The 71,630-nt window shown below is 45.1% G+C and overlaps 4 protein-coding genes across 10 annotated transcripts; 2 read left to right on the top strand and 2 right to left on the bottom strand.

Annotated features, from left to right (window-relative positions):
- Positions 1-15,877: 15,877 nt before the first annotated feature.
- On the top strand, positions 15,878-16,432 carry KCNE2 (potassium voltage-gated channel subfamily E regulatory subunit 2). The gene has a single exon (XM_007183726.2). It carries the CDS (start codon positions 15,878-15,880, stop codon positions 16,247-16,249), a length of 372 nt encoding a protein of 123 aa, XP_007183788.1. The 3' UTR covers positions 16,250-16,432.
- Positions 16,433-20,333: 3,901 nt separating this feature from the next.
- Positions 20,334-31,017, top strand: SMIM11 (small integral membrane protein 11). 7 transcript variants are annotated; one of them, XR_451124.2, is made up of 5 exons: positions 20,334-20,427; positions 24,257-24,362; positions 28,571-28,748; positions 30,444-30,547; positions 30,837-31,017. XR_451124.2 is itself a non-coding variant. In XM_007183727.2 (4 exons), the coding sequence occupies exons 2-3, from the start codon at positions 24,351-24,353 to the stop codon at positions 28,733-28,735; spliced, it is 177 nt and encodes a 58-aa protein (XP_007183789.2). In that variant the 5' UTR covers positions 20,623-20,721; positions 24,257-24,350; the 3' UTR covers positions 28,736-28,748; positions 30,837-31,017. The 7 variants fall into 7 exon arrangements, 1 of the variants encoding a protein (XP_007183789.2); XR_451125.3 differs by having other exon boundaries at positions 24,260-24,362; XR_451122.2 differs by lacking the exon at positions 20,334-20,427 and adding an exon at positions 20,624-20,721.
- Positions 31,018-40,639: 9,622 nt separating this feature from the next.
- C4H21orf140 (chromosome 4 C21orf140 homolog) lies at positions 40,640-41,391 on the bottom strand. The gene is given in 2 exon segments (XM_007183728.2): positions 40,640-40,686; positions 40,689-41,391. Coding segments are annotated over 2 exon segments (750 nt in total).
- Positions 41,392-55,929: 14,538 nt separating this feature from the next.
- SMIM34 (small integral membrane protein 34) lies at positions 55,930-62,376 on the bottom strand. Its single transcript, XM_007183729.2, has 2 exons — positions 62,325-62,376; positions 55,930-56,493 (listed from the first exon to the last, which is right to left on the bottom strand). The coding sequence occupies exons 1-2, from the start codon at positions 62,332-62,334 to the stop codon at positions 56,024-56,026; spliced, it is 480 nt and encodes a 159-aa protein (XP_007183791.1). The 5' UTR covers positions 62,335-62,376; the 3' UTR covers positions 55,930-56,023.
- Between the last annotated feature and the right edge of the window lie 9,254 nt (positions 62,377-71,630).

The raw sequence follows: 71,630 nt of genomic DNA on the forward strand, positions 1-71,630 counted from the left end.
TGTGCAACAGAATGACCCAGACCTGGTTCTTTCATTCTAAAACTTTTGAGTCCAAGATTATGACTTCTGGTAGCCATTTTTTTTCTCATCTGTCAGGTGTCAGACGGGGCTTGCAGGTTGGGGGTAAAGACCGGAAGTGCCTTGTACATTTCCTGACACACAACAGGTGCTTAATAAATGGGAGTAGCTGAACTAGTGACAATGGCTGTTGACATTATTGTTGGGCAGGGGACAGGGTGAACCTGGGAAAGCTAACTGTGGGCTGTGACTTCAGACCGTATTTGAACTTCGGTGATGTTAGTAATTTCCTGAGCGAGGTTAATGCAGTGGTGCATTAGAGCCGTGCGAGAATCCACAAGTGCAGCTGGAGCCTGGTTTCTTCAACGTCAGCAAGGCCGAGGTGGAATTTCCCGGGCAAGACTTTTCCCCGAGGCTTGAACACCGCTCTTAGGTCCTGCTCTACCTTAGACAAGTTTGCAGAGACATCAGAAACATGAGACAGCTCTGCCTGAGATTGTCAACGGGGCAAACAGGGAAGATGGTAATAATAAGAGAAGAAATGGAGGAAGGGGAAATGATGTCCCTTCCCAGCGTCTTGGTTCCTCCCTGTGTAGAATCAATGTGCTGGACTAGAAAATCTTTAAGGCTCCATATGGTCCTAACGTTCTATCCAGGGTTCATAACCATGGATACAAAACACAAAGCTTTGCTGGTGAGGATACGGAGCAACTGGAATTTTTACTCATTCCTGGCTGGAATGTACAACAACTCTGGAAACTAATTCAGCAGTTTCTTACAAAACTAAACAAGCATCTACCGTATGACCCAGCAATTGCACTCTTGAACATTTATCCCAGAGAAATGAAAACTTATGTTCACACCCAAACCTATATAAGAATGTTCACAGTAGCTCTGTTCACAATAGCAAAAACCTGAAAACAATTCAAATGCCCTTCAGCAGGTGAAAGGTTAAATATCCCTATAACACTTCTCAGAAATAAAAAGAAAATAGCTGTTGATATACAGAGCAACTTGGATGGATCTCATGGGCATTATGCTGAGTGGAAAAAAGCCGGTCTCAAAAGGTTATTTACTGTATAATCCTATTTTTAGAACATTCTCAAAATGACAGGTTTATAGAGAGTGAGACCAGAGGGTAGACAGTGGGAGAAAGGGGTACAAGTGTAAAGTGGAGTACGAGGGAGTTTCTTAGAGGTGAGGGGGCAGTTCTGTACCTTGATTGTGGTGGTAGTTCCATGAATCTATACATTAGAGGAAATTGCACCAAACTATACACACACACACACACACACACACACACACACACACATGAATGTAGGTAAAAGCGGTGAAATCAGAATAAGGTCTGTGGTCTAGTTAACAACATCGTATTGGTGTGGATTCCCTGATTTTGATACTTTATTATATATAGTTATGTAAGATGTCATCATTGGGGGAAGCTGGGTGAAGAGTACATGGGACTCAACATTTTTGCAACTTCCTCTGAGTCTATAATGATTTCAAACTAAAAATAATTTAAAAAGAAATGTATAGAATGGTTGTATCCATCACACTCTAACATAAAAATTTTAAAAATAAATAAGCCCGGGCTTCCCTGGTGGCGCAGTGGTTGAGAATCTGCCTGCTAATGCAGGGGACACGGGTTCGAGCCCTGGTCTGGGAAGATCCCACATGCCGCGGAGCGGCTGGGCCCGTGAGCCACGGCTACTGAGCCTGCGCGTCTGGAGCCTGTGCCCTGCAGCGAGAGGGGCCGCGATAGTGAAAGGCCCGCGCACCGCGATGAAGAGCGGTCCCCGCACCGCGATGAAGAGTGGCCCCCACTTGCCGTAACCAGAGAAAAGCCCTCGCACGAACTGAAGACCCAACACAGCCAAAAATAAATAAATAAATAAATAAAGTAGCTATAAAATTAAAAAAATAAAAATAAAAAAAAAAATAAATAAATAAGCCCAAACCTTGTTAAGGGCTATTGGCAGTTAGATCAGGCAGGGAGGAGAGCCCACCAGCCAGAGCATGGCAAGGCTCTACCTTATGCCCAGAACTGACCACGGCTGGACCGGTCTGCTTTGTGAGCAGTTGACGGCACTGTGGGGACACAGTGTGGCCGTTTTGAGCACCCCAGCCTCTGGTTTAGATTTTCTTTCTCTGGTCTGAGCTGAGGAGAACCTATTAAAAACACCCTGCCTAGTCAGGCTTGGAAGACCATGAGCTAGAAAGTGGTCTTCGGGGCATTCTCCAGAGGTGGACAGCAGGTTCCTCTGGGCCATCCCTTTTCGGGATACTCATAAAGCTGTGCTGTCTCCTTGAGGTTGCTAACTGAAAGCAAATTCTTTTGTTGTTAGTTTTATTTTATTGTCATAAGAACACTTAACACGAGATCTACCCTTTTAACAAAGGGTGCAATACATCATTGTTGACCCTAGGTGCAGTGTTGTGCAGCAGCTCTCTAGGGCTTATTCATCTTGCTTAACTGAAAGTTCATGCCTGGTGATTAGTAACCCATTTCCACTCCTCCCAGCCCCCCACAACCACCATTCCACTTTTTGATTCTATGAATTTGACTATTTCAGGTGTCTCATGTAAGTGGAAGCATGTAGTATTTGCCTTTCTGTGACTGGTTTATTCCCTTCAGCATAATGTCCTCAAGGTGCATTTGTGCTGTCATGTATCACAGAATTTCATTCTTTTTAAAGGCTGTATAGTATTCCATTATATGTATACACCACATATTCTTCATCCATTCATCCACTTAAGTTGTTTCCACATCTTGGCTCTTGTGAATAGTGCTGCAATGAACATGGGAGTGCAGACACCTCTTCAAGACCCTGATTTCAGTTCTTTTGGGTAAATATCCAGGACTGGGATTACTAGATTACGTGGTAGTTCTAGTTTTAATTTTTTGAGGACCTCCATACCGTTGTCCGTAGCGACATTGCCATTTTGCTTTCCCACCAACAGTGTGCAAGGTTCTAATTTCTCCACATCATCCCCAGCACTTATTGTCTTGGTTTTGTTTTGTTTTTAAATAATAGCCACCCTGACAGGTGCGAAGTGAAGCAAATTCTTAAAGCTACCACACTTTGGAATCCAGGAGAGTCCTGGAGACAGTTTTCTCCCAGACAAGGCAAGGACTTGTTCTAAATGTTCAAGGAGATGGAATTCTTAGAAATAATTTCTTAAGGGAGCAGGTGCTTGGGTTTGGTCCTCCCTTGAGGTCTGACCTGAGTGCATCAAGAGGGCAGAAGGGCTGGGAGTCCACAGTGATAGGGCCGGTGTGGGGTTGGTGGGGTGCCTCGGGGACTCTTCCTGAGCTGGACACTCTCCATCCCAGGCTTCTGTCTTTGAATCAGACACAAAAGTTCCAAAGAAAACCCACTCAACAATTTTCCTAAACAAAGGGCTCAGGAACAAGGAGAGATGTGGGCAAGGATACATCTGGAACGAGTTTCACTGGATGTGTTAACAGGAAGCTGGGTTCTAAGCAGAGACCAAAAGACAGGTCTCATTCCTGGCAAAACTGGAAAGCAGACAAAGTTTGCTGGTGAGACCCCCCTCTCTCTTCCCTGGTCTGGGTTGATCGGCTTTTCCCTACAAGGGTCCACGGGCCTCCTACTCCTTCTAGGGGAGAAGAAGCCCCCACGTCTCTCCCTTCTCACCTTTCCATCCAGTTTCAGTCCCCACACACCTGTGGCCCACATGCTGAGGATTCTTTTCTCTTTGTTTTGATTCTCTTCTTCTTTGAAAATCATCTTTGCAAAATAACCCTGGTATCACAGTAAGATATCATGCACTCCAGATTAACGCACAGGGGAAGAAATGCTCTCCGAGACCATGGGGTGAGCTTCATGCAGCCCTCATTTTCTGCTCACAGAAATTAAAGTCAGTACCCTGCCATTAGGCCTTGGTGCACTTGGGCCTCACTGACATTGAGTAAGGTCAAGGAAAATAGAACACCATGAAGTTGAGGCGTCCTCTGGCTTTACATTCCAAATTAGGCTCGCAGCTTCTTGGTGGCAAGATTCTCATCCCCAGAAGCAAAGCTCGGAGAGCACCTTGGGTCAAGACTCCACATAAAGAGGATAAACTTTAACAAAACTTGGTTTGCTCTATCAGTAAAGCAGCATCTCCAAAGCATCCTACAGGGTTGCTTCTCTTGTTGCTGGACCAAAGAATCTCCACATGTTTGGGGAGTCCTTGGTGAAGCCTTCTTTGTTGGAAATGGTCAAGTTTGTTTGTGGCTCAGAGAAGAAGAAAATTCCAGTAGTTCCTCAGTCAAATAGTGTCATCCACTCCAGAGCCATTGTCATCTCTTCTAATATTCTGCAGCTGGGCAGAGAAATCTAAAGCTCATTGTGCAGCTGCATGAAACTCACAGTGTTTCTCAGCACAACCAGCTTCAGCTTTTCACAAAACCATCATGCTCACACCAAGACCATCAACGAAAACCTCCTATTTTATGAGCTCCATCTGGAAACTTCAAGTACTGTTAATGTTTCTGAAATGGTGAAGAGTTTTTTTTTTTCCCAAGAGTTTATTTTTGATTGGAAGAATAACCTTGATACCTTGTAAACATGTGGGTTTTGATTTCATCAGAGGTGAAATCTGGAATTGTTACCTTTTCCCATGAATCTGGAAGGCACTGAGAACCGTTGTTCAACCAGACTCGGGATGAGCAATACAGACAAGATTCCTGCTGTCATGGAACTCAAGTTCTAGTTAGAGGCAGAAAAGAAAGCAATAAAACAGGATAACTTCAGAATTCAAAGATGCCATCTTGTAGGGTGGTGGGCATCAGTGTTACAGATTGGGTGGGTAGGGAAAAAGCTTGTCTGAGAAGATATCATTTGAAGTGAAGAAGAAGCAAGCTGTGCTAAGATCTGCAGGAATGTCGTTCCAGGCAGAGGGAACAGCTGATGCAGAGATGCTGGGGCAGGCTGAATGATGGCCCCTCGAAGATGTCCACCTCCTAACCCTTGGAACCTGTGAATTAAGTTAACTTACATGTAAAAGGGACTTTGCAGTTCTATTTAAATGAAAAGCCTTGAGGTGAGATTATTCTGGTTGATCTGGGCAGGTCAAGTGCAATCACAAAAGTCCTTGTAAGAGAAAGGCAAGAAGGTCAGAGTTAGTGGTAAGAAATGTGATGATGAAAGCAGAGGTTGGAGTCATATGAGGAAGGGGCCGTGAGCCAAGGAATGGGGGCAGCCTCTAGAAGCTGGAAAAGACAAGGAAACAGGTTTCCCCTGCCAGAGTCTCCAGAAGGAATCAGCCCTGCTGACACCTTGATTTTAGCCCAGTGAGACCCATTTTGGACTTCTGACCTCCAGAACTTTAAGATAATAAGTTTATGTTGTTTTAAGCCATTAAGTTTGTGATAGGTTATTGCAGCAACAATGGGAAACTAATACAGATGCTAAGGCAGAAACAAGAAGAGCAGGGAAGCAGGACCAGGCTTTGAGGCAAAGATGAGATCAGAGGGGGAACCAGGGGTCCTCTATGGCCTTCTGGGCTGCACTAAGGAGTCTGGAGTTTATTCTGAAGGTGATGGGAAATCATTGGAGAGTTTTAAGCAGGGCAATAGCATGTCCTGATTTATGTTTCTAAAAGGTCATGCTGGTCGCTCTTAGAAGTGGATGAATGAGGACAAAGAGTGGAAGGCTGATGGCAGAGAGCAAGCCACGACACAGTCCAGCCAGGAGGCGGGTGGTTCAAAGTAGACTGAGTTGGGATGTGTTTTAAAGTGTCAGCAAACCACTGACCACCACCAAAAGCACCAAAGCAGTAAGAAATGAAGCTGAATCTATTGCTGGCCAGACAAAGGGACATGTTCAAAGGGTCTGTCTGTGCAGAAATAGGAAGACTGAAGCTTAGGGCAACAATCAAAAATGTACAACAGAAAAGGGCAAGTTTCTGAGAAAGGGTGTCTGATTGGCTCATGAGACGGATTGTAACTCTTCTTTGCAATTGGCCATCACACTAGTTTACAACACAGAAGCCCAGATGCAGTTTCCAAAGAGGTTGAGCTGGGTTGCTACAGTTCTGGCTGGTTCAATATCACTCAGAGGGCAGACTCCCACAACCAAGATCAAGATTTGGAGAGGCTTTTCTTTTCTTTTTTTCTTTTTTTTTAATCTTTATTTATGGCTGCGTTGGGTCTTCGTTGCTGTGCACGGGCCTTCTCTAGCTGAGGTGAGCGGGGGCTACTCTTCGTTGCGGTGTGCGGGCTTCTCATTGCAGTGGCTTCTCTTGTTGTGGAGCATGGGCTCTAGGTGTGCGGGCCTCAGTAGTTGTGACCCGTGGGCTCAGTAGTTGTGACTTGCAGGCTCTAGAGCGCAGGCTCAGTAGTTGTGGCGCACGGGCTTAGTTGCTCCGCGGCATGTGGGATCTTCCTGGACCAGGGATGGAACCCGTATCCCCTGCATTGGTAGGCAGATTCTTAACCACTGCACCACCAGGGAAGTCCCGGAGAGGCTTTTCTTGATGGGAGTCAATCAACAATATCTGCTAATGGATTGGATGTGGGAGGTTAGGAAAAGCAAGGAATCGAAGCTAATTCTTAGGTTTGTGGCTTAGGGAACTGAGAGGATGGTGGGAACCCCTTTACTGTGGTGATGGGAGGAACACATGTGGTGGGAGCATTAAGCATTCTGTTTGGACCTTTGAAGCTGAGATGACCGTTAAACATGTAAGTGGAAAGGTTAAGTAAGCATTTGGACATTTGAGACTGAAGTTTAGAGGAGAGAATTGGGCTGGAGGTATAAATTTATAAATATGGATTTTTAAGATATCAACTTTATTGTGGTATAGTTTACATCAAATTACATGTACCCATTTCAAGGGTACAGTTCAATGAGTTTTGACAAATGCATTCACCCAAGTAACCAAGACCACCATCAAGATATAGAGCAATTCAGTCACCCCCAGAAGTTCTCTCTCCATCCTTTGCATTCAACCTTCCCCTCACCTGGCTCCAGGAAACAACTGGTCTGCTTTCTATCACTGTAGATTACTTTTGCCCTTTCTGGAATTTCTAGAAATGGACTTACACAGTAAAACCTCTTTTCTGTCTGACATGTTTTGCTCAGATAATGTTTTTGAGATTCATCCATGTGGTTGCATGTATCATTAGTTGGTCCCTTTTTATTTTTGAGCAATATTCCATTGTCTAAATATACCACAATTTATTTACCCATTTGTCTGTTGAGGGATATGTGGGTTATTCCCAGTTTTTAGCTATTACGAATAAAACTCCTACAAACATTGATGTGTAAGTCTTCGTGTGGACATACTTTTTTCATTTATCTTGGGTGAATACCTAGAAGTGGGATTATTGGGGGTCTTACAGTAACTTACTAGAAAACTGCCAAACTGTTTCCAAGTGGTTGTACCATTTTACATTCCTGCCAGCGACGATGAAAGTTCCAGTTACTCCACATCCTCACCTACACTTGGTGTCGTCAGTCTTTTTAAAATTTAGCCATTCTAGAAGGCATGTGGGGCATCTCACTGTGGTTGTAAGTTCATTTCCTGCTAACTAATGATGCTGAGCCATTGAGGGCCATAGGAAGAGGTTCAAGGATAGCGAGAAAAGAAAAGAAATAATTATCAGCCCCAAGAAAAACAAAAATTTGTGTAGGAAAGATGTAATTACAGCCCACTACGTGGGTCATCAAAGAACAATGTTTCTATCATCATAGAAATGCAAACTCTGAGGTTGGATTTAACCCTAAATTGTGATGGAGCTGTACTGGGAGGGTGTGGAGGAGGAAAGAGGATGCGGATGTAGAGTCACCTTCCATCACAGGAGGGCAACAGACAGAGTCTGTGCAGGATATCTCTCCTAGCAGGATTGAGGCAGAGGCACTAACTGATCTGAGACTCTCCAAAGACAGTTACCAACCCTCTACCTTCACCATTATCTGTTACCAGAGTTACGTTCTGCTTAAGGAGGGTTGTTAGCCCTTGGTTGGTATCCATAGAGATGCTCGAAGAACAATGCAGGTGACTTGAAAGGCAGACTTGATTCTAAATAAAGTCTTCCACGCTCTTCTCTTTCGAAGGAATTTTGGGTTTTTTAAGTGCTGGATATCAGACTGAATAACATTCCATTTAAATCCAAAGGCAGACTCAACTCACTAGATTTTAAAAACATGCCATGTGTAGGCAGAGGTAAGTAAAGATGTATGTAAAGATGTGGGTTGCAATTTAGTTTTGGAAGAGAACATTTGCTTTTACGTGCCTCGCTTTCTGGGCAGATAGCATTTTACTGTTGGGGACGATGCAGAGTGAGTCTATCGAGAAACTTCTGCAGAGGTCAAGAGGGTTGATGCCCATGGGGGAAACAGGAGACAGCTCTGTCCCCTTTCTTCTTTCTTCTCCAGCCTGTAACAGATACTTGGGTCACATTTACACTCTGCTTCTGAATCCGATTGCAGTCGTATGGATTGTATATCAGGCTTCTGGAAGAGCTATGTAAAAATTAACCATTAAGGAACTACTCTTCACCAGGTGCTAGGAAGCTCTTTTCCTTAATAAGGCTGGTCAAGCTCTGCTTCTCACTGTCACGTCCCCTTGTTTATTTCTCTTAAAAATAATAACAAAAGCTAGTATGTGTCGGGCACTTACTCTCTTACTATGTGCCAGGTCTGTACTACGTGCTTTATGTCCTTTTTCTCATCTAATTTTTATGACAACCCAATGAGGTAGAAACTCTTCTTCCTCTCCATCTTACAGATGAAGAATCCACAGATCAGGAACGCTATGTAATTTGCTCACCTGGTTTGTCAGCCTCCAAAGCCAAGCTCTTAGCCTCCAGGATATACCGTCTTCCAGTCCTGCCCTGATTACCAAAGTGTAGACTTGCACACTCTTTTGATTCTTCTTACATTTGCTCTTAGGAGAATTCAAGATGTGCGGTGAAACGGCCAGGGCTGCCTTAGGAGTGAGATTGGGCTCTGTTCCTTGTTTCACCAGCAGGGGGCACAGTCACCTCAGTTGAATTTCCCAGAGAGCCATTTGAACCTCCTGCTTCTGTTTCTACGGAGGCACTTTCAGTCCAACTGGACCATCGAACAATTCCTTTCTGGTTGGGTTTGCTTAGTCTTGTTCAGTGAAGGCAATTTTAGAGAACAAATGGTGTCATGAGAAGCTGGTGCAGTTTTAGAAATCCTTATATTTCTTCAGTTCACACCTAATATTTACATTAACTACTATACTTTGTAGGTAGTTTTACGTCCCAGCTATCTTCCTCTTGCCACCCAGTGTACTGCAAACCATACTGTTCAGTGCATCATTTAATGAGAAAATCCAAAATGAAGCAAAGTTAACCTTCCTTTACACAGGTACATTACAGAGTACTGGCCAGCCCCGTGACCTTCAAGTGACTTTGGTGGTGTGTAACTTCTGCAGCTGCCATTCAGGAACCGGACACAAATCCTGGCTCTACTTCTATGTCATTCTGACCTCTTGAGCTCGCTGTGCCTGCATTCCTCAGCTGTAAGGTTCATAGTACCTTCTACACCGGTGTGGCAATGATCACATGATGCTGATACAATACAAGCGTTTGAGAAGAACCTGGCACATGGTAAGTACTCAGTAGGTGTCATTTTTATTAAGTCCCACTCTGCCCAATTCCAAGGACTCCCACTATGATAGAAAAGGATCTTTTCGTAAGTAGAATTTGTCAGCTCTTTGTATACTTTGCAGACTTGCTTCCATCTCCTCCGTATAACACCTTTCTGTGGCAAGTTTCTATTTTACCAGACAACCGTGTAGTTATAAGTCATGTGGAAATTGTCCTTGAGAGGACAATTAAACGAAATTTGGCTCATCAGGAAGTGGTCAGAATAGGGATGATTGCCGCAAATCATACTGGCCTTCTCCTCAACCCACACCAACCACTCAGGGATGGCCATATTCATGTCCGCTGTCTGGGACGCTTTTCCTCCCCACGAGGTCTGCAGGGAAGGGTGCTGTCCACTAAGACTTGTCCCAGCCTGGGCGGCTCCCTGTGCCCCCGCACTGCCCCGGCTGGAGCTGGCATCACTGGGCCTGAAGAGGGAACTTGTGCCCAACGCCAGACTCCAGCAGGCACACTGCCGCCGGCACCAAGGTTAATTCCCAACTGCCGGTCAGTATTTAACTTTCCTCATAAGATTAGATTAAATATTTGGGTTCATAAAAGCCTAGGATTGCAGACTGCGGTGAGCGAGGGCTCAGCTGGCTGCAGGCTGGAGCTGCCCACAGGCCAGGTTTATGCAGCATCCTTCGAGCTCCTGGCGCCAGCGAGAAGGTGCAGGACAGCCTGACTCTGCAGCGAGGAATTCCCTACTGCTGCGCACCGCACAGGCAAGTTTCCATTGCAAATACTTTATTGTTTTAGGAATTAAATAACAAAGCTATTTTTTTTAACAGAAAATTATAAAAGGAATGATTTTCCTGGCACAAGACCTGGCCTTTCCTCCCTTCCCTTCCCTTCCCCACCCCCTCACCCCCTCTCCCTCCCTCCCTCTCTTCTTCGCTCCTACTCCTTCGTTCCCTCCTTCCTCTTTTGCACACTCTGTCTCTCTCTTTCTTCTCCTCCCCTCCTCCTCCCAGTCCTCTTCCTCTTTCTTCTTCTCCTTCTTTTCCTCCTCTTCCTCCATCTTCTCTTTTTAGTGTTTTCCTTACTCATTTCTTCAGTAATTGCCTTTGGATGAAAATTTTGAGCGTTTATTTTTTTAATGGGAGTTTCATGGTAAATGTAGATAATCATCTGTTTCTATTCCTGTTGTAACAATGAAAGACTCTGCTGCATTTTGTAGGTCCAGATGATAGTAGTGATCCCCAAGCTCTCTACAAAAGAGAACTTTGGATTTGGGGATCAACTACGTGTTACTTTCCTCATAGTGTCAGACTGTCCTTGTCATGAATTACGCACATTTGTGACAGGCACAGCTGCAATTAGGGGGTCATTAAGTGTCCTGAAGAGAGGGCACAATCAATTGATGTACATGGGCTCAAGCCTTGGTCTTGGTCTCGTTTCTCTTGCCCAGTGAGCTGACCAGTCACAGGCGATGGAAACAGGGAGTTAGTGGACTTTGTGACCTCTGCTAAGACAGAGCGGGGGCTGAGCACCAGCCTGGGTGACTTGGGTTTCTAGACTTAGCACTGTGACCTTGGACAGGGGATTTAAGCTCGCTGGGCTGTAGTTACTCCCCCTGCCAAAGGAGCAGACCAGCCCAAAGAATCTCCAGGGGCCCATCCTGTTATTTGACTGAGCAAGAACCAGCTATTAAAAATGCCTGAAAATGTAGAACCACGTGTATTAGTTTGGACTATATGGGACATTGCCAATATTTGACCATTTTTAACCTCTATAAAGGGCAACTTCAAATGGTTCAATGGAACATAAATAATAGTTGCCTCCACATTCCAAGGGTGAATGCCTATTATGGTATTCTACTTAGAGGAGGGATAAGTATTTATACCAAATATGGTAAATGTCTATCAGTTAAATAGTTATTCTGGGTAGCAGAAAAGTTAATCTGCTTGTTTTAGCAGAATGTCCATCAGTGAAATAGCTTTCATGCACTGTAATTTGATTTTTGCCTGTGGACGATGGGCTGCCCAGCCATGCCTCATGCAACAGCGTCAGAATAGTGACCCTTCCTTGGACTCCACTTTTTCAGCCTGGCCAGGGGTCAGCACTTAGGCAGTTAATCCCCATAGTCCCTTTTTAGCTCTGTGATTAAGTTTTATCGGAAAGCACCTCTTGACCTGCTTAGCAGTGGGCCTTTGTCCATATTATATAGAAGAGCTGAACAGATAATCAGTAGTATTAGCTCTAACAGGCCCATGAATGCTGCCTTGCCCACACCTGGAAACAAACCCAACTCCAGGGGATCTCAGCACTGAAGTCCTTCATCTCAAAGGCATTTCATGGCAGAGATTTTTGATTGGGATTTAGGGGCCCCAGGAGTCCCCTGAAAGTGAATGTAGAGCTTCATATGTGCATACGTACAATTTTCTGGGGAAAAATAAAGTCAAATTGTTTTATTTCATTTTTCAAGGAATCTAGGGACCCTCCCCTCCCCACAAATAAGTTAAGAATTACTATTGTAGTTTCCAGTTGAATTCTGTAGAACACAGGAGAGGAGCATTCATTCATTCACAGAACCTGTAATCAAGGTCTGCTATCCATCAACCCCAGTGCAGTTCCGGGATTTGAAGGTGAATAAAACAATCTCTGCCCTCCAGCAGCTCAGTGCTTATGTCATTTGGAATCAAAGGACTTTCTCTGTAAACATCAGTTTCCTCGTTTGTAAAATGGAGGTACTTGCTTACATTTTAGAGTGGTTTTGAGCATCCCATGAATAGCACACAGTAAATGGGAAAATTGAGAACAAGCAAGCAAACAAACATGACGGTTTGCAGGAGTAACACAGAAAAGGGATCTCCAGCCCATACTGGGAGGTCGGGGAAAAGCTTGTGGACAGGGTGCCTGCCGACCTAGGTTTCTGAAACTATAAGAGCAAACCATCTTTTTAAAATGTGTGAGTGTGATGGATAAAGAAGATGTGGCACATATATACAATGGAATAGTACTCAGCCATAAAAAGAAACGAAACTGAGTTATTTGTAGTGAGGTGGGTGGACCTAGAGTCTGTCATACAGAGTGAAGTAAGTCAGAAAAAGAAAAACAAATACTGTGTGCTAACACATATATATGGAATCTAAAAAAAAAAAATGGTTCTGAAGAACCTAGGGGCAGGACAGGAATAAAGACGCAGACGTAGAGAATGGACTTGAGGACACGGGGAGGGGGAAGGGTAAGCTGGGATGAAGTGAGAGAGTGGCATGGACATATATACACTACCAAATGTAAAACAGATAGCTAGTGGGAAGTAAGTAGCCGCATAGCACAGGGAGATCAGCTCGGTGCTTTGTGACCACCTAGAGGGGTGGGATAGGGAGGGTGGGAGGGAGAAGGGCAACCCAGGGAAAGTCCTGGAGAAGATCAGTGCTCTCTCCTCTCTCCCTCTGCCCCACTGCCCCTTCCCCTCAATACTTAAAGTGCCCATCCACATCCCAGCGTGGAAAGCTGGGGCTTCCCTTGAGGCACCCTGTCCTGGATGGTCTTGCTAAGCCTCAGAACATGCCTCTCCTGTGTCCACTGCGGTCTCTCGGAGCCCTGAAGGAACAGGCCCTGGCCCAGAGTTTTCACAGGTGGTAAAAAGCTGAAGAGTCGCTTTGATGAAAGCATTCACATAACGATGTTGGCAGTGAGTGTGACCAACCCTGCTGTCCTTCCCCTGTAACACGGGGACTTTACTCCCTCCACTCAGGGGCGCCACTGGAATTCCAAGCACAGCGGCACAGCCACGAAGGAGATGCACAGGAGGCGGGCGGGCAGAGGAGCTCAGAGCACAGAGGAGCTCGCAATGCCCCCTCCTCTCTGGGGGAACCCAGATCCAAGGCGGCCTCGTGTAGCCCACTGCCTGCTGGCCTTGCTGCAGAGAACCGCTGTCCGATGAGCAGAAATAAGTAGACTATTTCCCATCTTGGCAGGAAGAACACGAAGGGGATCCAATTCTCTGCCCTGAAGAGGTCCCCTTCTTCCCCTTCTCAGTTGCCTCTTAGTCCACAGTCGCTTGGGGTCTTCCACCAGACCAAACTTCCCTCGTCACCCCCCAGTCTTTGCTTTTGTACACTTAGCTCCTCTGGGATTCTTGTTTGTTTTTGTTTTTTGTTTGTTTGGTTTTGGGTTTTTTAGTTGTCTCTATGTTCTACCCATTCTTCAGTTTGGCTTCACAGAAGGAAACTGAATTCTCTCCAGAGGGTGCAGCAGGGGGATGTATAAGCTGGAAGAATCACAGTTTTCTTTATTGGATGAAGCTGTGGAAAAGGGTTGGCAGGAACAGAGGGTGAGGGCACTGGTGGGTGAAGTGATCCTGCCCCGCCACATTTGTAAGGTGAGCCCTACAGAGCACGGGAAGGGGGGGGGATGGATTTTTTTGGATGTATGAAACAAGTGTGAGCTCCCCCCAAATGAGTAGACCTGGGCTCTTCAAGGGTTAAGGAGCCAGTGGTGAAGTCTTGACTCGGATTAAAGCCGGCTTAGCTATACTCTTTCACAGTGAACTGTGTTATTTTAAGGGGGAGAAAGCGTGCCTCTGTCACACTGCTTGGAAAATATGCTTGGTGAGTACTTTGGGGCAATCTTACCTGTTTGTTAAGTTTCTTTTCAACCCACTCTGTTCACACCTGTTACAACCCTCTGCACCTTGCACGGTCATTTGTTTGCATCTCTCCCACTACACTGAGCTTCCACAGGCAGAATTCTCGTACTCGTCATCGCTGCATTTCCGATGCCAGCATGTTCCCGGCGCATTCATGTACTCATCAGACATCCATTGTGTGCCTACTGTGTGCCAGTTTAGTTGGTTTAGTGCCAACGTTCACTAAACCGAGGCAGACAGAGGCGATGTGAGCCCTGCCCCCACAGACATCATGGTCGAGTGGGAAAGGTGAGACCTTAAGCCAATCATCACACACACACAGCGACATATACACAGAAGCACCACATATTGGGAAGAGTGCTTTGAAGAAAAGTAATAAGGTGCTATGGGAGAAAAGTGATGATGGGGGTGGGGTTTGAGAGCAGGGCCGGGGGAGTTTTTTCAGAAGTGACAGTTAAGCTGGGCCCCAAAGGGTGAGGAGGTAGCAGAGGGAAGAGAAGGGGAAAAGTATTCCAGGTTGAGGGAACAGAATGTGCAAACGTCCTGAAGCAGGAGAAGGTTTACTGATGTGGAGGAAGGCAGGCCAGGAAGACCAGTTGCCACGAGCGGAGAGTAACTGGGGAGGTGGTCAGGGGCCAGCCGGGCCAGGCCAGGTAAACCTGTTAAAGAATGAGGATTTTATTTTGTGAACAGGAAGGTAATGCATCATTTTAAAAACAGGGGAATGATGTGCTCCCATTTCCCTCTTAAAAAGAGCACACTGACTGCCGTGCAGGGCAGAGAGGGGCAGGAGTGACCCTGGGGAGGTGGTTTTGGGGAGGGTCGCATTGCATTGCATTGTATCAGCCAGGTGAGAGATGCTGTGGCTGGGCAGCGAAGTGAGGGTGGAGAAGAGAGTGGGAGTTGAGAAATATGAATGATCTCTCAGGTTGTGCCTTTCTTTCACTTACCTAAAGTACTTCTTTCAAATATGATGCACATACCCATCTCTTTGGTACAACTGGAAAAAGCACTGCCTACACATAGGAGATGGAGCAGATTGCAAAGTCTGTCAATGCCCCTTGCAAGCTTCTGACCCATAAGTCTCTGAAAACACAGAACGTACGTCAGTCATTGCTTCATTCAGCTGATGTCTGTTGAGTATCTGTTATGAACAAGGCATTGTGCTAGCCATTGTGAGGTGACCGACCTATTTAGAAACAAAGTAATGAATGCAAGATTATTGATGAAAATTTTGAACGGAAGAAAAATATAAGGAAAAAAGAAATCTGTGAGTATACCATCCACTATTAACACTTTGAACTATTTATTTATCCAGTCTTTTTTCCATTTTCATCTGCATGTATATTTATTCACATAGGTAAATTGGGATCATAATACATATAGTTTTATGTACTCCATTAAACTTTTATTGTAAGATATCATGAATGCAAACAATGCATCAAGTGCATAGCAAAATTTAAAGAATAACAAAATATGCACTCACTCAGTCACCAGCCAGGTAAAGAAGAAATAATATCACTTCCCCCCCTTGCATGCCCCTCGCTCCATCCCTTAAGGTAGCCAAATGCAGAAAGAATTCATTTTCTTAAGCTTGTTCATATATTTTATTATTTAAATTGCAGCAGGAGGGAAATATGCCTACTCCATCCAATCTGACACAGACACTGGAATATGTCTTCAAAAGGATTTTTGTTACTTATATGGACAATTGGCGCAGGAACACAACAGCTGAGCAGGAGGCCCTGCAAGCCAAAGTCGATGCTGAGAACTTCTACTACGTCATCTTGTACCTTATGGTTATGATTGGAATGTTCTCTTTCATCATTGTAGCCATCCTGGTGAGCACAGTGAAATCCAAGAGACAAGAACACTCCAATGACCCGTACCACCAGTACATTGTGGAGGACTGGCAAGAGAAGTACAAGAGTCAAATCTTGAACCTAGGAGAACCAAGGGCCACCATCCACGAGAACACTGGTGCAGCAGGGTTCAAAATGTCTCCTTGATTAGCAAGAGAGGCATACAGCCAACGTCTGATATGCAAATATGAAGATACGCCAGTGTCATGGAGCCAATCCAAGTTGCCATGCTTAGAAGACACTAAGTTCCTCGCTCTTTGTTGAGAATTTTCATGGAGATCAGGTGGCTGGTCAACTAAGACAGGGGACATTTCAATCTCAGTGATTTATGCTTACTCACTGGAGCAGTAATTTATGCTGAAGAGCTCTTTTCCTTTCCGTGCAATGTCAATGTCATTTTAATCAATGTCAATAGTGAAAATAAAGCCAAATTTGAAGTAACATGCCTGGGCAGTGCCAGTGGGGATAGAAAGGAGAGATTAACAAATCATTGAATCTTCTTCCTCATGAAACATTTTGTTTGTGACTAAATCAATTTATAAATAACCCAGGTGTATTACCCAGAAGCTGAGGTTCAAAACTCTGTCACTTGCTCACTGGATTGATGTAGGAGCATTTATTTATTAATTCATGAATGTAGATTCTGAAGTGATGAATAAATAGAACCACAGGGTTCCTTTATGTGTATTGTTTCCCTAGCATTGAGCTTATTTGGAAGTCTGAAGACTGAACAAACATTTCACAAGGGCAAAGAGTCCACACCAGAGAAGTCGAATCTTTAAGAACTACTTGGTGCAACAGAAACATACCTTTTAATTAACATTTAAAATTTCACAGAAAACTTTTAAAAGTCCTTGTTATTATAGAAAAAGTAATAAAACATTGTAACACTGCTTTATGAACAACTCTTTTCACACAATTTATTTTCCCTATTTACAATTACTTATTTCCACTTAGTTTCAAGAAACTTATTTTCACTTACATACGGAAAGTGGCTGAATTGTTGCTGTCTGTTGAAGAGCTAGACTGTTAACTGCTTAGTATTTTGAAGCTTGGGGTTCACAATATCACAGACTGTCAGGGCTGGAAGAAGACACCTTGGAGATCATAGTATTCCTTTTTTTTTTTTTCCTGATGTCCAGAGAGTCTGGGTGCTTTAATACCAGAAAATTAGACACAGGAAAAAACAAGCAAACAAACAAACAAATAAATAAGCCTAGTCAAGAGTTAGCCAAAGACTGTCAAAACGTACTCCTTAAGAAAACAGCCTCTGTGCTTCCTGTTTTGGAAGTTATTTGCTAATGGAAACAGTTGTGTCAACATTAGTCTTGAAGCAACCATGGCTGTAAGGGGTAATTTACAAGAAAGTGTATGTTCAGAGAACAGGCACACCAAGGGTTCATGGGTTATCTCAGGACGGTTATGAGCAGGTCTGGAACCCAAGGTCAGCCCCATGCTGGTTCCTAATCCTGTATTAGATTCTTACTGCTGCTGTAACAAATCACCACAAATGTACCGGCTTAAAACAAAGAGATATATTCTCCTACACTTCTGGAGGTCAGAAGTCTGAACTGGGACTCACTGGGCTGTGTTCTTCTGGAGCTTCTAGGGGAGAATCCATTCATTTGTAGACGGGAATCTCCAGTCCACAGATTAGGCGACTTCATTCATCAATTCAATCAAGCATCATTTAATATCTATCTACTTGGGTCACTGGCCTAGACCCCAGGAGTATAGAGAAGAATGGGACTCCCAGAGCTGCAGGAACTCACTCAGTCGAGGCGGAGTCAGACACATGAACATCAAAACGATATAATGTGACAACGTTATAACGGAGAGCAACACAAAAGGGGCAGAGCTAGAGCCGGGACAGAGGCCCCGCCTAAGTCGGGTTAAGGTCTAGAGAGTAGCTGAGAGGAGGAAGCCAATGGCAAGATGGACTTACGGGCTGTAGCTTCACCAAGCTTCACGCCCCCTCACACTCTTCTCTTCCTCCAGCTTCCCATCTACTCAGCCAAGCAGAGCAATTGTGAGCAGAGCCTCAAGTCTCAGGGCACTGAGACAAAATTCAAAACAGGAGTCCTTCTTCAACGTCTTATACGGATTACAAGCTTTGTGTCTTTAGAGTGAGATATATACAAGGTCTATTTCCTAATAACAAAGATGCAGTTATGCTAACAGAAGCGTTAAATACAGTTTTGGAGAAAGCCATTCATGTTCCAAGAGCAGATACGGCAAGAGTGATTTCCCTCCTTAGATCAGAAACCCAGAAATGCTGTACCACACAGAACATTCTCACCAGTGTGCCCAGAGCAGCAACCCAGGCTACAAAATCTCAGCCTTGGGTCTGGAACCAGACAGGAATCCAAGGTTTCTACCATCTGACAAAGACTATCTCTTTGACCAAACTCTGGTCAGGCTCCTCTGAGCCTTCTTCTTGACTAGACCTCTTGCCCTATAAACACTGCACATTCTTGGCAAAAAAGAATCATCCACCTCCCCACATCTGAACAAACACTACCATAGTTTCTAACAGCTCTAGGTTGCGTCCCTAAGGGGACCCCAGCCCGCTTTAAAGTGCTTGCCTAAGAAAACTCAATTTACTTTTTTTGCCAGCCAAAACCTGATGGTAGGCAAATCAGCCCCCTGAATCCCTCCTAGGGCAGTTATTTTAGAAATCTTACAATTATAAATCCTTTGTCTCCCCCTTTGAGCTGTAAATCTTTTACCACCCAGAACTGTCTTGTCTCTTTGAAATGCCAACATTCAAAGAGTAACTCTCCCCAACCTGTGGGCACCGTTGCTTTAACATGCACCACTGTGGACAGTCATAAAGATCGAACTTTGTTTCTCCTCCAGACAAGCATCTGTTAACAAACCCAGGTCAGGTTGACCAATCCCCTCTTTTTGTAAATTTCCACTTCCCTGACTCTGCTCAAGTGCCTGCCGCCCCAATCCCTCCTTCCCCTTTTAAAATGCCCAGTTACCTCTGCACAAGACAAAGCTGAGTTCAGTTCATGCTGGACTCTCTCCCCTATTGCAATAGTTGCTTAATAAAGTCTATCCTTAACACTTGAACTGGTTTCCAGCTTTGTTTATCTTTGACATAAGGAAACAAATTAAGGGGGGGAAACCTAGGTTTTCCTAATTAACTATGTTTTCTTATCATCACTAAAGTATATGGGGCCAACATAGATGGTTATCAGTATCAACTTTACTTTTGGGGAATGGGAGAAATGCCCAATGTTTACGAGCATTCTGGGTATACAGTTGCTGCCACCTGCCCCCCGTTTGTCACTCCAGCATCAATTTCCACCAAACCCAGGCTTGCCACTTTCAAACTGGCCACTGAAAATTCCATTTCGAACTTGTTAGTTTTCTCTTCCACCCCGTTTGCTTTTAGAGTTCCTTCTGCTTGGTCTACTGGCTCCAAATGACCTGAGCCCCATTTACTTCTTACAGCATAGATCAGGAGCGATTTGAAAAGGAACCTATGGTAGTGGCTGCCCTGAGAGAGTCCAGCTCCAGATTACCCAGAGTCAGACCCCAGCTCTGGCGCTTGCTGGGTTTAAAACCCTGGACAATTTACTTTAATCAGTTTGTGTCTCCATTTCCTCATCTGTGAAGTGGTTATAGTCATATTATGTCCTTTATAGGCTTGTTAGGAGACTTCAATTAGAAAATTGCCGCCAAGTGCTTAGAACAAAGCTATTTTTGTTACTTTCTCCAGGAAAACTTCACTTGTGGACAGAACTAACCCCCCTCTCCCCAATCCTCCAGTTTGTCCTTTCCTCTGCACTCGCGAACATTTCGTTCTTCACCACCACCAAGATGTCCCAATGGGATTCGGAGTTAGGCTGCCTGGGTTCAAATCTAGATTTTGCCACTCCCAATTCACAAGTTATCTTGCGCCGGCCACATCATCTCCCCTTGCCTCAGTTTCCTCAACCAAAAAATGGCGAGCCAAGCACGTAGTAAGAAGTCTGTGAACTTCCCTCTCGTTATCCTTGAATTGGGGGGGGGGGGGGAGGGTGTCCAGTTTGCGCCCTCCCGTGCGGCAGGGACTGAGTGGACTCAACCTCCGCTCCGGTGTTCTAAGCGCTTGTTGAATGAAGGAAACTGAGAACCTAGTACCGGGCACCCTACTGCTATCCCAAGGGAAAACACACGCATTTTTGGCAGAGAACATGAACGCTAAATTTGGAAACTTCTGGGGAGCCACGTGCCCTCAGTCGCACACAGCGAGGAGCGTCCAGGGATGCGAGACGGCTGAGCGAGAGGAGCCCCCGCGACTCCCGCCCTCCGGCCGCTGTCCTCCAGCTCAGGTAAGTTCAGAACGAGAACCTGCCCGAGGCCAGGCCGATTCAGCTCCGTGACCCACGTCACTGCCCAACGAAGACCGTCCGGGCCCACAACGCATGCGCGACGAGCGGCGCACCCACCCAGGCGGCCCGAGCCCACTGCGCCGGCGCGAGCAGCGGCGCACCCTCCTAGGCTGCCGGAGCCCACTGCGCCGGCGCGCGGAGCGGTGCATTTCGGGATATGTTGTTTCCCCGCGGCATTGTGGGAGTCGTGGTTCGTGTGCCGGCGGCGAGCTGGATCTTCCGCGGCCTGGAGCTGTAAGTGGGTGGCGTTGCCGAATCGTTCCGAGACCCGGCAGCTGTTTGGGGGCGCTGTGGAGTTCGGCGGCCAGCTCCGCTTTTGCGCTTTCTCTGCGGGACGCTCTCCAGCGGGCACCCGGGGACCGCGGGGTTGACAGCGGTCACGGCCCCCCCCCTCCCACCGCAGAGCGTCCTGCCTGGCTAGGTTGTCCAGGCGCCGCGAAATCGGCGGATCCGGCGCCGGGGGCGGCGTGTTGAGGCTGGCACGCAGGCCGAGGGGGCGACCCAGAGGTAGTTCTCGCCAGAGAGATTTGGGGGCGAGCGAATGCCCTGGAATGTTCTGTAGAATGGGTGGGGGGGGGGGAGCAGTGGTCGCCCTTGGTCCTCATCCTCGGGTCTGAGCGGGGCAGGCTTTGCTCCCAGGTATCGCGGCTGTAGCGGACCCTGGCCCGGCCCTCCGGCTACGGAGGAGCCGAGGCTCAGCCCGTCGCCCTGGGAACCCCGGCCGACCCGGGCGTGGGGCAGAGGTCGACCAGGTGATACCCAAGGTTCATCTGGAATCCTCTCCTCCCCGCACCTACCTCTGCTTCAGATGACTGGGTGAAGGGTTGGGGTGAAAACAGTAGAGACGGGGAATGAGAACAGCTTCGGACAGTTCAAACTAAGGACACAGCCTAATGAGTGGCTGGAATGAGACACCCAGAGGCAGACCGACCCTTGGGTGTGTTAGGTGTGCCAAGAAGAAAATTGTGGGCTACACATTGTCCATATTGCTGTAATTGGCCTAATCAAAATAAGCCACTGGTTCTTCTGTTTTTTAGGAGAAATCTGGCAAAGGAGAAATGAGGATATTTTTGCAGTGAAGGAAAGAACTATTTCTTCCTAAGCCATTGTTATTTTGGGGTTTTAAGCTAAGACGGTGGATAGTTCCAGGGGTTAAAACTTCCTGCACTTCACAGATTTTATGCCTCTCAAAATTGTCCCGGTCTTGTTGGCTTTTGCAGTTCAGCCCTCAGATGCCAGCTGTCTCCTGGTTGTAATATTGCATCAGGTGTACATATGGCAGCCGAGCAAATAGCCTGATGATATTTTTAGCTTTCTCAGTTGTTCTCATTTGCTGAAGTCCGGCAGGGTGCTACAAAAATGGCTGAGTTGGAGCCTGTAATTTAAGGGAGATGGGGAAAAGTTATCATTTGGAGGCAGTGGGTGGGGATGAGTTTGATTGATTTGCCCTCTCATCTCCCACCCTCAATGCACTCCTTCCACTGCTTTGCAGATGGACTTTAAATATGTTTCTTTCCTAAAGAGATTGAATTTTATCACTCTAGACATGATGTTGAGGCAGCTGCCAGTATATTTTTAGTCAGATTCTGTGATATCAAAGAGAGTGGTGACTTAGGCATTTCAGCGTTACAGCGTTGTTCTTTGGATGCTGGTTTTTAAAATGATAACACTTTGGCTTAGAGAGGCTAATGGCTTGCCCCAGGTCACATGCCTTGCCATTGGTGCCACCAAGAATAGAGTCCAGATCTCCAGTTCTCCTGGTTGCCCAGTGGTGGTTCTTTATACCATACCCTGCTGTCTCACTTTGCCCTGGATGCCACCTGCTTATGTTCTGCAGCTTGACATGTCCATTAGTGGAAAGAGGTATTTATCATAACAGTTATGGTTGATAATTTGTTCAGTGCTTTTCATGTGCTGAACATGGTGCTTAGTGTTTATGATCCAATCTTTGAAGGAGAATTTACAGACAAGGGAGCTGAGGCTTAGAGAGGCCCAGTGACTCGTCCAAGGTCACACTGCTAGTAAACTTAGTACATGTTTACCAGAGGGCCAGACCACCGGGCGTTCTTTTTATTTCCCCCTATAACTTTTTTGGACCTATTCGTGGTCCTTGACCTTGGGAATTAATATCTTACCTACTTCAATTCACTGAGTATGTAATTTGGGCTCAGAAAATGTGTGGGGAACAGCCAAACCTGTCTGCTTGTATCTGCAGACAACTCAATAAAAGCAGGAGTTGTAAAAATAAAATTTGCACAACCTTAATCATTTTAATTTACAACATGGCTGATTCCTGAGATTACTAGAGATTATTCAGAGTGAAAAGTCCAGCAACAGGTTATAACCTGGTAGGAACATATTTCTCCAGTGCAGGGCAGAATCTGCTGCTACTTAAAGACAAATAGGCCATTTATACGTGAAGGTAATGAGCACCTTCAATCATGGTCATCGCATTTAAACAGATTTGTGGTGTAAATTCCTGTTGTTAGCTTATCTGACTTTGAAAAAGTCACGGGGAAAACTTGGCTATCTTGTGCCAACTGCCAGCTTGTTTTCAAGATACTATGACCTTGAGTAAATGAGGTCTGAACTTTTTCTATTTAGATGTTTTTGTAAGTGAAAGTTTTAAAAGCCATCTTCCCTGAAGTTTATCTCATTAGCCCCATTCTAAAGGCCCGTGAAATTTTCTGCTTTCTTGATTCTAATTGTAAGTATATTTAAAGAGAAGCATCCGCATGATTTTTTACTGCAAAGCTCTCTGTCTGCATTAGGATAAGACTCTGGAGCCGCACTGGATGAGTTCGAATCTCAGTCCCCACTGTGACTCTGGACGTGTCACAGAAACTTTGTTTCCTCATCTCCGAAGTGTAGACGGTGAACTGCACGTCATGGGGCTGGTGTGAAGACTAGCTGAGTTAACACATATAGTGCACTTCCGCACAGCCGGGCACAATAAAGCGAAGCTGTGACTATTATGCTGAAAGTCGCCGAACTGCAAAAAAAGTAGGGGCCCCAGAGCCCGTCTAGTTGACACCCCCATCTTCATTTGCAGATGGGACGGAGACCCCCAGAGGGAAGTCGCTTACCAGAGTGTGTAGGCTCTTCATCCAGAGCTCAAGTCTTCTGACTCTTGGGGCATGTGTTGTATTCTAAAAATAGTGGCTTAGGAGGCCTCAGAGCAAATCCTGTGCTCCAGCCGTGTCCCTGCCTTGTCACTTCCTGCCTCACCTTCCCCTAGGTCTCCTTCACGTTTTAGAGGGAATTCTAGATTTGAGTGGCTTTCTTAGGATATTTTGTTCCCCTATCACTTATTCCCTTCCTTCCAGATATTTTAAAAAACCAAGATTACCTGAATTAACACTCAGAGGACCTGAGAAATAAAATGACACTCATCCCCAGACCAGCTCTCGTTCAAGGCAGGGGTGGCTGGAGGAACAGATTCTGGACCTGGGCTCTTACGTCTACAGGCGGATGGAGCGGGAGCATACGTGCCTCAGGAGCAGTGCCGTCCCCTCTGCTTGGCGGGGCTCCGCTCCCCCGTCAGGAGCACCCAAGGGGATCCTCCTGCTCCGCAGGAGCCAAGGCTGTCTCGACCCTCACCCGGGCCTTCCGCTTTCCCCCAGCCTCTGCTCACCTTGCTGGGGACGCTTACCTCCTCTCTGCAGAGCTTGCTGTCTCTGTTCATGGGCCTTCTCTCCATCAAAGAGAAGTCTTCCTAAGGTGGTCTGCTCTAGAAAACCCAAACTGACCTGTTTCTTCTCTTCCCCAGCAGAACAGTGAGACCTGCCCCTCCAGCTCGCTCTCCTCCTTGTCTGAGTGGAGTGGCCCGCACTGACCAGGAGTGAACTCCCAGCTGGCCCAGCATGAACTGGAAGGTAAGAATACCATTAAACATTTATTTATGGCTTGGGGTTTTTCTTTCTCCTGATCGTAAAAATTCAGAATAATAGTTCTGTAGAGATGGGTTGATTAAGAAGAAAGAAAAGAAAAAAAAAAAGTAGGTTAAAGCAGGAATCATAATAATATGTAATATTTTAAATAAAAACAGATAAATGTACATTTATTCGCCAGACTTTTGGAGGAAGGCTAGGCCTTTTCTTTGAGAGGACATCGACTGCCCTCAGATCTGCCTCACTTTTCTTGCAAAAACCACGCCTTTGAAGTTTCACCTATAATTTCACACTTTGGTTTCTTTAAAGTGGATGAGGAAGATCTGATGAAGCAATCTGCATACAAAATCTTTCCTGATTTTTATGCTCTTCTTCCCTAATCTTTTACATTTGTGTTGTCAACAGTATCATTTTTTTCCAGTTCAAATTGAGTCTTTGACAGCATGCAACTTAGTTTTCATGGAGACAGCCTTTCCTTTACATAGTCATAGTTCATGGGTCTCGTGTTTAAATAAATTATCTATTATAACATCAAGTGCTACTTAAGTAAACTGGCTGCAGAATAAACACAACTGACCCCTGTAAAACCTTAGATGCAGTTGGTGGGAGCAGAAGTTCAAGGGCAACCAAAGAGTTTCCTGTTAGCCGCAAGCATTGGGAGGACTGTGGGCGATAGTCAGCAGGTCTTAGAGAGGGAAGGGGGGTGTCACGTTACCTCCCGGAAGGAGATGGAGTGGGGTAGGTTGGAGGTTGGCTAAGAGAGCAGTCAGGAAAATAGATGCTTTGAAAAGTATCAAATCAAATCAAAATCATGTATCGTCTCACTATCCAGAGATGGCTACTATTAACAATTTTGGTGTATTTTCTTCCCGTGCTTTTTCCACATATATGTGTAATGTGTGTATTCTCAAACTTAGGATCTCATCGTATGTATTTTTTCAATTACCATAAGCATTTCCTTGTTCAGAACAGCCACTGGCTTTCATCGCAAGAAGTGGAAAGGTCTGGAAGCAGGATCAGGGAGGCGGGAGAGTACAGACCCCCCTCCTTCCCCAGCTCCATGGGGCTTGGGGGGGCCCTGCGGGAGGGCTCTGGGGCCTGTTTAGGAAGAGCCTGGTTGAGATTCAGCAGGCAGAATGAGCATTCTGTGCAGGGCTTGGAGATGCGGGAGCGTTTGTTTCGCCTGTGTTGGGGTTCCCGAGCTGCCAGTAGAAAGGCTGGGAAGGAAAGACAAGGCAATAAGAGGGTGTGGGGTAGGGGAGGCAGAGAGCAGTGTGGGGTGAGATGTAGGGAAGGCTTTTTAGCCTCTGCAGAGCCCGACGACAGGCGGTCGCTGGTACCACAGGCCACGTCAGCCAGCGAGGGTCAGACCGTGTGCTTGGTGCTGCGAGGCCGCAGCATGTAGCACGACCACCTTGAGGGCTAGTTAAAATACGGATTGTGGCCCCATGCCCAGAGTTTCTGTTTGCGTAGGCCTGGGGCTAGCGAGTTCCCGGGCGACTCTGATGTATACCGGTGAGGCACTACGCAGAGAAGGTTTTCTTTTTAATTGTGGAGTGACGTCGACCCACTTAACCACCCAGGCCAATCCTGCTTGTCACAAAAGGAGTCCTTTCCTGTGTCAGGAACAAAATCTACCCATACCTTCCCAATTTCGGGCAGACACACAGCTCCAGGGCTACCAGGGAGCAGCTTCATGTTTAAAGGGGGGCGCCCTTCCACGTAGTGTCAGAAAGGAATGGCCTCTCCTGCCCTGACTGCGGGGACCCCCAGGAGGTTGAAGGATTATGGAGCCCCCGGTGAATCCTGTGCTTCCCCTTCTAGCTCGGTCGGCCTGTGGCCATCAGCGACAGTCAGCCCTACCTGTGTATTAGTACCTTAACAACAGAGTGTGTTTAAAAAGTCAGTCATTCTCATGACACAGGTATTGGGATTTTGTTTAAAAAAATTGTTATAGATCTAATCCACCCAGTTATATTTTACTCATTTACCTCCTTGAAGATTTGCAGGTTTGGGGAGTTAACGTGTGGGGTTTGTTAGAAGGAAATCAGAGGAAGAGATTTAACACGACTGAAGATTTAACAAAACTGTCCAAGAGCGTTGCAGGAACAGGGGCCCTGAAACCTTCGCTTTAGCCCTTGTGGTGTCCTTGACTTCCACTGCCATTGCCCTGCCCCTTCTCAGTCCCGAAACTTCTGCCTCTTGTCACCTTCTCTCCACAGCCTTTAAAAAGAAAGTAAATACTGAAACCACTTACCTGGGTCCATCTGTTGATGTGTTTCCATTTCAGTGGGTTTCTAACTTCTGGTTGCGATGTACATTCCTGTAACTGCCACAGCTTAGTTTTGGGTTTAGGCCACGGGAACCATGGGCGGTGATGGGGGCTCGGTTATAACAGGACTCCAGAGGGTCATCCATAGAGATTGAGAGAATTGGAAGAGGGTAACTTTTGCCAGAGTAAGCCAGGGTTCGGTTAGCCTGGAAAGTCCTAGTGGATGTAAAAAGAAGTTTATATCTCCAAACTGGTGATCTTTGCCTCCAGGGAGGTACAATTTAGCAATCTTTCCTTTCTTAGCTGGCTTATAAACATAGAGCCAATCCTCATCCCTAAAATGTGAACCTTCAAGAAAGTAGATGAATTAGAGGGTTACTGGGGGGAGGTCGGGGAGATTAGCCATAGGTCTGAGGCAGGAAGGACCTGGACACCAAATCAGTATTCTAAGCTGCTTCTATTTGTCAGGATAAAAGGTTTCACTTTTGTAACATTTTTAGTCTTTTATACTGTTGCCAGAGTGAGCATTCTGAAGTGCATACGTTGTGCTTATTCTTTACCTTAAAATGATTTTGTGGTTGAAAACCATTATCTAGTTACTCAGAGTGTTCTTGGGACATAATTTGTTGATTTCATTAATTCCACTACATTAAAATCAAGAATCAGTGGAAAGACAGCTGGCGTAGGGGTTGGAATGTTCTGTTCCAACTCTGGCCTCCTCATGAATTAGCCGTGTAACGTGGATGGGCCTTTCAATGGCCCTGAGCTTTACTTTCCTCGTTTGTATAACAAGGTGTAGACCAAGTCGTCTTTAAAATCCTTTCTAGCCCTCCACGTCTGCAAGCATACTGTTATCAGCTAAAGGTTTCACTAACTAGTTTCAGACGAGCTTTAGTTAAACCGTTGGAGGGAGGGACTAATGCACTGTCCATCGCAGAGTCTCATTATACTGGTGCTGCGTATAATAAGTGATGTTTGGCATTTAACCTAATGGTTTCATTGGACTAAATCCTACCTAGTCCTCTAGAATAATGATCTCTCAACGAAGGCATACCTTTTCACTTTATTTGGGAAGGAATTTTTAATCACACAGAAAGCTCATAATTATCACTCAGGTCATACTAATCATGTTTACAAAACTAGTATAGTATTTGCCTTGAGATACTTGTGATATACTTAATTTCATAATAAAGCCTGCTGGTGCAAAAAGGGAGTAATTCCAACCCCTAGTTATTCCCCAGACTTCATTCTAGCCAATGGGTTAAAACTTCCCTCCGACAGGAAATTATAGAAACAATAAACAAGTAGCTAAGTTTTAATGTTTTAAGTTTTATTGTATTTTATTTATATATTTATTTTATCTTCAAATACCAGTGCTGATGAGTAGCTGGAACCAAGAGAAAATCATAGCATCCTATAAGGGTGGAGAATTCAGAAGGAAGTTTTGGTCCAACCTCCCTTTGCAGATGAAGAGGCAGAAGCTCAGGAAAGTCAAGTGACTGACCCAGGTCGTACGGTCTGTCAGTGGGTCAGTCAGTGGCAGAGCTGGGCTGGGACCAATCCCCTGGCTCTGGCTCCTCGCACTGGACTGAGCTGCTGCCTCAGACGCAGGGGGCCAGGTGATCGGCAGAGTGCAAGGTCAGGTTGTGAGGGAGCAGAGTTATGACATCTGCAGGCCACTGGTGGTCCTCTCTGTGAAGCCAGCAGCAAGGGAGTGATGAAGGGCACCTAAAACTAGACTGTCAGTGACAGTGACACGGGGACAGGGACCTTGTCTGTCCTACACCAGTGAAGCTCTGGCATCTAGTGTAGTGCCTGGTGCATAATAGGTGCACAGGAAATGTGTGTTGAATGAAGGAACATGAAAGAAACCTTCCTTATCAAGTACAGATCATCTAGGATAGTTTCTTTCCTCTTTAAGGTTCTTGAACACGTGCCCCTGCTGCTGTATATCTTGGTAGCGAAAACATTAATTCTCTGCCTGGCATTTGCCGGAGCCAAAGTATACCAAAGGAAAAAATTGGAAGCAAAACAGCAAAAACTGGAAGCTGAAAAGAAGAGGCAGTCAGAGAAGAAGGATAACTAAAGGGAAATCACAGGTACTGGGACTTTGCAAATGCAGGCTGCACAGTGGGTTAGGGCGGGCCTGTCCTTGGATGTGATAGTTCAGAGAATTCCGGATCCCGCGGCCTGAAGGCTGTGGGTGAGCGCGGAGCCCCACCTGTCACAGGAGGTAGAACAGCTGTGTACAAGGTGCGGGGTGCAGGTCCTGACCCTCGAGCCCCGTCTGCTCGTGAGCTGCAGGGAATGTGCGATTAGTCCACGCCTCTGCTCTCAGCCTGCACTGGTTCCCCCTCGTTGGGAGCAATGGTGCTTAACTGGATTTGGGTCACAGGACTCTTGAGAATTTCATGACAGTTGTGGACCTTCTCCCTGCAGAAGCTCACATACTAGAAACACCTAAATTGTACATAAAATTGCAGACAGGGGTGGGGAGGAAGTGGGGTCACAGGTCATTTAAGACCCCTGCCTGTACCTAAGACTAAGAAGCCCTGCTAAGCTCAGGATAATGCCTCCTAGGTATGGCATATAAATCCCTTCCCAGCGTATCCTCACCCCGGTCACGTTTGCCCCCGTTGCTGCCTCTCTCTATGCTCCTGCAGGCCATTGCTTCACCACGATAGACTTTCATGCCCCTTGGCCTTTGCTGGTTGGTCCCCTGGCCAGAGAGCCTTCCCGGTGACCACCTCACTGGGCACAAAGCCTTCCTCATTGCTGTAGCCCGGTGCCTGTCCCAGAGCACAGGGGGTGCCCAGAAGGTGTTTGTTGAGTTAAGGCACCAGGAAGTTATTAAACACCCCCTTACAGATCGAACTTATGACAATTAGCAGTTTACTTAATTCTGTTGTGCTCATCCAGTTTCATCACTTCTCAGGTTGAGTTCTATGCTTTTCTCTAAAAATTAGAGGATTCAAATATGGTAGCGGGGAGTTCTAGATCAGTGGTTTCCAAACTTGGCTAATGGTCAGGATTTGCCTGGGGTGCTTGTTAAAATGCAGATTCCCAGGGTCCAGCCTCAGAGACATTCCATTCTGCCTGTGGTTGGGTCTGGCGTCTGTTCTTTTGAAAACTTTTTAGGTGATTCTTACGCTGTCTTCTCAGCAACAGGTCACTGTAAGAACCACTGGGTTGGTGACCTCCAAAACCTCTGTCCACTCTGAGACAGGCTTCTGTAGACGTGAATTCCCTTACAATACTTGTAGACTTGTTGAGGCTAAAAAGCATCCCTATGAGTAATAATTGTAATAGCATATTGAATGATTGTCCTGGGCTAGCATTTTGCTGAGCCTTTCACATACAGCGATGTTACTGACCACTCCTGACAGTCCTGTGTGGTCCATTCAGATTGAAAAATGGCCCCCACCAGACATGGTGAAGAGCAGAACCAGAATTGACCCCAGGTCGAATGTTCAGCCACAGTGTGTCACTCCCGGCTGCACTGTGTCCTGGTCCTGAACGCCGGATGCTGGGAGAGGCTGCGGGAAGCACTCAGCTCCTGTTCCTCACCCCGGGGGAGGAGACGGTCCTCTCACTGGTCCTGAGTGAGCTGTATGCAGTGCCAGGCAAAAGAAGTTATTCTTATGAAATCTTGCCTTTTTTTAAAAAAAAAGATGTTTTATTGACTGAAATTCATGAGTAGGCACTGGAGTGGGGAAAGAGGGAGCACTTCAGAATTGGAAAAGGTGAGGGAAGGCAGTTTCCACTGAAATGTTGATTGGATTTCTGATCCACAGAGTCATCATTTTGTGTGTTAACCGCAAAGAGAAAGAGAAGACGAGGCGTGAGGTCATAAACGCTTCTTCCTTCCCACAGACTTCAGTAGAGGCCCGTCAGCAAGGTAGGGATGGACGGCTTGTCCAGCTGACCCTAGAACTGACCAGGAGAGTCCGTTTCCCGTCCTAGGCCAGCAGCTTATCAAAGCTTGGCCTGGAGCCTTGTTTTAAACAAAAGGGATTTTTAGATGAAAGGAAATTGTGATGCTAAAAATTCATTCCTTAATAGATAAGCTTCAGAGGTTTCTGTTTAAGTGTAAATGGCTGAACATAAAGGTTAATGCTGAGCAAGTAGAACAATCACTATTACTCTGTGAGACATTTCATACTTCTCCCTTTGGTCTTCCTTTCTAGATTTTGTAATTTAAATGTCAGCTTGAGTGGACTCCTGCTGAGAAGAAAGATTTAATTATTGAATGGTGTGTCAGAAGAAAACTCCCAGCCTATAGTCTAACTTAAAATGATGTGAATTTTTATGTGCTTTTAAAAGAACCAGTATTTTGTTTACTAAAATAAAATACCTTTGTAAAAAGGGTGTCTCTGGTCTTTGGAATAAGCCAAAGTATGTGTATGTCTCTCTCTCCTTCTCCCTCCCTCCCTCTCCCTCTTCCTCTCTCTCTCTCTCTCACACACACACACACACACACACACACCCCTCTGTGTAGTGAGAGGAGGGAATTTTGCATTTCCAGCATCTCCTAGCCGTGGGTACCAGATCACAGGTGCACCTCCACAGACGACCGGGCCGTAGCTGTGGCGTCAGCCTGCTCTCCCTCACCCACCCCTCCATCCCTCTAACCTGCTGCCCTAGTGCCTACGCTCCTTTCCTCCTCTTTCTCTCCTCCGAGCACTGCGGCTCTTTCTTGTGTTTTCATTGTTGGGGGGAGGGGCTGTTGGCTGCTCCAGGAGCATCGCACCTCTGCTGACCCGTGAGGTCCTTGCAGGGAGGAGTACAGGATGAGACCCTCCTGCCCCGGTGGGTACCAAGTCTCGGAGGAATTGCCTCTGTTTATGAGGAGGAAAGAGCAGCCCAGGTGTGCTTTGTTCTCTCCCCACCAGTTTGCTTGTTCCGATTTGCTGATATGAGATGAAGGGCGGGACATGCCCAGGAGACTTTAAGATTTGAGAGGAGTGGGGTCCATAAGTATTTTGATTCAGCCCCTAACAGACTGAGGTCTCTATTAAAAGGTTCCTGTTTTTTCACTTCTCTCAAGATACCCCAGAGGATGGGGAATGAGGCAGCAGTAACCAAAGCCACAAATATGGTGGAATATTTGGTCTCGTTGCAGGCAGCCACGTGGAAAATCTGCACGAGGGCATGTTAGTAGATACTCCCCCTACCTCACCCCCGCCCCATGCCATCCTGGCCCAGGTTGGCAGAACTTGGAATTTTAAGCATGAGGAATAAAGGGAATTATATTTTTCTTAAGTTTTACTGTGATTGCTGGATGCTCCTAATCACAATTTAGAAAACAGAATTTACACAGAATCAAAGTTTTAAATACAGGAGACTTTGACTCTACAAGCTACAAATCCCAGAATAGAAGGGAACTTTCCCTCATGCGCGCACCTCAGCCTCCCTGCAGGACGCTGCTCTGGCCTTTGCCTGGGAGCCTCGCTGTGGCCTGGGTCTCGTGCAGCAGGAACAGATGACCGTAGCAGAGGTGAGATGCCCTGGGATCTCTGCAGCCTGGCACCCTCGCTTCCCTGACCTGCTCAGGTAGGGTCCAGAGCTGACCCTGGGCCATGGCCTAGCCTCCTGCCTTTGTCAGGGCGGGCTCTGCAGCCTGGCGGGTGACCCACCCCCCCTGCTCTAGGCTCCTGCGCTAGGGCCTCGGCCTCTGCTTCCTCACCTCTCTGCAGGATGAGGGCATCATGGGCTCCCAGCACACCTGGCATCACACCCACTACCTCTGGGCACCCTTTCCTCATATGTACTTACACCTATGTGCCTCATAAACCCAAGGGCAGGGGATGAAGAGTGGCCTTGGCTTTTCACGGAGACTCTATGCCCACCTAGTAGATGTTCAGGTTTATTTTAAACACAGGTGTGTTTCTAGGCTTTGGGATTTAGAACTCAGTTTTGGAATTGGTGGAACATCTGGCCGTCTTCTTGGAAAATTCGGTAGCAGATCATCTAAGGATAGGAATAAACCATTGACCACGCCCACAGGTTTTCTGTAAACTGTGTTTTGGAGTTTAACCTTTCTGATACTCTCTTCTTCCACTAGGGGGAGATAATCACTATAGTAAGTCCCCTACATACCAACAAGTTCTGTTCTGAGAGTGCATTCGTAAGTTCAATTTTGTGTGTACGTCCAACAAAGTTAGCCTAGGTACCCAACTAACACAATCAGCTATACAGTACTGTACTGTAATAGGTTTATAATACTTTTCGTGCAAATAATACATAAAAAACAAACACGAAAACATTTTTAACCTTACAGTACAGTACCTTGAAGAGTACAGTAGTACAGTACAACAGCTGGCATATAGGGGCTGGCATCGAGCGAACAGGCAAGAAGAGTTACGACTGGAGGAGGGAGAGGAGGTGGGAGATGGTAGAGCTGAAGGGTCGTCAGCAATAGGAGGCGGAGGGCAAGCTGCAATTTCACTCACGCCTGACCCTGATGGCACAGGTTCTGGTTCCTTGCTGGAACCAGATGCATGTTTGCATCTTTGAAAGTTTGAAACTTGAAGGTTTGTATGTAGGGGACTTACTGTAGTTGGAGTTACTGATACTATTCCAACCCTGTGGACATGAAGTCAGTAGACTTGTAGCTTGACTTTAAATTAGTGGTTGGATGCATGAACACGTGGGTGGATGGAGTGATTGGTAAAGCCCACACCCAGGACCCCATCTGACTGCACCTACCCAGCTTCTCTCGGGACCATAACTGAGAACGATTCCATAAGACCACCGCCCCTGGGCAGCTGAAAGATGTTTCAAAGAACGTAAACTGGAATCTACATCCTCCACGCACAAGAAAGCCCCAGGATCCCTCACACAGATCATATTTCATCTTATTAGACGGGTTCCTAACACGTTTTTGGTTTTCGAGCTTACAACATACTAGAATCAGATATGAAGAAAGGCTCTTGGCGGCAGAAATACCTCAGGGCAAGAGAGACGGCCTTTGAGCAGCAGACCAGGCCTGAGAACTCGTCTGTGCGATCGCCAAGCCCACACCAGGAACGCCACCCATTATGACTTGTGCATGATGATGATTCTAGTAATTAAGGAAAGGTGAAACTGTTTTTATATACTTTGCTTAACGAGGCAGAGACGTACATAATATATTTCAGGAACTGAATATTTCAAACAAAAAATCTGGGGTGTTTGAAAAAAGGTCACCTCTTGCCCGTCTGTCTCCAAATTCTCATCTCAGGGAAGCACACCTGCCTGGACGCAGCCTTCCCAACCTCCTGCAGGGGCCGGGCCTGCGCATGCGCAGTACTGCGACTCTGCTGACTTGAGGACCCCGGCTGTGCTGAGATGCCACAGGTCTCGTCCTTGTCGGAGGGAAGCCACGGGTGATGGAGAGTCTGGAGGGAAAAGAGGATTGAGGCTGCGTTCTTAAATGTGAGCGCACACGAGAGCCTGTTTAAAGTGCAGATTCCTGGGCTGGGCTCCAGACCCATGGCATCAAAAGCCATGCGGGAGAGACCAGGAATCTGTGTACAAATTTGAAAACCCCAAGGGGATGCCGATGAGGTGGTCCTTGAATCTCCTTTGGAGCTTTAAACGACGGGCGGAGGGAGATGAGCCGGAAGCCAGGCTGGGAAAGAACATCCGGAGCAATAGGATGGGGAGCAGGAGAGAGAACGCAGCTGCGGATCCTTGTTTAGCCCTTACCTCTCCCTCCTGCTTTCCATCTGTTCCCCCCAACATCTGTCATCATCCCCGTCTCACAATAAGGAAGCCGAGGCACAGAAAGGTTAACCTCTCTGTCTAAGGTTCCCCAGCTGGCAAGAAGCAGAGACAGGATGTGGACCTCGTAGTTCAGCTCTGGGCCTGTACTTTTCACTCCCGTGCAAGGACAGGGCAGGTGGGCAGACGTTCTTGTTCTTCCAAGTCGTGGGTCATCAAGTCTTCAAGACGACACGATGAGGACAGAGGCCAGGCAGTGGGAAGTGGGGAGGGTCTGAGGAAATAGAAACAGTGCCGTTTGCATCCTAATTTCAAGTGTGTGTGTGTGTGTGTGTGTGCGTGTGTGTGTGGTCTGCAAAGTCAGGAAACAAATTTTTGTCTGAGCAATATGTTAATTACAAATAACTGGTTAGTTTTCAAATAATTGGCTCAATATTTCCCTTGAGTTTCCAGATGTTTTGGATACTCTCTAATGTACTGATTGTACTTTTCAAAGATTCACAATTAGCCCCACTGAATTAAATTTGGAGGGACTTCACGGCGAGCTGATTATTTAAAAATTGTAAAAGAAGTTCTCCCAACTTTGCCGCCTGCTGTGCACCTCAAAGGTGGGGACAGAGACATTGGTAGCCTTAGGGGAAAGCAGGGTTGAGGGAAAGGTTTTTCCAGAAGGAGTAAGCTTGAGCATGAGCACAGGCTGAAGGAGATGTGAGAGGAAAAGGGACTGGAACCTGGCCGGGCTGGGGGTGGGTGGCATCTGGGGGCCGGGCACTGAAGGCCCCGGTAAATGCAGGGCGAGGGGTTACCCAGGGAAGCTGTGCTGGGTAAAGGCCTCGGTTTCCCCTTTAGCTTGAGGCAGGTCCTTCTACTCTGAGCGTGGGAAGGATGGGCAGAGCCAGAGGACCTGGGGTCTGCAGTCCCCTCTCCCCTCTCCCTCCAGGTCAGGGGCCTGAGTCGTGGACTACAGGTCCCTTCAGAGACTGCAGGGCCCTGGCTGTCACCAAGTCTGCTGCGGGGAGGGTGGCTTTTGCCCCCATGAGCCCTGCTGGGTGACACCTTTGTAACTGCCTGCGGTCGGGCCTGAAAAACCACACATGGGTTTTTAACCAGGAGCCGGACTCCTTGGTGGGAAAAGTTATGCTTCCCCACCCTAACCTGAAAACTCTAACCCATCGTCCTGCTCAACACCCTTCAGTGTCTTTCCTTTCCTTCTAGAATAGCCCAAACTCCTTCTCATACAACACGTTGTTTTCTTTTTCCATCCTGTCCCTTCCACACTTGCATTCTTCCTTTCATTCCACTCACACTGCTCCCTGCTCGCCACACGCACACTTGCACGCACACGCGCGCAATCACATACCCCGTGCCCTGGGAAGTGGGTAGGCTGGGCACACTTGACCTTCTTCCTGGGCTGCCCATCCCCTTCCCCCTCTACCCACTGTGATGAAGTCCCTGCTCTTCCTCTGGCCTCGGCTCCAGTTTCACCTCTTCCTGCCGCTCTGCCCCGGACGCCCCAACCAGGCCCTGGACTCTGAGCCCCCACTCCCCACACCTCCAAAATCTCACTGACCGAGAGGTACTCCACACCACCAACCTGACTGCCTCCAGGGCTCGAGCCTACTTTCTTCGGGCCCCTGTCCGGGCCACACGTTACAGGCACATAGAAGGTGCTCGAATATTTGGTGAGTGGATGAGTGGTAACACCCAAAGGAAGGGGAGCAGGGATTTTCAGCTGGCCACATCACCACCCAGAATAAAGACTACCTTTCCCAGCTTCCCTTGCGACTAAGTCTGGCCAATGAGATTTAAGTGGAAGGTTTAAGTGGAAGATTTAAGTGTGAGACTTCCTGGAAAGCCCCTTAAAAGAAAAGGGATGAGCCCCCTTCTTCCTCCTTTTCTCCTTCTCTGCTACCTGGAATGCTAATGCAATGGCTTTTTCAGCAGCCATTTTGGACTATGAGGTGACTTTGAGGATGGAACCAAGTCTAGGACAGTAGAGGAAAAAGATAAGACCCTGAGTTCTTTATGATCGTGGATCCATCATATTAGCCCTGAACTGCCACCTTAGCATTTCTTGTTTTGGTGGGGGATGGGAGGGTACCTTCTATTTTGTTTAAATCTCTGTGGTTAGGTCTCCACTACTCATAGCCTGACCTAATCCTGAGCGACCCATAGAGCAAGCTAGAGAGGGGTGTGAGGACTTCCTGATAGGAAGACGTGGATTCTCGTCCTGACCCTCCTGTCACTACAGGTGGGCATCCCTCCAGGTGAGTCAGTTACCACCCGACTTTGTCTTCATTTGTAAAATGAGCTTAACGATCACAGCCCTGCCTATGTACAGGGTGGTTGTCTAAACTGAATGATGTCAAGTGTATAAAAATGTTCTGTACATGTAAAATGATCACAAATGGAAGGAGTGTGTACCACCTGCGGGGATGGCGGGGGGCAACTTGGTCCCCTGATTGGCCAGGTGTGGCTCGATCAACTCAGTTGAGCCTGGACCTTCCTTGAGTGGTCAAGGCCAGAGCCAGTGGGCATTCAGCTCCATTTGCCTATTTCCCTCTGGGCCCTTTCCAGAGCAGCACATTTTCCAATGCCCCACCTCCTCAGGGGGAGCCTGGCCCACAGGAAGGGAGTGGGCATGTGGTTTTTGGTCCTGATGAGGACCAAAGTGGATGAGACGTTCCCTCAGCCAACCTCTCCGAAGGAGTCAGCGCTACCGACATCGCGAAGGGTCTTCCAGAGGATGTGTCCACACCCGCAGGGCTGCTGGGCTTTGTCACCCACTGTTTATTTCATACAAGTGCTGCTCCCCAAAAGGTTCCAGGCTGTACTCACCAACCTCGCTGTCCACACCACCAGAAGAGACCTCTTATCCTTAATTCCCTAACCTATCGCAGATGGTCTTAAAAGAAATGCCAGAGAAAAAAATTTCCTTTGATCAAAAGACACATCTTAAGATGTGTCTACTCTGATTACAACCCAGTGATAAAAAGCAGCAAGAATTTGCTACAAAGAGTGAAAAGGAAATGAGGTCAGCTACAGTAGATCTAACTGTGGACGCGCTTGCTGGAAGCCCAGCCTGCACTGCAATAACAGGAGCTCCAGTTTATTGAGTGCTGAGTCGGGGCTGGTCTTGATGTAGTGGCTTGGTGTGTGCTAAGCGTTTAAAGCCCTCAACTCTAGTTTACGAATGAGTTCATTGAGCCTCAGGGAAGTAACTTGTCCAAAGTCTCATAGTTAACAAGCTGGAAACTTCCTATTCTAACGAGATCCATCCGATTCCCAGAACCCCGTGCACTTTCCATTATTTTCTCCTGGAAGTTTCCATGCTTGGCATAGAACAGCATTTCTTAATTATGAGTACAATATTATGTAACTCAATTGCACATTACCCGTGGCCCTTTGATCTCTGGTTATATTGATGTTCTCTTTTCCCCTACTTGCTTTCTGATGATTGAACAAGGCCTCGAAGGAATACAATCCTGAACTCGTTTTATTAGATCATCTCGGTTTTCCAAGAAAAAATAGCTCCTGTTGGTCTATCTTGTTCATCTGATAACCCAAAAACCTCCCATTTTTTTTCTCACTGCAAAATAGTGTGTCTTTAAAAAGTACCTGCCTCTAGCTCAATATTGTGCTGAAGTATATTTTGTTGTGTCCAGTTGGAGGCAGCCACTTCAGCTGATTGTCTGATGTCAGAGGCGAGCCTTATACCGTGTTTCAATAACCAAGCCAAGCATGGCGGCTGGGCACATGGGCTTAGGATCTGACTGGCCTGAGTGTCTCAGTCTCCTCATCTGTAAAATGGGAAAGTGATAGAACCTACCTGAGAGGTTGTTTTGAGGGTGAACTGAGCTGCTCGTTAGTAGAGAGGCTGTGTGAATAACAGCTCTACCTGGGAACTCTGGATTTGAACCTCAACTCTTCCGCACTGGAGCAAGTTACGTATCTCTCTGTGCCTCAGTTTACCCTTCTGAGAAATGGAGACAATGGTAGTTCCTACATCGCAGACTGTTGTGAGGATTAAGTGAGTTAAGCGTGTATAGCTGTTAGTGCTTGTCACTACAGAACTCTGGACAGGTGTGAGATAAATGCGACGTAGGGGCAAAACGCACTCACATCCCAAACCCAGGCCGCTGACACTGAAGTCACCAAGGAGGTCTGAGTCCTATCACTTGCTCTCAAGGAACATAAATTCTAAAACATACATGAAACAAGTAGTGAAAAAAACCACACAAAAGTACCATGCAGTGGACTTCCCTGGCGGTCCAGTGGTTAAGACTCCCCGCTTTCACGGCAGGGGGTGCAGGTTCGATCCCTGGTTGGGGAACTAAGGTCCCACATGCCACGAAGCATGGCCAAAAAATAAAAAAAAAAAAAATTAATAAAATAAATAAAAGGTTTAAAAATAAAAGTACCACACAGTGAGAGCCATTTCATCAGGGGTAACTGCCAGTGGGAAATGCAGTATTTCAGCTGGCAGAAGAAAGCCTTCTTTAGAACCTGTGCTCAGCTGAATAATGGTCCCTAAATGTATCCAGGTCTGAATCTCTGGAACCTGTGAATGTTACCCTATATGGAGAAAGAATCTTTGCACGTGTGATTAAATTAAGGGTTTTGAGATGGTGAGATGATTCTGGGTTATCTGGATGGGACCTAAATGCAGTCACACGTGTCCTTATAAGAGGGAGGCAGAGGGAGATTTGACACAGCAGAGGAGAAAGTAATGTGGCCACAGAAGCAGAAACTGGAGTGATGTGACCACAAGCCAAGGAAGGCGGGCAGCCGCCCAGAAGCCACAAGAGACCAGGGATGGATTCTCCCTTAGCGCCTGTGGAGGGGGCGTGGCCCTGCTGACACCTTGATTTTGGCTCAGCGGAACTGATTTCAGACTTCAGGCCTCCAGGACTGGGAGAGGATAAGTTTGTGTTGGTTTAATGCACCACGTGTGTGGTAGTTGTCACAGCAGCCACAAGAAACTCATACTGCACGGTTGGCTGTAAAGTGGGAGGTGCAGCTGAGAGTGTCTGGTTCCCAGTGGTTGGAGGTGGTAAGTGTGATTCATCTGCAGATAAAATGCATAATAACAAGATGCTGCAGAAGTCCACCGCTTAGTTGCTGAAAAGCACTGAACATCTGTTTTCTGACGAAGTGTTTCTAAATAATCCAGGGACTTTCAGGAAGGAATTAGGGCAGAAGACAAGCAAAGAATCTGATTTTTCTGTGCTTGGCTGGCGGGAACCTGGCCTCACCATCTGATATATAGGCAAGTCTGTTGGGAGTTGGTAGCAATTTTCAGACATTGTTTTTGACATACCCCAGGATATTATAGAATTACTGCCTGAACATACATAAACAAGAGTGAATTTTGTGATATGTTTAATAGGAGGCAGGGCTTTTTTTTTTATAAAAGTGAAAAATACCACCACAAATCCTTACAGCCACCATTAGCAGCAGCCCCAGACTTTAGGATATTGTTGTACCAGCCACAGGTGGCTCAGCAACCAGGGCCCCAAGATGCAACTGCACGACAGGCGAATGACCTCCCGTTGGGATTCTTGGAGTTGAAACGGGAGACGGATTGGATAAGTGGGTTCTGTAGACCCTCCTGTTTACATCACCTGTTCACCCACCAAGTCCAACTTGAACCAACCACTGTCATAGCTTTCCAGGTTCCTTATGGGGACCACCAACTTACCTGGAGGATCTGGGAGGGATTTCGCTTCCTTGGATGTCTCTTGCTCACCCTCTGCCTCCTTGCTTTCAAGCAATGGAAGGGAAAGAGCCTGTTCAGCCACTGTCGGGACCACATCTGTTCATGGCAAGCCGGCTCCCAGTGGATTATTTTGGTGGCCTGAAACCGGTAGTTAACCGGTAGTTAAACCAGTAGTTAAACTGGTAGGCACGCTAGTTAATTTCAATTTTTTGTGAGCACACTCTTGGTTCTCTTTTTTTTCCTCACACAACCTTTAGCTCTGTTCATCTCTGCTCACTTCCAAGCTCCTTTGGGCTCAGTTAACCCTCATCCTCTCAGTGACATAATAGCCCTCAGAGTGGCCTTAACCAGATGAAAGTCAAGATCACTAATTTACCAACAAGATTTAATGAAACCTTCAGCAAACCATAAGCACTTTGCCAGTGTCCTTAGGAAGCCGTCCTCACAGCATCCCTGTGAGGTCATTGTTGGAGTATCTTTGGCTGCAGTGGTCCAGAATCAAACCCAACAGAATTGGTAAAGATCATGCCCACAGCACAGCCCTGCTGTTTGTTAGAGGAATCGCACTTAAGAAAATTTACCAAGATAGTAGTTTTCCCATCTTCGTACTTTGTTAGTGTTCTCCATTTGCTTGGGTTTATCCTTTCAATCCCTTTGCTAATTAAATCACTGAAGAGTATATACTGGTAAGAATAGACACCATCAATGGACTGCAAACAAAACTCCTTTCTGTTATTGATGATAAACCATTTCAGAGAAGACCAGGCTGAGTCTAGAGGGTTCAGATAACTGTAAGGGGAAGGCAGAGAGAGTAGTTTATGGCCATAGGACTTGGCCACCTCAGGACAACATGTGATGTTCGTTAAGTTAATGACTGATGGGACATGGGCCTGGGCCTCAGATTCTTTGTCTTCCTTTGGCTTCATCTCATCCTGCCGCCTTCTCTCTTTGACCACAATGGTGCACTTCCCGTAGGTCTTCTTTGCCACATCACAGAACTCAGAGAAGAGACTGTCTTCTTGTTTGATGCATAACTCATCCCTTAGGAACATCCGATATTTCCAAGGCATCCATCCCTGACTACCACCGGCATGCACAATACACCAAGCTGGAGTTGGCATGAGATAGCCATCACTAAAATCTTCCCCTGTCACAAGACTCTCAGGGATATCAGTCTCCCCAAAATATACAGTTGTAAACCCATCATATTGCAGCGTTCTCAGGGTTTTCAAATACTGGAGACATTGCTTCCTCTTCATGCTATTGAATAGATTTCTGATAATAATGTTTCTTAAAAGAGGTTTTGCAAAGTGAGGCATGGTAGCTCTTCAAGTGTTTTTCAAAGCTTGAGTGTCTCCATCTGCAGAGATCTGGAAAGAGTGGGATGATGACCTCATAAAGGGCTTTCTTACAACTGAGCTGGTCCCATAGATACACTTTAGATTTCAAAGCATCATGAAACACACACTCAGAACAATTCTTTTCTGGCTTATATGACGTGGGAATGGGAATGGCTAGCCATCCAAGATGTTACTTTGACATTGCATCTGTAGTAGGTCTGGAGAGAGATTGGCAATTGTATTAGTTTGCTAAGGCTGCCATAACAAAACAGCAGAAATTTATTTTTTCACAGTTATGGAGGCTAGAAGCCCAAGATCGAGGTGTCAGCAGGTCTGGTTTCACCTGAGACCTTTCTCCTTGGCTTGCAGATGGCCACCTTCCCCCTATGTCCTTATTTGGCCTTTCCTCTGTGTGCCCATGTGTCTCTGTCCTAATTTCTCCTTATAAGGACACCAGTCCTGTGGGATTAAGGCCCACCCATATGACCTCATTTTACCTTAATCACCTCTTTAGAGACCCCATCTCCAAATATAGTCATCTTCTGAGGTCCTGGGGGTCAGGGCTTCAACATGTGATCTGGGGTAGACACAATTCAGCCCCTAAAGCAACCTTTTAACAGTGATGAGCCAAGTTCCTGACTCATTTCCATTTAGGTCATGAGGATGGAGTGTAATATATTTGTTCATTCATCCATTCTGAGCACCTACTATACACCAGGCATTGGGCCAGGCCCCAGGGGTACAGTCATGACGTGTCCGGTGAGGCCTAGACACGTATATGGTTTATGTCTGTGTACACGTGGACTTTGTGCCTGCTGCCCGTCCACTTTCACAATCAAGAGTGGTTCTTCCAGGTGGCAGAAAGGTTATGGCAAACAGCGAAAGAAAGTCAGCCTGCATACCTGTCTTTCACTGGGGCCGCCAATTCTTGAGCTAATTCAATACCCCGTCTACAAAGGACTTTAATTTTATATACTCAAGGCAGAATGACAGTTTACTTCAAACTCTAGCAGCGTCTTTAATTTCCTTTGTATTTTCTTGTCTCCTTAAAGATCTTTCATAAATGTGAATAATGGGTTCCCTCAAATGAAGATGTGGACAAACTGATTTACTGGGTCCTTTTCTCTACTGTTGAATGGATGAAGATTTTCTTCCCACAAAGTTTTCTTTGGACTCAAGTTTAGGCAACGCCAGACAGTAAGACTAACCCAGCACAGTAAAGTTAACATGAAGGCTGTGCTCTCCAAGCAACTTTCTCAGAGGCTAGAATCAGTGGGTTTGGGTTGATAATTGTGGCCATTTTCTCTTAGAATTTTTCTTCTGGTGGCAGGAACCATTTTCAGACCAAATTTGATATGGATGCTAAATATGTAGACGTGTGGCTGCTGGGTTGAGGTGGTGATGGTGGTCCAGAGCCCCGCCCTGTTCAGACACCCCTTTCTGTCTCCTGTCCCACAGGACCCTGTGGCCTGGAGCGATGTGAAAACATTATATAATACAATGAAGTCAATTCCAAGACAACAATTCTTTGCTTCTCTCTCATCCAATCTTCAGTTATGTATGGATACGAGAAACATGCTCAGAAGTGTAGAAGAAAATGTATAATGTTACCTTTGTGTAAATATGTGTGTGTATAAATGACAAAGAATATGCGTATTTGCTTGTATTTTCAAATATAAACAACAGAAGAATAAACCTAACACTAATTAAAAATGCTTACGTATAGGGGAAGGGATAGAACAGGAGAGAGGAAAAGAAGTGAGACATCTTCTCTGAATGTATCTTGTTTTATAGTTTTGACTAGAAAATGTAAACATTTCACATTTTTTAAAAAAAAAGGGTAAAAAAAGAAAACTAAAACACAATGATCTCTAAAATATGCAAGAAAACTGAAACTAATGAACCTCACTGCTTATCATGTCAAAAACCAGAACAAACTCAGTAGCAATGTGTACTCCTACCCTCCAGATTATGGTCTCTCAATATTATTTCCTACTGAAGGAATCAGGGGTCCTTTGATTGTAGGTCTGGGGAAGGAAATGTGCAAGATGAGCTTGGGACATCTTGTCCAGCCTGACAGAAAGGAAACCAACAAAGACCACAAGCCTCCACCCTCACTGGCCCAGGGAGAGGCCAAGCCTGCATCCGAGCAGGACCAAGAAGTAGCCTGCCAGGCAGCAAAGTGGGGTCTGGACTCAAGCAAAGCATTGCACCATGGGCGGCCAGAGAAACTCAGAGAACCCTTCGCTTCACTCCTTCCCCTGATGCTATGCCTTGTGGCTTTCCCCTTCTTGAATTCAGGTTCTGTTGGGAGATACTAAGGGCTTGGGAGAAAGAACAAAGCTTCACCTGGGTCACGTCCCACTTTGGAGAATTTGCAGGATGGCAGAAGGACCACCAGGAAGCAGTAGTTATATGTCTCCTTGATGACTTATAAGGCAACACCTTTTAAGTACCTCCCAGGACTCGAGATAGAACCTTGCTTTCCCAGAAGCCTCACACCCCACACCCCTTCCCAGTCACAACCTTCTCCCTTGGCCCTAAGAGTCACTACTATCTGCTTTTCTAGAAAACACTTCTGTACTTCTTTCTTCTTCACTGCCTGGGTAACGGATATTCTAAGGTAGAATGCTGTCACATGTTTAATTTGTTGAAATTAATTTTGTATAATTGGGAGATCAAGTTTGTTCGGTTCAAAGACGGAAAGTTAACAGAAATCTTAACTCAGTGGGTAAGTATTAGTGTGGTTCTGTTGGCACACCTGGCACAAATTCTGCTCGTCACCAAAAAGGGGGAACATTTGGAAACTGGTTTCACCAACCGTAACCTCCCCCCACCAAATCCCATAAACTAAAAGAGTTGCCACACATATACACAGATGTGTGTTTACATGTGCTACTTTGAGTCTTATTCCACAAACTTGGTTGTGCAGGAAACATTATTCTTATTTTATTTATTTATTTATTTTTATTTTTTTTTTATTTTTTTTTTTTTTAAGATTTCTTTATTGACTGATTGATTGCTATGTTGGGTCTTCGTTTTTGTGCTATGGCTTTCTCCAGTTGTGGCAAGTGGGGGCCACTCTTCATCGCGGTGCGCGGGCCTCTCACTATTGTGGCCTCTCTTGTTGCGGAGCACAGGCTCCAGACGCGCAGGCTCAGCAGTTGTGGCTCACGGGCCTAGTCGCTCCGCGGCACGTGGGACCCTCCCAGACCAGGGCTCGAACCCGTGTTTCCTGCATTAGCAGGCAGATTCCCAACCACTGCGCCACCAGGGAAGCCCTCTTATTTTATTTTTGAATTTAATTTTTTTTTTAATGCAGCAGGTTCTTGTTAGTTATCTATTTTATACATATTAGTGTATATATGTCAGTCCCAATCTCCCAATTCATCCCACCACCACCCCTGCCACTTTCCCCTCTTGGTGTCCGTACGTTTGTTCTCTACATCTGTGTCTCTATTTCTGCCCTGCAAACTGGTTCACCTGTACCATTTTTCTAGGTTTCACATATATGCGTTAATATACGATATCTGTTTTTCTTTCTGACTTTCTTCACTCTATAAGACAGTCTCTTATTGATATAAATCAATCACACTGGACTCGGGCGTTGTAGAGGCTCCTTACCCCGCCCTCAAGGCCAGAGCGTTGGCAGGATGCTGAGGCCAGCCCTCCCCGCTGCTCACTGTGGGCACATGCGGACGTGCCTGCATCCAACCCTGTGGTCCCGGCACATAGGCACTGCAGTCCTGCTGGGGCTGACAACCTCAAGGCTAGGATCCGGCCCACTGAGGTGTGTGCCCAAGGCCACTGCCCCAGGAGACCCAGCCAACTCCAGGGGAACCAAGAGTGAATAGGCTGAGGATCCCCCAGTTCCCCCAACCCAAGAGGCTCTGTCCGGCCCCAGGCTTGGGTACAGCTCTGCCCCCATTCTCTCCTCTAGGCAGCCCTGTCCTCCCCTACCTTCTGCAGGACAAGTAGCACAATCTCAGCTACAGGGGAAGAGGGCCTGCCCTCAGGCTTTCGGCCTGGCATCCTGAATCTCCTCCAGGGCAACGAGCACAGAGCCCAGCACCCCCTACAAAGGGCAGGGCAGGAAGGAAAAACTGCTGGGAAGAAACCCAAATTCACTGCTCAGCAGACGATCCACCAGTGACTCTGTGTGTGTGTGCGTGCGCGTGTGTGTGTGTGTTTGTGCACGTGTGTATCCGACGTGTGCCCCTGCTCTGTCGGCGACTGGGGGTAATGATATTGTTCTAGAGCACTTAGTGCCGGAAACAGCACTGGTCCCTCAACACGAAGCATCTTGGTTAATCCTCACGGCGACCCATGGAGCTGGAATGATCATCACCCCGCTTGGGAGACAAGTCGCTTGGGAAGAGAGGACAAAAGTGCCCCTTTTCCTCTCTTTGCCAACCAAGAGAAGAACCCCCAGTCACCTTTTTTTCCACAAAAAAACAAATTCTTAAAAAAAAATCCTTCTAATGTACTTTCTAGAGCTAAGGAGAGTTGACCAGAACCAAGGGGGGGCTTCTCACACGCCTTGACCCTCCTCACAGCTGCTTTTCCTCACGCGTAGGATGAGAGAATTGGACCAGGCAAGGGAGGAGTTTCATTCACCCCAAAATGTGATCTTTCTCTTTCCTGTGGAACAAAAAAGATGCATGTGAGTATGGATGTAAGAGTGCGTGTGTGTAGAGTGTGTATACATGTGTGGAAGTATGTGTGTGTGTGAGGTGTATATGTGGGGTAGATTTACACATGTGAGTGTGTATGTGTGTGTGCACATTCGTGTGTGTGTATATGTGTGTGGGATGCTGTGTATGTGTGTTGTGTGCAGATGTGTATGTGAGTGTGTGTGTCTGCGTGTGAGTGTGTGTGGACGGTGTCGTGTGTGTGAATTCTGAACACCTGGACCTGTGGGAGGACATGCAGCTCTGGACGCGCTTCCCGTGTTCTCAGCAGCCGAGCAGCAGCGCTCAGAGAGGCCGCCTTCCTCAGGCCCGGCCCAGCGTGACAGCACCCCCGCTGGGCACTCCTCCCAGGGCCCGTAGGCCACATCGTCCCCAGCTCCCTGCCGCTGGGAAGGAGCTGGAACCATCAGGGTAATGACCAAATTCTCTTCAACCTTCCTCCGCTCGCTTCTTGCCTCGTTTAACGGAGGCAAGACTCCCACCCCCAGCTTCTCCTCCGCCTTCACCTGGAAGACAAGAACCAGCCCTCGGGGCTTCAGCTGCTTCCTGACACTACTTGGAACAGCACTGAGGAACTGTCAGAGGAGCTTTGCTTATGCCGGGGCCCCGAGCTCGGAGGTTCTGATGGAATTGGTCTGGGGTGAGGCCCAGACATCATCAAGCTTTTTACAGACTTCTATGTGATTCTAAGGTGAGGCCAAGTTGAAACCCCCTTTTGAGAGCAAGGCATGATCAGAGCCTGGTGGGGACCTATGGGTGTAGAGATGGCAGGGACCCCAGAGTTAGTTTTAAAGGGAACAGACAATTTTTTTTCCTCACATAAAATTTATAGACTTCTTTTTAATGTAGAAAGGTTTGAGTTTTATATGAATGAAAAGGACAGAATGTAGGGAATGGGACTGGCCTTTCCTCACTCCTGCGGAGACCCAAGGAACCTCCGTGGAACAAGGAGTCTTAGTCCCTTTGTGCTGCTGTAACAAGTTACCACAGATGGGGCTTAAAAATAACAGACATTTATCTCTCACAGCTCTGGGGGCTGGGAAGTCCAAGATCAAGGTGCCTATAGACCCAGTAGATACAGTGTCTGGTGAGGGCCCACTCCCTGGGCCCTCAGACAGTCATTTACTCAGGGTTTCCTCACATGAAGAGGGCAGTAATTGGAGCAGGCAAGCTCTCAGGTCACTTCTCCTAAGGGCACTAACCCCATCATGGGGGCCACACCCTTATGATCTCATTACCTCCCAAAGGCCCCACCTCCTAATACATCACATTGGAGGTTAGGATTTCAACATATGAACTTGGCAGGGAACACAAACATTCGGTCCTTAGCACATGGTTTGAGAACCTGGGATCTGGTTCAATTCTGTAGTAGCCATTGGTACTCTTCCTGGATTGTCTGGCTCTGGCCTTCCAGGCACAGGGTACGATGGCACTTCCCCACCCCCTTGTGGTTGGAAGGACCATGGGCTACTTTAGCCCGTGAGTGGTAGGCAGGTGTGATGTGCGTCTCTTCCGGGCTAGAGCATTTAACCATCCAGGTGAGACTCTCTGGAGCTCTTCCCTTCAACACCAAGACCAGAGATGTTTCAGACAGTGGCTGCTGCAGAAACCTGGGTCTCAGAGCAAGGACAGTAATGACACAGCGCAGAGCCCCAGCCAACCCACCGTGTGCAAGGGGCATGAGAGAGAAATGAACCTAGCCCGAACCAGTAGCCTTCTCATTCCTCACCTTGGATGAAAATAAAGGTACATTTTGGACAAATAATTCACAGAAATATCACATGGACCTAGCTTTGAACTTCTTGCCCGCTGTTTGACAATATACAGTTTTCTTAGCCTCTCTGCACCTCAATTCCCGGATAGCATGCACCTAGTGGTGTTCATAAAGGGATCACCCAGCTAGTATACATCAAAGCACCCAGCGTTTGGTAGTGTTCATTAAATGTTAGTTTTCTTCTCTTCCTACAGCACCTTTAATGGACACATGGTTGCCTCTCCACTTCCATTTTCCCGACCACCCCCCCACCCCGCTCCCCGACAGTGCCCTGAGTTCGGTTCCAGTGTTCACCTGTCTCCCATGAAGCTCAGGTTCTTTTGGAGGAAGCCATGTCAACTCCTGCTCCAAACTTAAGCCAATCAGCACATCCCACTCCCCCAGCCACTGCTTGGTTCAGGGAGTGCTTGTGACATAAGCAGCCCCCAGTAAATCTCGGGGCTCTTGCCAGGACTTCTGGGCCCTCAGGACCTGAGAGGGGCCCAACCTTACTTCTCTCATCTCTCTTTCCCCAGGAGGAGATCTGTCCTCTGTCCTTCGTGCAAAGAGCCTCGCTGACACTTGTTCAGACACAGCCGACCCCAGCAGGGGACCTGATGTCCCCTGGGCTCCAGCTGCGACCCCCCCCCCCACTTGTTTGTTTTCTGCTAATTAAACTTCCTAATATAACTTGTGCTAAGTGGGTTTACAAAGCAGGGGGTGTGGAGTAAAGGGCCCTGCCTGGCCTAGAGAGGCTCCCCTCTGTGCTTCCTGCTGATAAAGAGACACATGCATGAAAGTGCTTGTCTGGGGTGGCAGCTTAGGGCAGAAGGCATGAGGCAATCAGGGTTTCAAACAACCCAGGAGGAATACCACTCGGGGGCAGACAGCTCAGCATCTCCCCAGCAAATAATAATTACAATAATAATACTCTCCAAAGAACTTCAGGACTTGTGCACACATGAGAGCAGCACAGAAATCCATGTCATGGAAATGATGTGGCTTAATTTGACATTTACGACTTTTATTGGAGGCTCATCAACTGGTTGGTTTCACTTCATTAAATTTTCCATTGTGTCAAATTATATTGCTAATGCTGATGGTGGATGACATAAATTTCTTTTTCTGTTCTGACCTGAGGTTTATTGATCAAGTTTTCAGTTCTGTTGTAACACATTGTCCCGAATCACCCACACTTTATACATGCTTCTTTTACAAAGAGTGCATGGCCTGTGTCTTTCTTCCTATAAGGACGTTAATCCCATGGTAGGGGCCCCACCCTCATGACCTCATCTAAACCTAATCACCTCCCAAAGACCCTATTTCCTAATACCATCACATTGGGGATTAGGGCTACAACATAAGAATTTGGGGGTGGGGACACAAACTTTCAGTCCATAGCACACTACCAATGGCCTAACTCCCCCACTGGCTGTCCACTAGCCTGTGCTGGCCTCTGTCCTGGGCAGTTGTTTTCTGCAGCCTTCCCATCGTGGTGCAGTACACAACAGACTATGTGGTACCCTGCCCATGAGTGGACTCCCTATACCTCAATTCTCTTTATGCACCCATTCATCAGCCTTGGCTCTGCTGGGCCAGAGAAATTGTTAACTGCTGCCCAGAGACTGTGGCCCAGGCAACACTGTGAACCTCTCCACCACCCAGTGGCTGCAGCCATACCTTCTCCAACGAGGTCTGCACCTCAGCCTTAGGGAGGGGACCCCCTTCCAAGTTTGTCCTTCCCTGGGCACTCTCCCTCAGATCTTGGATATGCTTTAGAGTTCTCTTTACATCTTCATAGTTTCTTCATAGTTGTCATTTAATAATTCTTTATATGAAACTTCCTCTGTTCAAATGACTGCGTGGTTTATCTCTAGCTTCGTTGGTGGGTGTTAGCATAGAGGCAGCATAGGACCTGGGGATGCAGAGAATGGGTAACAGGCACACAAGATAATACATGTAGAACATTTAGCACCTGGTACACACCAAGTCCTTTTATTTTAGCTGTTATTATTTTTAAATGAGTATTGCTATTTTTGGGGCACATCTGTAGGAGACTGGGCAAGGGGAGAAGGCTTTCTGGAGGAGAGGATATCTGAGCTGGCTTGAAGACAGACGAGTGAGTCAGGCCTATGGGTGGCAAGGGAGCCACCAGGGCCAAAACCAGGAACTGGCCCACCTCCCATGGTTGTTATAAGGACTGAAATGAGATAGAAAGATAAGTGTACTTTGTAAACATAGAGAGAGATTATAAACAGTAATAATCCAACTCCCTTTGCTTGCTGGAAGCAGACCTTAAGGACAACCAGTCCCCTGTGCAAATTCCATGCTCATTATATTTTGTCTGAGGACTGGACATTTCCACCAGGAGAAAGTGCCTAGAGAAAATCGTTAGTACCTACCATCCCAAATGGAATAGCACCCATTGTAAATAACTAAGTTGACACACTTGCAACATTCACTCATTCCGCAAATACTTATTGTGTGTTTGCAAGGAGTGAGTGATGTCAAAATTAATAAGATGTTGTCCTTATTCTTAAAATCATATTCTCATGCGTCGGTGGGGGACACAGACTGCAGACCAGTCTTTGTAGTCTTATGTGATAAGTGCTCTAATAGATGGACCAAGTTTTCAGGTGTCCCCCTCAAGCACTCACCCCACCCTCCCTCTTCCCCATACCCACTCTACAGGGATTTGGTTAAATTTGGTACCAGCTTCCCCACGACTTTTGTTACTTCTTGATAGTTTAGCTAAAACTAAACTGGAACTAAAGCGTTTCTGCCCCCAGCATCCCATGTCCGCCTGCTGCTTCAACTCTACCTGCCACAGACTTGACACATCACCCAGTCCCTTCACGGTCTCCCAGACCACTCATTTCAAGCGTTTGTTTCTTGAGTTTCCTAACATGGTGGATCAGAGCTGGTGGGACTGGTGGTGGGCGAGTCATTGGAGACATTTCTCAGTGTGTTCTGCCATCAAGCTAGATCCCTTAATCACCCCTCCGTCTTTTCCTCCCTCCACCTCTCTTGAGAAGCAAATTCTTCTCCTGGTCTCCTGTAGAATAGTCTCACCCATATTCAGGAGCCTCTGGGGTCTCACTTCCTGTACCAAATACTTGGTAAACAAATGCAGTTCTCATCCTTGGAGAAATTCTGTTAAATAAAATTTTCTCTTTGACCCATCCAAGTGTTTACCAAGTGCTCTGGCAGCCCTGGAGGAGCAAACAAGTCTGCCTTAGGAGTCAAGAAAGTTCCACAGAGGGTGATATCTGAGCAATGGTTCTTTTTATTGGCCTTTTCTTCCTAGACTTAGTGCCCTCAGGTCACATAAGGGAGCACATGACCCAGCCTCAGCCAGTCAGAGCTCTCCACTCCCTGGGCCCACCCTCAGGGTGATTGGTCCAAGGGGTGGGCACCTGCTATACCTGATCCAATGCAATGCTCTCCTCTGACATCTGAAACGTGAGTAGAGGCACAAAGAGACAGCATGGGAGCTGAGCCATCTTCTGGGAGGACCCTAGAGAGAAGGTTCTCCAGCTGAGGGCACTGAGTGAGGGCCTTGAGCAAACTGACCTCTCTCCTTCCTGAAGCCTGGATAAGCTGCTGCCCTTTAGATTCTGTGAGCTAGCTCAGTTGCCTTCTCCCAGATCCTCCCCCCGGCACCCCCATTTTTTTCATGAGTTAGCTAGAGTTGGTTTCAATTTTACCAAGAGAAGAAAGTCTAACTTTAATTGAAGGGTGAGTTGACATTCTTCTGCTCTGGTGGAAGTCTAGACAATCAGAATCAGTTCTGAGAATCAGAGCCACCTGCCACTCTACAAAAAGCTGGGTAAATACTAACAAATGTTTACCCTCTAAATTCTCTTTTTAAGTCCTCTTTTAAAATCTTGGGGTAATTATATCACACCAGACAAATCATAATGCAGCAGAGCTGATTAGACTTTTATTTAGAAGAGATGTGTTCTGATCACCCAGGAAAGATGTGGTAACCTTGATTTGATTTGGTACAAACCTTGGTACCGTCAGCCACAAATCCCAGAGGAAGCCATTCTTGGAGACAGTGAACCAAATCCATTCTACATTGATTTTAATTTTAATTTTTTAAATTTTTGGCTGGGTTGGGTCTTTGTTGGTGCACACAGGCTTTCTCTAGTTGCGGTGAGCGGGAGCTACTCTTCGTTGCGGTGTGCGGGCTTCTCATTGCAGTGGCTTCTCTTGTTGCGGATCATGGGCTCTAGCCATGTGGGCCTCAGTAGTTGTGGCATGCGGGCTCAATAGTTGTGGCTCGCGGGCTCTAGAGCACAGGCTCAGTAGTTGTGGCACGGGCTTAGTTGCTCCGCGGCATGTGGGATCTTCCAGGACCAGGGATCAAACCTGTGCCCCCTGCATTGGCAGGCAGATTCTTAACCACTGCGCCACCAGGGAATTCCCTCTACGTTGATTTTAAATAATTCCCATTTCAGAGGAAGGCCTTCATCTGACCTGATCTGCTAATCTTGGAGAAAACTTACTATAGGACAAAGAAAGAAAAGGTGTCTGAATCTGGGACTCAGTTTACTCTGTTCCTGTCTCCACCAGGGTTGGTGAAACATGCAAATCTCTTCCTCACTCACTGACTTGAACACACACTGTGGTGCTGGAACCTCTCCCTCCTAGTCCAGCTACATAGGTTTTGCCCAGACAGTGATTAATTGCTGTGAGCCTAAACATTTTAGATTTAAGGGATTTTGCACAAAATATTGTTAATACCTGAAGTTCTTTCCCACCAGTCTAGCTTATAATGGAGCCTACACGGATCTAATTCCCGCCCAAGAACACATCTCCCTGGCAAACTCTCTGCCCAGCTCCCCAGAAAGTGGGTAAAGTTGGATCAAGCAGGGAAAATGTCCTTGGATCCCATGTAACTAACTGTGTCTGGGTGTCAGTAGGAAGACAGTGGCTTTTGCTCCTTAGGAAATACCTTTGGAGCTAGTCCTGACCTCATGTCTAACATGACAAGCCCTCTAAGGAGTTTCCACAACAAGAGTCAGGGGTTAGGGATTAAATGGAACAAAATCTCACTGAATGCTCTTTGAGAGGTCAAGTTACGAGAAATCTTACAAGTGACTATTGAGCTGACATAAGCATACCAAATCTGTGTTTTTCCTATAAACCCAAAATCCTATAAATATAAAAATCTTTGTGAAAGAAATGATCCCACCTTACCACATCACATTGCTTTTTTATTAAATTCCACTCCAAGGCCCACTTCCTTCAGGAAATTATTTCTCCAGTGGTATCATTGAGGATATTTTTGGTTGAGGGGGACAGAAAGCCTACCTCCAAAGGACTTAATAAAGGGAATTTATTGGCCCATAAACTAAAACAGTCCAGTGGGAAATTAAGGCTTTGGGCACAGTCTGCTCAGGACTCTAGCCTCTGTAATTTTCTCAGTTCTCCTCTTTATGTTGGCTTTTGCCCTCAGATTGGCTTTTCTCACGGTGAAAAACTGGCTCCAGCAATTCCAGACTCAGATCTGTGTTTAACACCATCCAGCACAAGAGAGGGCATCTGTATTCCAGAATTCCCCATGGAAGTCCTTCCTGTCACTCTAAGGCTTACTTAGGTCATGGGTCCAGCTTGGCCCCAGTGAGTGAAGCTGGAGATAGGATGCACTGATTAGATTAACCTAGGTCTCTTATTTCAGCCTTGCACTGGGAGTAGTTTCAGCTTTCTTAGAGCCATATGGATTCCGAAATGCAAATTAGGGGGTGTTGGATTAAGGAAGAGAAAAATGCATAATGAGGAAGCAATCAACAAGAGAGTATGTATTTTATCTTCAAATTCACTTAAGTTCTGACGTTTTGCTCCCATTTTAGTGCATTCTGTATTCCTAGTCACCGTGGATTACATTTTTATCTGTCTTTGTGTCTACTGTTTTATCCTGCCCTGTAAGCATCTCAAATATATGGATGAAGCCCAGCCCTAACTATATAAACAAACCAACACTTTTGCTGGAGAGCCTGTGAGATGATGATGTGGAAAATATGAAAAAAAGAAAAATAGTTGGAAGTCTATCTCATCCTCTCAAAAAAAAAAAAAAAGGCTTGGCATTTAATTCTAACCTTTATTAAATCATGGGGCTGGTTGTAGACCACTGTCTGAAGACAGGGAAAAACATTTTATTGTAGTCCAGGGGACCCCTCCAAAAGCCAAACTAGATAAACTTCACAGAAGTTGGTATAAAATATATTTTTCTCTTTGCCTACTGAAAGCCACTTGTAGAAATTCAGCTAATCACAATCTCTCTAAATTAATCAGTCTGGTAGGCAAGATCCTATTTCTCTCTTTTTTTACACACACACAAACACAAACCACATACTTTTTTTTTTTTTTTTTTTTTTTTTTGGCTGCGTTGGGTCTTCGTTGCTGCACACAGACTTTCTCTAGTTTCTCTAGTTGGGGCGAGCAGGGGCTACTCTTAGTTGCAGTGCACGGGCTTCTCATTGCAGTGGCTTCTCTTGTTGTGGAGCATGGGCTCTAGCCATGCGGGCTTCAGTAGTCGTGGCACATGGGCTCTAGGGCACAGTCTCAGTAGTTGTGGCACACAGGCTTAGTTGCTCCACGGCATGTGGAATCTTCCCAGACCAGGGCTCGAATCCATGTCCCCTGCACTGGGAGGGGGATTCTTAACCACTGTGCCACCAGGGAAGCCCAAGATCTTATTTCTCTTTAAAGCAGAGACAAGAATATAAGTAACAGATATTTGTAAAACATTTGAATGAATCGTTTGATGTCTAAGGTAACAAAAACTAAAAATGACTGTTTTGTCTACATGTACAACTTGAATTTCATGGACTTGATTCAGAGCACAGGCCATCAACTGTTATGCAGATGGGTTCTCCTGTAGAATAAGGTAATACAGCCATTACTTATAGCTATTACCGGTAGACTAGTCATTTCCTGATCCACAGTAGCATCACCAGCACCACCGTCAACATCAACAACCACCAACACCATCAACATCAACCACCACCACCACCATCAACATCAACCACCACCACCACCATCAACATCAACCACCACCAACACCATCAACATCACCATCAGCCACCACCAACACCATCAACATCAACCACCACCACCACCATCAACATCAACCACCACCAACATCAACATCAACCACCACCATCATCAACATCAACCACCACCAACATCAACATCAACCACCACCAACACCATCAACATTAACTACCATCAACATCAGGCATCAACCACCACCACCACCACCATCAACATCAACCAACACCAACACCATCAACATCAACCATCAACCACTGACACCACCATCATCAACACCAACCGTCAACCACTACCAATACTACCATCACCACCATCAACATCAATTACCACCACCACCACCACCACCATCAACCATTATCACCACCACCACAACAGGGCTTATATTTACATATTTATTTTACTTTCCAAAATACATTCGTATGCATGATCTCATTAGCTCTTATCTACTTTGTAAGATTGGCAGAAAACTGGCATCAGTATCCTCACTTTATCTGTAAGGAAACTAAGGTCCAGAGGGGTGAAGTGATGTGTGCAAGGACAACAAAGTGGTCAATAGTCAAACTCAGACTAGAGTCTGGTTCTTCTGACTCCAAAACTAATGCTTTTTTTAATGGTCCCCACCCTCTCAATGAAAATGAAGAACTTCTGAAAATGAAGATGTTGATATTGACAACTTTGGTTCGATATTCCAGAGTTTTCAGAATGAATGGCCCTCTGGGACCATATATCCCAACCCTCACATGTTCCAGATGAGCCACTAGCCACTCAAAGTTCATGTGACCCTCTAGAAGTTGAATTTTCATCCAAGGGATTTGACTCCAAATTCAGCCTTCTTTCCATGACAAGAGGCCACCTTCACGTATACACCAAGAGTTTCCCAGATTACTCTAAGAACACTGGATGTTCCATGCCCTTTCCTGGAGCACAAGCTTTTCCAGTGAAGGTTGAGTTGGGCTGGAAGCCACTACCCCTGCTCATCTCAAAGCACCAGAAAGCCTGAGAAGGAAACAGGATGCTGGCTTTTGGTCACACCCCCATCCACCAGTGGCTCAGTGATGCTCTTCCAGCCCCACTCAAGGGCTCGACTCCTCTCTCAAGGTTTCAGTTAAACCCAAAGCTTCCCCCCAAAGCAAGAAGTTTGGGCCTCTTCTACGGAGGCCTGCTTGCCTTGACTTTCAATGGATTCCTTGGATTTCGGTGTGGGGCTGCTGTTTCCACACATTATCCCCAGGCTGGCCTGGTTGGGCTGCAGGACAGCTCTGTTGGTAATGGGCAGTGAAGAGCATTTGGCTGCCTTGCTCTGGAGCCCTTTCTTCTTAAGTTCAGAGGTCAAATTTGAGTAATAAATATCTTCCAAGGATTTATCGTTCTTTCTGAGGACGTTGCTGGCCAGTCGGAAGAGAAAAATCACTCCATAGATGCCAACGATGGTGAGGATATACCAGGCAGCACTGGTCCCATCTGGAAGCTTCAGGGCCCTGGTGGAGTTGGTGCTGTTCCTTCCCTCCAAGTGGTCCCTCAGCAGGTGCCCCAGGACAGGGCTGGCCTGGGTCTGGTTGGGGGCTCCCTGGTCCCCTGAGAAACAGAGAGGTCCAGATGAGACCCAGCATTCTGGGCTGAAGTTTGCCTGGCCAGGCCAATACCAGTGTCTTTACATCAGTGGGAAAATGGGACTGCTGAAAGAGGCTTTCTCTGTTCAATGGGCAGAAGCCTAACAACATACTTGTCAATATATTCTTTTTAGACAGGAGAAAATCACACAAAAGTTTAATAACATGTATACATGGGGGAGACCCAGGAAAACTGAATAACTCCCATGTCAATATATTTTTAACAATCAAGAGAGTTCAAAACACCAAATTCTTGAATAGGAAATGCAGCATCATAAAGTCGTCAATTGTCCCTAAGATCAACTATAAAACTAACATAATTGCAATTAAAAGATCAGTAGGATTTTTTTGTGAAATAGACAAACTCTGCATACTGAAAAAGTTTTCCTAATTAGGAAAACTCTGAAAGAGTGATGAGTGGAAATTAGTTTAGCCAGAAATTTAAACCTAGCCAGCCAGAAAAATGTTTACTGTTTTTTGAATGAATGAGTGCTTTATTTGCCCACAGCCCAGCTGGGGCTTACTGGGCTTTGCAAAGGGCATGAGGGGCTGTTCAGAACTAAGTACAGCTTTCCCTAAAAAGTCTCCCTATAAAACTACAATAGCTAAAACAGTGTGACATAATACATAGACAGGAAGACCAATGGAACAGAGTAACAACATCAGTAGAGTTGGAATTGGAATTTGGTGGATAATAAAGGGGTATTTGTAATCAGGAAGGAAAAGATGGATTATTCAATAAGTAGCATTAAAACAAGATAGCAGTGAGTTCACGTCTCTCACCTCATGCCCCAAAACAGTCCAGATAAATCAAAGACTTTAACATTAAAAAAAGAAACAATTTAAAGTACTAGAAAATAGCATGGTAGATTTTTTTCCCCCTTATCATCTCAGAGTGGGATATCCCTTTCTAAGCAAAACACAAAAATTCAGAGGTGCAAAATAAAAAGAAGAAAGAAAGAAAATGCTAAATTCAACTACATAGAAAATTTTAAAGTGATTGCATACTATAAAACCAGAAGACAAATGATAAACCAGAGAAAAATGGCAATTTATGCCACTAAACTTCTTAATAAGCTTCAGTTCAATAAGAAAAAGTCCAAAACCCCAGTAGAAAATATGCAAAGGATATGGGCAATTAGGTTGGAAAAAGAAATGGACCTTGAACATAAGAAAAGCTTCTCAGTATCACTCATAATAGCAGAAATGCAAATTAAAACTGCAGCAAGATAACATTTTGTTATCTATCAGGTTTGCAAACTCATGATGTCTCAGAATACACTGGATATGTCTGCAGGGTTGTCAGGCCCTTGCTTAATTGCTGGTGAGAGTGTAAATTTATACAACCAATATGGAAGGCAGATTGACAAGGTCTATTGATATTACAAACGCATTTACCTTTGACATAGCAATTCTACCTGTAGGAATTTATCCTAAAAATATGCTGGAACATGTCCAAAACAATGCATGTTTAAGGTTAGTCATTGCAGCATTGCTTGTGATGACTAATGCTTAAGAACAGCCTGAATAGCATCAATTGGGAGATGGTTTAATCCATTTTGGAACATCCATGCAGTGGAATACTATGCAGCCATAAAAAGTAACAAAGAATTTTCTTGGTACTAAATCTTAACAAATAAAAAACTGTATAGTGATACAGCTGATACGATCCTATGCATAAAGGAGGGTATGTTATTTGCTTGAAGCTTATATACGTGTAAAATATCTCTGAGAGAATATACAGAAATTGGTACCTGAGGTTGCCCATGGGGAAGAGAACTGGGAGCAGGGGACGTACTTTTCACAGATGCCCTTTTGTACATTTTGTACCCTGTGTATTTATTTTGAAAAAGAAATTAATTTAAAAATGGAAGAGTACAAGTGGGCACTTTCCTGGTCTCCTTGGTGAAGTGCCCCTGGGTAAAGACACTGTGTGCCCTTCCAAGACCAGAAGATTAAGATCTTAACTGCTGTTTAACTCAAAACTGTTTTCTCTACTAGGAGAGCCAGTGAAAATGAAATGATTAAAGTCAGAGAAGTAGTACTGTGAGACATTTTCCAGCTGTTTTATAGGTTCAAATTCTCATTTCTTGCTCTATGTAAACACAGATGTATCCAGACATGTCATAGGATAAATCCCATCACCTGCTGGGTAGACCAAAGGTGCTCCATAAGTGCTTTCTATTTGATATTCACTTGTTGTTAATTCATTTTGCTAATGCAAGGCTCAGAGAGACCAGTAGTTTTACTATAGTTAATTGTCAAATGAATGAATAATCTATTACTTTGAGATTAAGGGAGAAACCATTTAAAAATAACTGCACAAACCACATGTGACACAGCCCAAATTAACAGATTTCATTATATAAAATTTGTCGCTCATAAGAAACAGTACAGTGATAAGGAATTTTTTACCGCTGTTGATAGAATGGTTTGAGAACTTAAATAAGGAAAGGAAAAATGTTCCCATAATTATTGAAAAACAAATCAACCCAACAAGAACATCACAAACTTTAATCAGGGCAAGAGAACTTGTTTAAACCTGGAACGCATGTATAAACTTATAGACCTTTCTGTGGATTGTTATAGAATGATGTAATATGTTCAAATACATATAAAATATACCCAACTAAGAACTACAGAACATTAAATTATTTGAAAGCCAGTCCATTTTCCACATGAAAGAAACTCAGTATTTTAATTATTGCAGTACATTGTTCTTTACCTTTCTTTTTAAATGTATAAGTTAGATGGTATCTTCTGTATCCTATAGAAGAGACAAAGCTTTTCATCTGTGCTGCTTTGCACTTATAAATTAATAATGTGACATATATAAGAAATTCTGCTCATCCTTGCATCAGAGCAGAATACTCACGTTCCATGAGGTGGTCTTTTCCTTGACTCTTAAGGAGGCAAGTATAAGCAGCTGCCATTGAAAGAGAATAACTTCTTTTTGCAAATGATCACATTCCTACTGAAGTCAGGCTGCACTGAGGTTCAAGAGAAGATAGCAACGAGATGCCCAAAGAATCTCAGGGCAGCACCAAACAGAAACTTAGCAGAGAGAAATTGGACTCATTTTCTCTCCTTCAATTAATCAGAGGATCGAAGTCGATCTGTCATCTGTTGGCTCAGAATAGAAAGCACTTTCAGGCTTTGGCTTGCTGAGAAGATCCAAAGCACAAGAGTTGTTTAAAAACATGCTGGTACCAAGGAGCCTCCAGCTCTTGCAGTTCCCATCCAAGACAGCAGTAGCAGGAAGCTCTCTGAGGCTGGCTTACAGCCTGGAGGGTTCCTGAAATTCCCTGTTCTGCACCTGTTGCAGGTGTGGCTGATTGTCAGGTGTGGCAGAAACCCGTTGTCATAGGGCCAGGAAACTCCCTGGTCAAGAGTCACCAGCTTCCTCTAGGACTGTCCCGGATGAGGAAACCCAGAAAGGAACGAGCCCGTGCAGGAGGACACAGCTGAGGGAGTTGGGTCCCCCTCAGGGATAGGTGGGTGATGGGCTCATGGGTCAGGCTATGAGGAACGGGGCTTCTCTTTCCCACACCCCTGAATCGCAGGCCACATTGGAATCAAAGCAGATTTAACTAGAATGGGTGAGAAGAAGAGTCCTGGAGAAAAGGTCGGAAGACTTGGGCCGGGTCTGTGATGCAGCCATTGTTCTCTGAATCCTCACTAATGTGGCCCTGACCTGCCTAACTCATGAGACTCGCTGGCTTTTAAGATGTAATTTGATCAAATTTCCATCAATGAGGGACTAGATAAGTAAATTTGAAAATAGGCCATACGATTCAGGAATTCCACTCCTAGGTATATATATATACCCAGGAGAAATGCAATCGAATATCTAGACAAAGACTTGTATATGAATGTTCATAGCAACGTGATTCATAATAGCAAAAAAATGGAAACTATCCAAATGTCCATCAACTGATGAACAGATAAGTAAAATGTGGTCTATCCATATAATGGAATATTATTTGGGAATAAAAAGGAATAAAGTACTGATACATGCTACAACATAGATGAACCTTGGAAGCATTATGCTAAGTGAAAGAAGCCAGTTACAAAGGACAACATGTTGTATGATTCCATGTATATGAAAGGTCAAGAATAGACAAGTCTATAAAGGCAGAAAGTAGATTAGTGGTTGCCTAAGGTTGGGGTGGGGGACTAAGGGGTGATAACTAAGGGATACAGGGCTTATTTGGGGAATGATTAAAGTGTTCTGCAATTGATTTGGTGATATTTGTGAACATACTAAAATCCATCGAATCATAGACTTTTAGTGGGTGAACTTTTTTGTAAGAAATCTGATTATTCAAATTTATTACCGTCAAGAATTATGCAATGATGCTGTAGTTTTCTTAACAAATAGAAAACAGACTGTGTACAACAGTGAACTCTATAGCGCTAGCATCCACGAGGTAAAAATGAATGTCTCATTCATAGGATGTGGATTGTATTTCAATAATATAATATACGTACACAATGGAATACTATCCGGCTATGAAACAATGAGGAGGCTATTTCTGTACTGACGTGTAAAGATCTCCAAGATGTTTTGTTAAATGGAAACAGCAAAGAAGAGAGTATGTTACCATCTATGTAAGAAAGTAGGGGGAAAAATCATCCAGACCTGATTTTGCTCGTATAGGCATTGAAGAGCCCCTTAAAGGATGCCCGAGAAAGTAAGAGCAAGAGGAACCTGGGGAGGTGAGAACTGGGTAGATGGAGGGCAGGTGTGGGAGGGAGAATGCTCACTGTATATTCTTTATGAATATAAAGAAGTTTAACAGTGTTAAACACACCCATTCATTAAATGTAAATCTTTGTCAAAGCTCTATCTAGGCTCTTGCTGTCTCTTGCTGTGGGATGGCTGGACCCTGGTACCTCTGGCTCTGCCACAGAGACAGGGATTCCCAACACCCACCGTGAGAGGTGAGAAGGGGCAGATTGGAGATCCTTCATGATAAAGGGCAAATGGGAACTTCCCTGGTGGTGCAGTGGTTAAGAATCCACCTGCCAATGCAGGGAACACGGGTTCGAGCCCTGGTCCGGGAAGATCCCACATGCCGCGGAGCAACTAAGCTTGTGCACCGCAGCTACTGAGCCTGCGCACCTAGAGCCTGTGCTCTGCAACTAGGAGAGGCCACCGCAATGAGAAGCCCGCGCACTGCAACGAAGACCCAATGCAGCCAATAAATAAAAAAAAATTTTTAAAGGAGGGCAAATGGCAGTGAGGAGGGCTGGGAGTCAGGGCTCTAGTTCCCAATTTGTCCTGTTTGTGTAACCCTGGACAAGTCCCCACCCCTCCTGCAGTTTCCTCCCCTGCAGGGTGGAGGAGCAGCAGGGTCAATATCCTTGGGTCCCAGGGAGACAGGGAGGAAGCCTGGGGTGTAGGGAAGAGCTGCTCCTTGTGAGGGTGTCTGAACAGGAAGGCTGCCAGCACTGGCCGCCTCGGGAGAGGGAGAACACGCCTGGGCAGCTGGCGCCCAAGAGGTGCAGGCTTTGGAGCGTATGTCATCCGTGAAGTCAGAAGGTTTCGGCATTCAGTTCCACAGGATGTCAGTGTGGGACGCTGGGAGGGATAAGGTCCAGAAAAATAAGGGAGATGTAAGGAGAGGTGGCCTTTGGTCTCATCCGTACCACCAAGGGAGCCCTGACGTTAGGAAACAGCTCTGTGCCAGGCGTTTTCTTCCTGGATTCCGCCTCTTAGAATTCCTGCAAGGCGGGAGTGTCATTCCCAGTTAAAGAGGGGAACGCTCTTTCAGGCTCAGAGAAGAGACTTACCCAATGTCATACAGCTTGTAGGTGCCAAAGGCCTTCTCCTTCCACACCGCGAATGTCACCTTCAAGCTGGACCCAGAGTCCCATGAATTCTCCCGACTGCTTGTCCTACAGGTTGACTTGTAGACTGTCATTGCTGAGACATATCCATGACCTTGAAACCCTCCCTGTTGGCCGAAATTAAACTGTTATTTTAAAAGTCAAGGTAATAGGTACCTTACAGTTGAGGGTGTCTAGAGGGGGCAGGAGGGGGGCTCTAGGGTGCTGGTCATGTCCTGTTTCAGGGGTTTGTTCAACTTGGGGCACGTCCTAGAATTGTGTTCACTTTTCTGCATGTATGTTCTACTTCATTGCAAGCCTCACCTTGCTGTTTAACATGGAAAGCCCTGATAGGCGACGGGAAAATTAAGTTGAAGGCTTATCTAGAAAAATACAAATGCTGTTTTTAAAAAGGGTTCTATATTCTGTCATGGTTGTGGCCACATGATACCATCTAAGGAAAAGTGCCCTGTGCCTGGGGTGGGGATGGTCAAGATCATGGCCACAGGGCCTGGGCAGCTGCCTGCCTTCTTATGCAGTGTGGGTGATGCCAAGTATTTGTCATTCCCAAATGCTTACATAACAGCGAAATGTACCACCACGTGCGCCAAGAATTTCCTTCCCACTTATGTATGTCTCCCCTGGCCTTCTGGTTCAGTCTAGACAAATACCAACCTCAAGGCAGTCAAGGAAAGCCACTCACTCAGTAAATATTTGACTGAGCTGGGACAAATATCCTCCTTCCTCTGGGAGGAAGGACCCCAATACCCTCTGGCTCCTTTGACGTTAGAACCTGAACTCTCCCAGGGGGCCATGGCTTTTTTTGTTACTGAAGAGCCAGTCAGCTTAGAGAATGGCTAAATTGGGAACCAAGGTGGCAGTGATATGGATTTGACATTCCAAAACAGAGAAAAAAAGAAAAGAAACAAGTGCTTTTGCATTTCATGGGGCCAGAAATGGTATTTTTAAAATGTCAATAAATAAATGCCTATATCCACACTTGACCTTCTTTCTAAGAAGTATTTTCTGGGTGTGGGAGGGAGACCCCACCAACCAAGTCTGACACCCTGCACTGTGAAAGGACATTAAAGCTGATGTCCAGGAGTCGTACGGCCAAGAACACAGATTCCAGGTGTTTCTGCCTTTGCAGGGGGTACAACCTCCCAGAGGACTTTTAAAAGATGTTTTGCATATTTTAAAAAGTCTCTAACTTATACGTCACTCCTGCCCTTCCTTTCACCTTCATTGTCGTCTTCTAGCACTTAGGGACATTACTCTTCTCTGCTGTCTCCAGGGAGTTACAGAGGAAAGCTCAGAGCCTTTGGAATTGGAGGACCCAGGTTCTAGTTGGGGCTTTCTCACTTATTAATTGAGGGACTGTGGTCAAGTCACTTCCCTGACCTGAACTTCTGCTGTAAACAAAGGATAATAAATTGTGATGACGTGAAGGACTCCAAGGAGCAAATACAGTCACACCTCATTTCTTCTCCCAATTAATTACTTGAGCCCTTGGTTGTCTGATTCATAGGAAATCTTATATTTATTTCCCTCTTAAGGCCTCCCAGGTTGACCAGGACTCCCAGGAACTTTGTCCAGAGTAGGGAAGGAGGGCAGCCTGGCTTCTTCAGCCAAGCCCAGAGGACTAGAGTCTGAATAATCCTCTGCCGCTGTTGCCTCCAGCTGCCACATGGGGCCGCTGTTGAACACTGACCTTGCACAGTCTGTCAGATGAGGATGAGCAAGTCTTCAAAGACTGAAAAAATGAACCCACAAGAGAAGGCATTAGCTCTAAACACCTGCCTGTTGCTAGTTCACACCACAGAACTGACACATAAGACTGTTCTGCTCCCTCTCTGGTTCCCTTGCTTCAGCCCTGGGGAGGTCAGACACCACAGTAACAAGGCAGGAGCAGAAACAGAAGAGCAGTGATGGAAGGAAGAAGGCGGCCCCCACTGCCCCCCTGCAGTTCTCCTGCCCCTGCAGCCTGAGCTGGAGACGGGGGAGCTTCAACCTGAGATCGAGCTCAGAATTTTGATTATGACATGAGACTGCATGATCTTAATTACCGAATTAAGATTCCCCAACCTGACTATAGGGCAGGGGAGGTCAAACCCCACACTTTGTAGAGCCCACAGAGCAGAATTAAAGAAGTGGGAGCACAAAAGTGTGTTACTATTATGTCCCACAAGTCTTGTCTGTAATGATGGATCCCATGCTCTGAGATGCAGAGCCAAATTTAAACAAGAGTTAGCAGAAAGGGAGATTTTATGGGTTCAAGCAAGCAAGAGAGAGGGCAGGATAGAGCTGGCTTACAAGGCTAATGCAGGGAGGAAGGTCCAATTCTGTCTTCCTTCTCAGCCTCTCTCCGTGTATTATGGCATGTGGCACTCAGACGTACACCCAAATAGTTTCACCACCAGATGGGAAAGGGGGTACTTTTCTCCCTGTTTAGCCAGGGATATCCCAGGGAATGGCTCTGATTGGCCAGACTGAGTCAGGCATCTACTGTGGGCAGTCAGAATTGGGATGGGGTCCAGTAATTAAACCAGTCTATAGCACATGCTCAGAAAAAGACAAAAGTCACCTATCCTAGATCACACAGACTGCATTGTAGAGCATGGGTTGAAGAGGGACAGGACTGGAGGCAGAGAAACCAGTCAGGCAGCTGTGGGCTTAATCCAGGCAAGAGAGTAGTGGGAGTAATGCTGGAGGGAAGTCATGGATTCAAGAGACATTCAGAAAGAACAGAGTTTGATTAGCTCATGCAGTAGGTTGAATGATGTCTGCTATGAACTGAATTGTGTCTGCTCAAAATTCATTTGTTGAAGCCCTTAGCCCCCAGTGTGATAGTTTTTGGAGGTGGGGCTTTGGGAGGTAATTTGGTCTAGATGAGGTCATGAGGGTGGGGCCCTCATGATGGGATGAGTGCCCTTATAAGAAAAGACACCAGAGAGCTTGCTTCCTCCTTTTCTCTCCACCATGTGAGGACACATCAGGAAGGCAGACACCTGCAAGCCAGGAAGAGAGCTCTTACCAGACATTGAATCTGCTGGCACCTTGATCTTAGACTTACCAGCCCCCAGCTTTGACAAATACGTTTCTGTTGTTTAAACCACCCAGACTATGGTATTTTGTTATGGCAGCCCAAACAGACTAAGACAGTCTTCCCTCAAAAGATAGGTTCACCTGGAATTTCAGAATGTGACCTTATTTGGAATAATGGCCTTTGTGGATGAAATTTAGGTAAGGATCTCAATCATCCTGGATTAAAGTAGATTGCAAATCCAATAAGAGATTCTTATCAAATCCTGATAAGAGACAGGAAAGGAGAAGACACACAAAGACACAGGGAAGAAGGCTGTGTGAGGGCAGAGCAGAGATTGGAGTGATGCTGCCACAAGCCAAGGAATGCTTGTAGCCACTAGAAGCTGGAAGCAAGGAGAAAGAATTCCTCTCTTGAGCCTCCAAAGCATGTGTGGCCCTGCTGATACCTTGATTTTGGATTTCTCGCCCCCAGAATTGTGAGAGATTAATTTCTGCCACAAAGTCAGTGGCAATTTATTGACATGGTGCTTGGACACTAATATAGTTGGATATAAATATAAGTACTTGTATCTATCATTATCATGATTATCATATAGGGAATCATTGTTTATAAAATTGGACTAGTTTTGTTCCATTCATTCAAACATACATTCAAAAAATATTTATTAAGGACCTACTATATGCCAGTCAGACACTGTACTAGGTAAATGCTGGAGGTACAATGATGACAAGACAGATTCCCGGCCCTCAAGGAGCTTATATCTAGTGGGAAGAGAGAAAAAAACAAATAAGCAAACAATAAACTAATAAAAACTGGACTTCAAGCCATAAAGGAAAGAAATAAGATGCTGAAATAGGGAACAAAGAGGTAGAGAAGGAGAAACTTCTTTAGAAAAAATCATCAGAAAAGGTGGTCAGGATAGGCAGGACAGTTAGTAGTATTCTAATTTTATTTTCATCCATATTAGATAATTAATGGATATTGTTCAAGAAACAGGATTAACCACATTATAAAAAGTATGTTTAAAAATAACCAGTGGAACAAATGGCCAACAGGCACATGAAAAGGTGCTCAACAGCATTAGTAATTAAAGAAATGCAAATCGAAGCCACAATGAGATATAACTTCACAAGAAAAAAAAAAAAAGGAAATGATCATATGTTGGTGAGAATATGGAGAAATTGGAACCCTTAAACACTGCTAGTAAGAATGTAAAATGCTGCATCCATATCCACTGTAGAAAAGAGTGTGTTGGTTCCTCAAAAAGTTAATCATAAAATTACCATGCTATCCACCAACTCCACTCCTATGTATATAACAAACACTCATACATGAATGCATACCGCAGCACTACTCAAATAGCCAAAAGGTGGAAACAACCCATATGTCCACCAATGGATGAATGGGTAAACAAAATGTGGTCTCTATATACAATGTAATATTATTTAGCCTTAAAGAGGAATAAAGCACTGGTAGACTATACTACAAAGCTACAGTAATCAAGACAGTATGGTACTGGCACAAAAACAAAAATATGGATCAATGGGACAGGATAGAAAGCCCAGAGGTAAACCCACACACATATGGTCACCTTATCTTTGATAAAGGAGGCAAGAGTATACAATGGAGAAAAGACAGCCTCTTCAATAAGTGGTGCTGAGAAAACTGGACAGCTACATGTAAAAGAATGAAATTAGAACACTTCCTAACACCATACACAAAAATAAACTCAAAATGGATTAAAGACCTAAATGTAAGGCCAGACACTATAAAACTCTTAGAGGAAAACATAAGCATAACACCCTATGACATAAATCACAGCAAGATCCTTTTTGACCCACCTCCTAGAGAAAAGGAAATAAAAACAAAAATAAACAAATGGGACCTAATGAAACTTAAAAGCTTTTGCACAGCAAAGGAAACCATAAAGAAGACAAAAAGACAACCCTCAGAATGGGAGAAAATATTTGCAAGCGAAGCAACTGACAAAGGATTAATCTCCAAAGTATACAAATAGCTCATGCAGCTCAATATCAAAAAAACAAACAAAGAGGGGTGGGATAGGGAGGGTGGGAGGGAGATGCAAGAGGGAGGAGATATGGGGATATATGTATATGTATAGCTGATTCACTTTGTTATAAAGCAGAAACTAACACACCATTGTAAAGCAATTATACTCCAATAAAGATGTTAAAAAAAAAACCAATCCAAAAATGGGCAGAAGAACTAAAAAGACATTTCTCCAAAGAAGATATACAGATGGCCAACAAACACATGAAAAGATGCTCAACATCACTAATCATTAGAGAAATGCAAATCAAAACTACAATGAGGTATCACCTCACACCCATCAGAATGGCCATCATCAAAAAATCTACAAACAAGAAATGCTGGAGAGGGTGTGGAGAAAAAGGAACCCACTTGCACTGTTTGTGGGAATGTAAATTGATACAGCCACTATGGAGAACAGTATGGAGGTTCCTTAAAAAACTAAAAATAGAACTACCATAGTAACCAGCAATCCCACTACTGGGCATATACCCTGAGAAAACCATAATTCGAAAAGAGTCATGTACCACAATGTTCATTGCAGCTCTATTTACAATAGCCAGGACATGGAGGCAACCTAAGTGTCCGTCGACAGATGAATGGATAAAGAAGATGTGGCACATATATACAATGGAATATTACTCAGCCATAGAAAGAAATGAAGCTCAGTTATTTGTAGTGAGGTGGATGGACCTAGAGTCTGTCATACAGAGTGAAGTAAGTCAGAAAGAGAAAGACAAATACTGTATGCTAACATATATATATGGAATCTAAAAAAAATGGTTCTGATGAACATAGGGGCAGGACAGGAATAAAGACACAGACGTAGAGAATGGACTTGAGGACACGGGGAGGGGGAAGGGTAAGCTGGGACGAAGTGAGAAAGTAACATTGACATACATACACTACCAAATGTAAAATAGCTAGCTAGTGTGAAGCAGCCGCTTAGCACATGGAGATCACCCGGGTGCTTTGCAACCACCTAGAGGGGTGGGATAGGGATGGTGGGAGGGAGACGCAAGAGGTAGGAGATATGGGGATATACGTATGCATGTAGCTGATTCACTTTTTTATACAGCAGAAACTAACACAACATTGTAAAGCAATTATACTCCAATAAAGATGTTAAAAAAAAATACTGGTACATGCTAGAACATGGAAAAATCTCGGAAACATTATGCTAAGGGAAATAAGTCAGACATATAAAAGGTCACATATTGTATGATTCCATGTCCAGAAAAGGTAAATTCATAAAGATAGAAAGCAGATTAGTGGTTGCCAGTGGCTAGGAGAAGGAGAAATGGGGAATAATGTTTAACACATATGAAATTTTCTTTGGGATGATGAAAATACCTTGAAAATAGATAGAGGTGATGGTTGCACAATATTGTGAATGTACTAGATGCCACTGAATTGTACACTTTAAAAGGTTAATTTTATGTTTTGTGAATTTCACATTAATTTTAAAAAGCCTACTGGAAGAAGCAGATTATAAAGATTTCAAATTGTCAGAAGGTGCACACATGCAAAGCAAAGAAAATACAGCAATAAGAAAAATGAAAAATAAAAAAGCATTGAAAACAAAAAGCGGGCTTCCCTGGTGGCACAGTGGTTAAGAATCCGCCTGCCAATGCAGGGGACATGGGTTCAAGCCCTGGTCCGGGAAGATCCTGCATGCCATGGAGCAAATAAGTCCATGTGCCACAGCTACTGAGGCTGTGCTCTAGAGCCTCCGAGCCAGAACTACTGAGCCCACGTGCTACAACTACTGAAGCCCACATGCCTAGAGCCTGTGCTCTGCAACAAGAGAAACCACCGTGATGAGAAGCCCACACAACGCAACAAAGAGTAGCCCCCGCTCGCTGCAACTAGAGAAAGCCCACACGCAGCAACGAAGACCCAGTGCAGCAAAAAATAAATAAATAAATAAAATAAATTTATAAAAAAGAAAAAACAAAAACCAAAAAGCATGATCTAAAACCAGATAATAAACCAAGACTAAATAAATTTGTCCTATCTATATATTGCAGATGAAAAAAATCAACACAAACAATAGCTAATTATACTTTGCATTCAGGAAATGCAAAAGGGCTTTGTTTGTTTTTATTTTCAGCAAACTCTTAATTAACACTTACTATGTGCCAGGCATGTTCTAAGTCAGCTTACAATTATTAATTAATCTAAATCACTTAATTATATCAAAAGAAAAAGAATGGGCACAGACACACAAAGTAAATACAAACATAAAGAAAGCAGAAATATCCATGTTAATATCATGTACGTTGAACTCAATACATAAAGCATTAAATAAAGTAAAAGGAGGCACTTAATAATCTACTCTGATCATCTAACATCATGAGTATCTATGCACCAGATAATACAGCATCAAAATTCATAAAGCAAAACTTACTGAAAATAAAAGATGAGAGAAAAAATATAGAAGCAGGCAATTTAAATTTACCTCTTGGTCCATAATAGAAAAAATAAACAAAATATTTTAAGTAAAGTTATAGAAATCAAAATACATAATTGATATATTTAATAAGGCAGAAGTAATTTGATATATATATATATAGTGAACTCTATGTCCTGAAAATACAGAATACAGGTTTTTTTCCAAGAACCATTAAATTTTCACATATACAAAAATCATATATTTGGCTGTAAAGGACACTTAAGGACATTTTTTTAAAGTAGAAATATTCTCTACTAACAATTATTAAGAACAGAAATTAATTTAGAAAATTGAAAAATATAAGTCTTGCTACTGGAAATTAAAGCTCAGGAAATTCTTAGTTAAAATGAAAATCAAGACTAAAAGTAAAATGATATCTAGAAAATTAATTAAAAGCAGTGCATATCTGAATCTATACAATATGGCTAATATTAGTAAAGAAGAAAAAATAAAAATAGATTTACCAAAAAATGGGGAAAGTCCAGTCTTTTCAACAAATGGCAGTGGAACGATCAGATATTCATATTTTAAAAGTGAACTAAGACCCTTACCTTACACTATACACAAACATTAACTCAGGATGGATCATTTAGCTTAACCTTAATGTAAGAGCTAAAACTATAAAACTTCTAGACAAATACATAGAAGAAAATCATTGTGATGTTGAATTAAGCAAAGATTTCTTAGATATAACTTTAAAAGCACTATTCATGAAAGAAAAAAACTGATAAAATGGACTTCATCAAAATGCAAAACTTTTGATCTTCAAAAAACACTATTAAGAAAATGAAAAGACAACAGACTGGTAGGTGATATTTGCAAGTCAAGTGTCTGATAAAGGACTTGCATCCAGAATATATGAAAAAGTCTTACAATTTAATAATAAGAGGACAAACAACTCAATAAAAAGTCAGAAAGAGATTTTAACAGACATTTCACCAAAGAAGGTACACAAATGGATGATAGGCACATGAAAAAAAGATGCTCAACGCCATTAGTTGTTAGGGAAATGAAAATCAAAACCACAATGATGTATCACTATACACCCACTAAAATGGCTATAATTTAAGAAGTGGACCATACTGAATGTTGGCAAGGATGTGGAGCAGCAGGAACTCTCATACATTGCTGGTGAGAATCATAATGGTACAACTACTCTGGAAAACAGTTTGACAATTTCTTAAAAAACTAAATATATACCTACTACATGACTTTGCAGTTTCACTCCTAGGTATCTACACAAGGCAAACAAAAATATATGTCCACACAAAGACTAAATGTTCATAAATATTTATACATAAACATAATATACATAAATATTCATATCAGTACCTATCATAATAGCTCCAAATTGGAAATAGTCCAAACGTCCATCATCAGGTGAATGGAAAACCAAAATGTGGTATATCCTTATGAAGGAACACTGTTCAGCAATAAACATGCATGAACCTCAAAAGTATTACTCTGAGTGAAAGAAACAAGACCCATAGGACCACACATTGTAATGTTCCATCTATATGAAATTTCTAGAAAAGGCAAAATTACAGAGACAGAAAGCAGATCAGTGGTTACCTGGGGCCAGAGGTGGGAATAGGAATTGATTCAAACAGGAACAAGGGAACTTTTTAGGCTGATGGAAATGTTCTGAAACTGGATTGTGGTAAGGGTTCACAATTGTATAAATTTACTAAACATCATCAAACTGTACCCTTACAATAGG

This window comes from Balaenoptera acutorostrata, chromosome 4 (assembly GCF_949987535.1).
Source record: "Balaenoptera acutorostrata chromosome 4, mBalAcu1.1, whole genome shotgun sequence".
In the NCBI taxonomy this organism is placed as follows: domain Eukaryota; kingdom Metazoa; phylum Chordata; class Mammalia; order Artiodactyla; family Balaenopteridae; genus Balaenoptera; species Balaenoptera acutorostrata.

Excerpts from the sequence above, each read along its gene's own strand:
- KCNE2 (XM_007183726.2), top strand. The coding sequence starts at position 15,878 with ATGCCTACTCCATCCAATCTGACACAGACACTGGAATATGTCTTCAAA.